This window comes from Acomys russatus, chromosome 3 (assembly GCF_903995435.1).
Source record: "Acomys russatus chromosome 3, mAcoRus1.1, whole genome shotgun sequence".
Classification (NCBI taxonomy): Eukaryota; Metazoa; Chordata; class Mammalia; order Rodentia; family Muridae; genus Acomys; species Acomys russatus.
Window position 1 is genome coordinate 36,320,051 of NC_067139.1, and position 71,512 is coordinate 36,391,562.

At 45.5% G+C, this 71,512-nt stretch overlaps 1 protein-coding gene across 5 annotated transcripts; it reads left to right on the forward strand.

Annotated features, from left to right (window-relative positions):
• The first annotated feature begins 14,838 nt into the window (after positions 1-14,838).
• Sfxn1 (sideroflexin 1) lies at positions 14,839-53,744 on the forward strand. 5 transcript variants are annotated; one of them, XM_051171436.1, is made up of 11 exons: positions 14,839-14,957; positions 27,965-28,139; positions 35,485-35,655; positions 37,842-37,940; positions 38,939-39,014; positions 39,793-39,878; positions 40,728-40,855; positions 43,411-43,460; positions 52,110-52,159; positions 52,632-52,679; positions 53,362-53,744. In XM_051171436.1, exons 2-11 carry the CDS (start codon positions 27,976-27,978, stop codon positions 53,456-53,458), a joined length of 969 nt encoding a protein of 322 aa, XP_051027393.1. In that variant the 5' UTR covers positions 14,839-14,957; positions 27,965-27,975; the 3' UTR covers positions 53,459-53,744. The 5 variants fall into 5 exon arrangements, with proteins under 5 accessions (XP_051027393.1, XP_051027408.1, XP_051027420.1 ...); XM_051171451.1 differs by lacking the exon at positions 14,839-14,957 and adding an exon at positions 15,130-15,291; XM_051171463.1 differs by lacking the exon at positions 14,839-14,957 and adding an exon at positions 15,364-15,486.
• Positions 53,745-71,512: the final 17,768 nt, after the last annotated feature.

The window sequence follows — 71,512 nt, forward strand, 5'->3', positions numbered from 1 at the left end:
AAAAGCATCTTTGTTTTCCAAATCAGCATGTCTTTGAAACTATACTGTGATTTATGCATGGTGAGGAGGAAGAGGTTAAAAAGAAGCTTTCAGTAACTCTTTTTTATTTGGGGACTGCAAAAGTCAGTGAATATAGAAAGCACTGTCAGACAATTGAACTGTTAAGTACTCTCAAATGATGTAAGGAGGCAGCTTCGGGATTATTAAAAAGTGGCTTTATACCTAAAATGATTGCTCACAATGTTAGTGAAGAGAGTCGACAGCCTGATCTTCAGCAAGCAACTAGACAGTGCAGACAATAGCACTGAAATCCCGAATCCCGTGTCCTGTTTTCCTCTTCCATAGCTACCATACAACTTTAAATCAAGACATGTCCCTTTGGGTAGAAATTCACAGACAGAGTGCATACATACTACATGCTTAATGGTTCTGTCTTTCTTGTTCCTCTTTCATAGGCTTAGATGTGGGTGGGTTTGGGTTTTGGGTAGTGGGTTGAACCCAAGACCTCTCGAACACTAGCCAAGCCCTCTACCACTGAGCCACACTTCAGACCCTGGCTCATTTTATAGTTCCACTGCATCCTCTTCATCATTTCATTTCTTTATAACCCTTCGCTGTTCGTGATAGCAGCGGCACACCAGTCCCTGCACAATACACATAAATATATAAATATAAAAATGTCTTTTTTAAAAGAAAAAATTCAAAGGAAAATTCATATACCCAAGTCACTGTCCGTCTCCAACTCCTGTTCTCCATGCCTGCCAAGAATAATTTGCCTTTTTAGGTGTAAAATAAAATTAAAAAAAAAATGTTGAGAATAAAATGTCAAAGTTGAGATAGTTTCTGACTTCTTGACACCGAGCAACAGAGGACGTCAAAGTCCTTTGTGTGAAGAGTGGACAGGTGCCCTGCTTTTTGATTCCTGGATGATGGGGAACCAGGGAGATGAACTGGACAGGTGCATCCACTTCCTGCATCAAGAGAAGTTCCCGCCCATGGTGCAGTCTGGGAGACTCTCCAAATTAAAGAGTTGAAGCAATTCAAAAGAAAAATAGCTAGAAGCTGAGGGGGAGAGGAGAGAGAGAGAGAGAGAGAGAGAGAGAGAGAGAGAGAGAATGGGAGAGAATAGCTGTATCTTCAGAGAATCCTTTTGAGTTCATTAAAGAACTAACACTTCTTGAAGATGAAAAACTGCAAATGAGAATTTGATGGAACAAAGCCTGGCACTCATAAAGGCCCACAGACAGTACCTGTTCTCACCAGCCAGACTCAAAAACCCCATCCCTCCTGGAGCATAGAGCAGAGGGGCAAAGAAGAATCAGCTCATCTCGGTCTTTGCAAGTATGTTGCTAAACTGGATTTTTCAGGCTGGAAACAATTGCTCTGTAGAGAAACTAAAACTCCAAGAGTTTCCACAGGGCCCAGAAGATACATGAATAAGCCCAGAAGAGTCCTTCTGGTGTTGAAGCAATTCCTTGCACCAAGGCCTGCTCCACTGTTCTTTTGTTGGAAGTCCTGGAACTTTAGGAGGGAGAGTTTCGCTGGAGAAGTAGCTCGCTGGAGAAGAGCATTGAAGTTTGTTGTTTGTTTGTTTGTTTGTTTGTTTGTTTGTTTTGAGACAAGGTTTCTCTGTGTAGCCTTGGCTGTCCTGGACTCACTTTGTAGACCAGGTGGCCTCCAACTCACGGTGATCCACCTGCCTCTGCCTCCCAAGTGCTGGGATTAAAGGCGTGCACCACCATGCCCAGCTGGCATTGACATCTTAAAAAAAAACACACCTTGCTTCACATCTGCTCTCTGCTTCCTGGTCCCTGAGATGCAAGCAAGCAGCTGCGTCATGTTCTCACTGCAATGCAGTGGCAGCTGCATGCCTTCCCACTAGGATGAACTTATAGACCATTGGCTTTTAAAAAACAAAACAAAACAAAACAAAAATAATCCTCTAGTTCCTCAAGTTGCTTCTCCTCAGGATTTTGATTACAGTGATGAGAAAAGCAATCAGTGCATGGCCCTGCAGTGGAAGGGCACACGTGGGCCTGAAGACTGACAGCATTAGTGTCTGCCTGTAAGAAGCCAGATTTCTTCATCCTTCTGGTTCCTTTATCTATACCTGAAAATCCTATTTAGGACACAAGACTGTGAGGAGCAAATGAAGTTCTGTCTAAGGAAGGCCAAGGAGGTAGGAGCAGGTTGGGAAGTGTCACTTTTAGTACCTTGTCCTAGCACATGCTGTCTTCCTAGTGTGCACTTGTTGGGTGTGGGGCATCTGGCTGCTCTTCACTGATAAAGAAGCTTGCCCAGTCTGTGCAGTAGACACGTGACCTGAGGTAGGCCAGGCGCTTCCTCCACGAGAAGGACAAGGAAGACAAAGAAGTTTTAGTGAGAATCTGTGTGCCCCACCAATGTCACCTTGAGCAGACTGCTACAGAGACTCTGCATGTGACTTTTGTTTTCAGACGCTCAGTACACTTGGCTTCCGGTCCATTCCCAAGCCACCCCGGTCCACCCAGGGTGACCATCCAGTGAAACCCCTTGTGCTTAGTATAGCCATAGGGGATATCTGCAGCTCACGCCCAGAAAGAATTCTCTGATCAGAAGGCAAAGGAAGAAGTCCATATCTCGTGCTTTAATTGTATTTAAATGAAGTGCAACCACCATATTCCTTTGCCTGGGCAGCAAAGAGAAAAATCGAATATAAAGAGTCCCGAGGTTTTCCCCTGGCAGGTTAACCCACATAACTTACGTGGTATTGCATCTTCTCAATGACTTATCTTTTACAAACTTCTGTTCTTGACAAGAAACATGAGACTAAAGAGTGAAGCAGGAGCCTGTGGGCTCCTCGTTGCCGGTACAGTGAAGCCCTCTTGTGGCCTGAGTCATTCAGTGTGGGTTCATTTTTGCCAAAGATCATCAGCTGAAAAACTGGCTGCTATAAGATGCGGCAGAAGCTACCAAGCAAGGAGCATCCTTAATTTACTCTTTGCCACAAAGAATAACTGTCACGCGTTGCACACTCCTTCCGTGTTCTGTGTACACCTGTGCCTGACACCTCACTGCAGCTCACCCTGTCTGTTTTAGTCACTCCACACTTACGACTCCTTGGATGCTACACTTACAGTTTGCTTGGATTTCTCACCAGTATTCTTTCCCTGGGTGGTGTGTGTGTCCAGCTCAGGGACAAATCAAAACCAAGATCCTGGGCTTGGGCATGGCATAATAGTCCATAAAAATCCCATTGGGATAGTAGGATTGGGAGAAGGAAGTGGCCTGGGTTTGCCAACGGTACAGAATGAAGTTGCTGACTGCGTCTTGTCTAGTCCTTCCTGACTAGGGCCACAATCTCCATGTGGTGAAGTGTCGATCGCTGCATTAGTCCAGCTTCTATTGCTACAATGAATACCTACAGCCGGGCATGATAGTGGCACACGCCTTTAAGCCCAGCACTCGGGAGGCAGAGGTAGGCGGATCTCTGTGAATTCAAGGCCAGCCTGATCTACAAAGTGAATCCAGGATAGCCGAGGTACACAGAGAAGCCTTGTCTCAAAAAACCAATAAATAAATAAATAAATAAATAAATAAATAAATGTCAAATGATGAGACAGTAAGTCAGAGAGTCGAGGCCCAGCCTTGCACTTTTCCACAGCTCTTTTTTGCAGAAATGTTATCTAAGAGCCATATTAATCCTTCCCAAGGGTGATGCCCTAGGAGCCCCTGACTTCTCTCTAGACTTCATCTCCTAAAGGTTCTACACTGGAGGCTTCTACCGCACAACGCTCTGGGGACACAGTAAAGCCACCTCTACAATGGTGCTTAAGGTCACTGGAACAGTTAGCCATTCTGTCAGGCACTAGAGAGTCAAAGCTAACTCTTCAAAAACAGATTCAGACAAAGAGTCAACTTTATTTTTTTTTTAATTAGAATTTTTGACTACTTGAAAGTGTGAAAAGCAAAATCATAAATTGAATCAAACAGTCTTCATATCAGCATGTATTATTCTTAAAGCCAGATTGAATGTATAATTAGTGTATACGATTCGATGGCGGGGTAAGAGGTCATTAAGTTAACTTACAGATTATGAAATTAATTGGTTGTGCTAAACTGCATCAAAGCAAAGCCAGTTCCCAAAGGATGGGGGTTTCTGTATCAAAGCCAGTATAAAAATGTTTTATTTTCATTTCAGTGTGATAAATGTCATTATTACTGTTCATATTTGTTAAAATGAAACACATACAAAAATAAAATAAAAGCAACAAAGTGGGAAGGGAATAGCACCCCATTAGCGCCCTCTATGGACCAACTCTGATGCAAGTTTTATCAGCCTGTTTCAAACATAAAGACATTAATACTTATCAACTTGCATGAGATCGCTCATGGGTAAGAGGCAGGACTGATGAAAGAAACTATCTTTCTTCATAGTCCTTCATTAATCTACACACACACACACAAATGTGGATTTTATAACTTGGTTGTAATTGCTATGAATTTTTAAAAAGGAAATATGGGAAAACATAGACTAGAAATAGCTTTTGATTAGCAAGAAGATTCAAAGTTCCCCATGCTTGTAACAGAATTTGTAGCCAAAGAAGAAAAGAGGCTCAAAATCTCACTTTGAAGCTTTGGCATACACAGGATAACATGGATACACTGCTTCACCTCTGCCACAAGCATGGTAGAATACATCAGACAGGAAAGGTGTGCATTCCAAGCTTCCTCTGGCTTTCTCACCTGTTCTTTAGGGGCTAGAGAGTTGCAAAGCACATTTCCCAGAATCCTTTGCAGAAGAGCTCCAGGTAAATGACTAGTTCTAGCTTGTTTTATCCCCCACTCAACTGGGACGTGACCCTGAACAATACAATGTGAAGCCGTTTGCAGATGCAGGCTCCCCTGGCCACCTGTGTGGCTGACGGGCCAGAGGCAAGGTGCCTAGTGGTAACAGATACACTGTTTCCATCATGGTCAGGCTTGATACAAAGGACTGTTTCTCTCAACTGGATGGACCTGGTTCTTAATAACCTTTTGCAAACTGCATTGTATCCACCCTGGGAGAAGGGTCTGTCTGTTGTTTCAGTAGAGCACGCTGTGGCACCAGCCGGAGCCCACTGAACACAACTGATGGATCTGTGTATCCAAATCGAATGGCAGTTCACTAGGGTTTGTCTGTGTGTGGCCCTTCACAGTCTAGCCTCTGCAGCATGCACACACAAAGGGTGGGAGGAATCACAGATACACCTGGCAGGCAGTATCATGACTAAAAAGACTTCCAGCTTTGAGATCTACCTAGAAATTGCCTTGAAAAAGTCGGACTCTTTCCCTGTCATTGTGTCAAGCTGCCTTTCAACAAAGTACAGACGACTGTTGGAAAGTTTGAGTACCTTCAATACAACCTAGGTAAGCTGTTTGCAGTCTGAGCTCCTTTAGCCCACCTCTTTGGGGGGAGGAGTACTTTGACACAATTTAAAAGTTGCGTCTTGCTGGGTGTGGTGGCATAGGCTTTTAATGCCAGCACTCGGGAGGCAGAGGCAGGCAATCACTGTGAATTTGATGCCTGCCTGGTCTACAGAGTGAGTCCAGGACAGCCAAGGGTACACAGAGAAACCCTGTCTTGAAAACAAACAAACAAAAAAAGTTGCATCTTTATTTCTCCTCCTTCCCTGTGAGCCCAAAGCAAAGCCAGTTACTTCGGGAGAGTTCTCTATGTGTGCCACTGGCCAAACGAAGGAGCAAACCCCTCGGGGCTCCACTGGGCCACTTTAGAATCTTCTCCTACATGCAAGGCTGCAGTGGGTCCAGGAAGGAAGCAAGAATACAAAGTCACATGCTGGCAGAGGAAAACCTGGGCCAGGGTCCTGGCTCTGCTGCTGAAGGTGACTGACCTAGAGTGAGCCTGTCCCCTCCTTGGGCCTCAGTTCACCACCATTCTGCAACCTGCTTCATGAGGTCATCATTAGGACTGTCCTGGAAAGAGAAGCAGATGAGCAGAAAGGCTCAGAAGGCTTCGGGGACCACTCTTCTATGAACATGTACAGTCCTGAATAAAATCCCCATACTCCCTTTTTCCTGAGAGAGCATTGCTTTGAAAATGACTTCCTGCCCCCTTCCCTGCTGAGGGTAATGAATCTCTCTCCACCCTTTCATGTCTCGGGTGTACTGACTTTGGCTTCCTATTCACCAAGGTGAGACACTCTACCACCCATTACATTTGGTAACTGAGTGACTGGATTGGATCTAAACAGGAAGCAGAGGAAGGCATTCTCCAAAGGATTAAGGGAGCAGAGCAACAAGTGCTTCGCCACAGATAAGAAGATAGGTAGTGTGCTTTACAATAATTCTGCTCAACTACCTTACGATTCATTTGACTGGGCTGAAAAGATGTCTCGGCAAATAAAAGCATTTGCTGCCAAGCTGGACAATGTGAGTTCGGTTCCTAATACCTACATGACAAAAGGGAAGAAGCAAAATCATTCTCTTAAGTCGTCCTCTAACCAGTTCTACATGTGCCCTGTGGCATATGCACATGCTAATATGGGCTCTCTCTCTCTCTCTCTCTCCCTCTCTCTCTCTCTCTCTCTCTCTCTCTCTCTCACACACACACACACACACACACACACACACACATATATACACCATTTTTTAGAGATGGGTTTGACTAGTAAATCAGCTCCTTTAGAGGCTATACTGGAGAAGCTCCAGTTTCTCAGTAGAGTCACCACCAACTTTGGCCTCTGACATATGTAAAAGGCATAACTAGCTTATTTTATTTTTCTTGTCATTTTTGCTTTCAGAGACAGGGTCTCGCTGTGTAGTCCTGATTGGCCTGGAACTTGCAGTGAGGACCAGGCTGGCCTTTAACTTATGGTTGTCCTCCTGCCTCCTGCCTCTCGAATGCTAGATGAAGGGCTCACCAGGCTCAGCCTTCCTAGTAGGATGGAATTACTTTATTTTTAAAGAAACAGCCACTTTGGAGGCTTTGCACAGAAGACCTGCTAGACTTTCACTCGAACACAAGAATGTGTGTCAGACGATCATGTATTTGGCAAATGAACGGCTGAAGGTCTCTGCTTCCTGGCCCATCTCCAGTGCCACTAACCGGCAAATGGCAGGTCCAGGTGGCAGTTACCTATAAGATGGAACAGAAACCAAGGCTGGCGACTTCAGGGTGATGATTCCCTCATCGATGTCTGCCCCTCATTTCGTAGCACACAGATGCTTGAAGAATGCAGATTCTGTATTCTCCATTTGGAGAAGAAAGCTGAGTCTTTCACGGTTCCCTAATTATTTCAGTGTGGAGCTGGCTACGACCTGTGCAACGGACCATGGAGTCGCAGTGTCCACACTCTTCCTGGAGAGCATCTGCATTTCGCCCTTTCTCTCAGCTTCCAGCTCTCCTTCTGGCTCTGGCTGTGGCTCTATCATCTCCCTACCTTTATCAGAGAAGGAGCCGTTCTGGTGCCTCAGAACCCTTTACCTCAGACCCTCTTCAAGGCAGAATCCCTGCATGTCTTCCAGCTGTACTGCACGGCAAAACTACACCTGGCCCTCCTAATTGTCCAGGTCCACTTGACGCCCACCATCCCCAAAAGCTGCAGCTTGTCACCCCTGGTGGGGTTTCAGGCAGTCACCCATGCTGGTCCCTTTCCACATCTCTTCTCTCAATTTACCTTTTTTTTTTTTTTTTTTTTTTTTTTTCTTTGTTTTCTTTTGTTTTGTTTTTGAGACAGGGTTTCTCTTATAGTCCTGGCTGTCCTGGACTCTCTTTGTAGACCAGGATGGCCTCAAACTCACAGAGATCTGCCTGCCTCTGGCCCCTCCTCCCCACCCCTCTCCCCACCCCTCCCCCCACCCCCGAGTGCTGGGATTACGGGTATGCGCCACCATGTCTAGCCTAGTTTATCCTTTGAATCTCAGTTAATCTGACCTCCCTTCCCTGAGGCCTCCGGTCCACACCCAGAATGGAAATCCCTTCCTCTGTCTTTTGCTAGGTTTTGTTCTCCTCTTCCTTCACTCAGATGTCTTGACTGGGGGACTGTATAGCTCACCTCAGGGTCTCCAGCACCCTGAACTCAGGCTCACCTAATAATAATAACCTGAGAGCACCATGACTGACATGAGACACAGGACACTGGGATTCTGGGGCTTGGCGTGCAGGCCAATCTTCATTTTAGCTACAGGCAGCCATAGTCTCATAGTTTTTGCTCTTATTCTTTCGAAGTAAGAGCTATCAGGATGCATATTTTATGCCGCAAAGCTCTGTGTGCAAGAAACAAATTAGTGCCCAGGGACACTGGCCTAATATATGACAACTTCCGGCTGTCTCACTTTTCATTTAATAGTAATCTAGTTGCTAACATTCAAAACATTAGAAACCTTTTGCACAACAAATCTTAATTTATGGCTTCTGTTGGAACAAATCAAAAGAGGCAGCCACAGAATTCTTGCTGTGACAATGTGCTAAGCAGGCAGGCTCAGCCCTTGGGTAGACGGTGTACCATCCTCACTCAGCCCAGCTTCCAGTCCTCTGTGACTCCCGTTATCATTTCCCCATCAGCCTCTGAGCCTTTGACCTCCAACCCATGACACTGATTAACTTTGTGTGTGCCAATTAGTATGAGATCCACCCCGTGATGCTACGGACAGTGAGTCAGCCCTTTTCAAATTTCACTATAGATAGACTAACATTCTAAGAAAGTCAAATTGCTTTAATACGATGCATTCAAAAGTTCCTTATAAACAACATTTGGTTATTACTGACCTAGCGTCACATAAATCTTTCTTGTAAGACTTACTTTTATGAGGGCTGGAGAAATGGCTCAGAGGTTAAGTGCACTGACTGCCCTCCCAGAGTTCCTGAGTTCAATTCCCAGCAACCACATGGTGGCTCACAACCATCTGTAATGTGATCTGATGCCCTCTTCTGGTGTGCAAGAGCACATGCAGGGAGAGCACTGTATATATAATAGATAAATACATCTTTTTTAAAAATCTGCTGGGCATGGTGGCAGACGCCTTTAACACAGGAGGTAGAGGCAGACAGATCTCTGTGAGTTTGAGGCCAGCCTGGTCTACAAAGAGAGTTCCAGGACAGCCAGGGCTATTACACAGAGAAACTTTTATAATCTCTCTCTCTCTCTCTCTCTCTCTCTCTCTCTCTCTCTCTCTCTCTATCTATATATAATTTATAAATACAACCACTGCACATTTATTTAAAATAATATCTCAAAGCCATAAAAATTAGTTTTTATAATGTTGCAGATGTCAGATACTTAATTATATAGATTATATTGTGGTAATATTAAGTCTGATAGCCAATGGACTTAGAGATTCTACACTTAACACTTTTTGTTAGAAAAATTCTGATCCTATATTAATAATCTTAAAGTATATATGTGCATACCAACCTATCTCTGACTTCATAACATCACTTATAACAAAATGCCTATCCATTAGCACTGGACTAACATGAGTGACAACTTTATCATTCCTAGAGCAGAAATAGCCTATCTCAACAGTAACAACATATACATATATTTCCTGTGGAGAAAAGGCCAGAAGCAGTGTAAAGCCATGTCTACATATAGACCAGAGCTTCATTTTTTTACACTGGTGAATGGTCATGTTACAATTAGAGGAAATTGTTCGTCACAATAATGCCTAGGTCCTGGTGGGCATACGATTGCTGCCAGTCTCCTCTATCTGTAAAGCTCTGCTGAACTACTAGACCTGGAACCTTTAGGCTTCCCGGTCACTTGAGGGGAAACATTCAACCACTCAACAAAGGAAACAGAATCAGACAGAAATCTCTATAGCTCTTTATGTGAGGGCAGGCACCTTCCCCTGCACAGTTCCTGTCTCCTCCTCCTCCTCCTCCTCTTCTTCTTTTGTTGTTGTTGGGTTTTTTTTTGTTTTGTTTTGTTTTGTTTTGTTTGTTTTAACCTGTTGATAACACTTACTACCTTCTAACCTGCTATGTATCTCACTCACCTGTGTGTGTATAGTCTGTCTTCACTTTCAAGCCTACAATCTGCTTGAGGGCACAAGGGTTTAAACCTGCTCCACCCAGGGCAGATTCTGCAGCTCCTGGAAGAAGCATCTTGGGAGGGTGCATTTGCCATGACACATGCTGAGTGCATCATGAGTGACTGATGAAGGATAATGCTGAATGCTAACTGTAAGGGAAGAAGGGAGCGCATAAGACATCGGTATGTGCCTAACATCATATTTCACAAGCACGTGTGGGACCCAATGAATGTCCTGTTTGACACTAGGAATATAAAAAGGAACACAAAAACAAGCCCTTTGTCATAAAGGAATTTTTCTGGTCCAAGTACAGTTCACTGGTAAAGCATTTGCCTACCACGTCTGTGGGACTGAGTTCAGCTCACTCTCAGTGCTTTAAAGAGTTTCATCCTCTAGTAATCTTTGATGCCCATAGCTTTGGTAATCTCCACACCAGGCCCTGAAGGCAGATGTTGCTTTAATTCATCCCAGAGCTGCAAACACCAAAGCAGGGAGAAGCCGAGGTGTTAATTTGAGTGGGTCGCATTGCAATCAAAGCAGTAGTGGACTCAGAAGCCAAGACGGCCTGCCTGCGATGTTGACATGCTGAAGGCACTTTAGCTACTTAGTTACTTTCCAGTTGCCCTGATAAAATGCCCTGACAAAAGCAACTTAAGAGAGAAAGAGTTTGTTTTGGGTTGCTGTTCCAGAGGGAGACAGTCCACCAGTAAGTGACAATCACTTCCTCGTGTTGCACAGAGGTTACCAATGTCTTTGCTCAGATCACCAAATTCTTATGATGCTCAGAAACCAGCCCCCTCCACCCCAGTCACTGGTGCTGCTATCAGCATCACTTTGTTCATGCTGTTCCCTGAATGGCTCAAAGTCCACATTCAAATGTAAAGTTCTCTCAGCTCTCTGCAGTGCTGGAGAGCCAAACTCCCCAAGCATTCCATACCAACAAAGGTCCCCAAGTCCCTAGAAAGCTACTTTGGGTGGAAACAAAACAAATAAACAACAACAAAACCCATGTATTTAAAACAATGGTGCAAACACATGGGGACACCCACTTTCTCTTTTAATACCTTCTCCTGCCTCTTCCTCCTTTGTCCACCTATGCCTTCTACTTTCTGAAAGTCAGTTCTAGTCACTTTGGATTTTTGCCTTAAATCCCCAGCCAACCAGGCCTCAAAATCCAGCTCAAAAGACATATACAGGGTGGGGGGGCGGGGGCAGATTTCTCCTTCCTATAACCAGGCATGAAGGTTTGACACGCCCTCCAAACTCGTTCTGCCTTCCAGCTTATTCACTTCTGCAGACTGGCAAAAGGGGTGACCTGGGTCCTTTGACTCAAAGCCTCTTCACTGCATTCTCAGTCCATGCTCCTGTGGGACACAGAGACTGGAGAGGACGAAAGTCCCCCTCTTTCCCAGTGTTTGCATGCAAATTCAGGCCAGGAGTCTGCTTGGCCCAGTGTGAGTCTGTACCTGTAACTGAGGCAGGTCTGAGAGGATAAAGCCCCATAAGTGCTCATCTGAGTGGATCAAATGGAAGAAGGAAGAGGGTCTATTCCCAGGAGAATCGTGGTGACAAAAGGTCAAAGACATAGATGACAGAATTTGGGGACACCCAATTCTCCACCTGCACAACGTTGCTTGGCAGCTCCTGACAATGAGGTTGTGATCTCTTCCTCCTGAACAGGGGCTGGTTTTGTCACTTGGTTGGACCACAGAATGCAGCAGATGTACAAGTGTGCATGTTCCAAGTCTTGGCCTCTACTGTCTTCCTTCCCATTTTTTTCTCCTGCTATGCAAACATGCCCAGGACAGCCCATGAAAGAAGAGAAACTGGAGTAGAGGGAAGCCAGCCAGTTGTTCTTGCTAAGGCCTCAGATGTAGAGGGAGTACAGCCGCCGCCAGTCATCCAGGGATGGATGAGTAAGCCAGCAAAGAGCGGCTCAAAGAAGCCTGCATATCGATCGACTCAGGAATAGAACACACTGTTGTGGTTCTATTGCTTGAGGTTTTGGAGTTGTGATATTTGGTTACTGTAGCAACAGAAAACTGACAGGTTGTATCTACAGTGGCTTCTGCTCTTTAGTTAACCTTGTAGCTCCTATCTGGTTTGCATAGTACTTACAACAGATACTGTTGCAAAGATGTCAAGATAGATATTTCACACTGGATTAATGCTACTTATCTTTCTTTTTTGGGGTGGTGGAGACAGGGTTTCTTTGTGTAACCTTGGCTATCTTGGAACTCACTCTGTAGATCAGGCTAGCCTTGAGCTCACCGAGATCTCTGCCTGCCTCTGCCTCCTGAGTGCAGGGATTAAAGGCATGCGCACCACCTCACCTGGCAATACCATTTATCTTAAATACTTGTTTACAATCTCTCTTTCAGCCCACTAACTCCTTGTAGTATCCGTTTGTGTTTTGTTGGGTATCTTAGTAAGGATTACCACAGCTGTGAAGAAACACCATGACCAAAGCAACCTGGGAGGAAAGGGTTTATTTGGTTTACACTTCCACATCACTGTTCAGGACAGGAACTCAAACAGGGCAGGAACCTGGAGGCAGGAGCTGAGGCAGAGGCCATGGAGGGGTGCTGCTTACTGGCTTGCTTCCCATGGCTTGCTCAGCCTGCTTTCTTATGGAACCTAGGGCTGGCACCACCTGCAATAGGCAGGGGCCCTCCCCCCATCAATCACTAATTAAGAAAATGTCCCACAGGCTTCTTACAACCTGATCTTGTAGAGGCATTTTCTCAATTGAGGCTCCCTCCTCTCTGGTGACTCTATCTTTGTGTCAAGTTGACAGAAAAGTAGCCAGGACATTGGGTCTTTGTTTTCCTTCTCAATTCTTTTTGAGTCCGTCTTAGAATCAGAGTAAGGGCATATGGAAGTTCTGAGGATAGTGAATATCGTTCAAAATGCCTGGGAAATATTACTCAAAGTATTTTTCTATGTTTGGTTTATGAATTCACCTGCAATCGAGTTAGTTTTACACTGTCTAAGGCAGGAATGGCATTGGTTGTGGTATGTTAGGTAAATTCCTAGCCTTTCCATACTGTCTTGTGATACAGAATATTCAAGAGCCACCGTCTTGGGGGATTGGTGGGCAGTAGAAGAATTCATGCAAGCCAGTGCTAAGTAGAAAGGGACACATTTAATGAATGTAGTACAATGGGCCAGTGTAGTGGCAGACAAACGCTCTACCTGACTTAGACTAGCTTTTAGTGTGGGAACTGTCTTGGTTTCTTTTTCTGTCGCCGTAATGAAGCATTCTGACAAAAGCAGCCCAAGAGAGGAAGGGTTTATTTTAAGTCACAGTTCAACCCAGTCTATCATACTGGGGAAGTCAAAGCGGCAGGAGATTGACGCAGCTGGTTGTGTGGCACTCAGTAGGCTCCAAGGCAGCAGCTCTTTTATGTTCACTGGTAGCTAATTTGATCAGTGGTCTTGATCACATCATCCCACTCCATACTCAGAAGGAACAAGGCTTTTCTCTACAGTGTTATTAGAGCCTTCTTGGACCAGCCTTGCGTGGTAGAAGCCCCTGACAGGAGCCTGATGCCTTTCCTATCTCTCCCTGGTGACCCTGCTACAAACATACTTCCTTCCTTCCTTTTTTTTTTTTTTTTTTTTTTTCTTTCTTTCTTTCTTTTGGGTTTGGGTTTGGGTTTTTGTTGTTGTTGTTGTTTGTTTTTGTTTTGTTTTGTTTCAAGACAGGGTTTCTTTGTATAGCCCTGGCTGTCCTAGACTCACTTTGTAGACCAGGCTGGCCTTGAACTCACAGAGATCCACTTGCCTCTGCCTCTCAACTGCTGGTATTAAAGGCGTGCGCCACTCTTTTTTATGGCTCTTATTTTCACATACACATTTTACAATCACTTTGTTGGGTTACACACACACACACACACACACACACACACACACTGTCCAAATTCTATTTGGAATCTCATTACTTCTATAGGTTATTTGGGGGCGAATTTATGTCTTTAAAAACGGGCTGGGCACGGTAGTGCACCCCTTTAATCTCAGCACTCCAGAGGCAGAGACAGGTGGATCTCTGTGAGTTCAAGGACAGCCTGGGCTACAAAGTCTAGTTCAGCCAGAGCTGTTACACAGAGAAACGCTTTCTCAAAAAACCTTATTTTTAAAAAAATGAATTTTTCAGCTGGGCGATGGTGGCACACACCTTTAATCCCAGCACTTGGGAGGCAGAGATAGGTGGATCACTGTGAGTTGGAGACCAGCCTGGTCTACAAAGCCAGTCCAGGACAGTGAAGGCTACACAGAGAAACCCTATCTCGAAAAACAAAAACAAAACAAAACAAAAAAAAAAAAGGAATTTTTCTACTGTGCACAAAATGTAATTCCTCATTTGTCAGACTGTGCTGGCCTTCAAAATGCTCCCAGGATTCAATGCATCCCTCCATCTAGCCCAAGCTGGTCTGTCCTGGCTAAATTCAAGAGACTCCAGAAAAAGACCTCTGGTCTGCACCTCCCTATGGTCTGATCTCTGTCCAGAATCGAGTCCCTATTTTGAAGCTGTAAATGAAGTAACGGCACTTGTGTCGTTTAAATTTTCTTATAGCCGCTTGTGCCAAGCGTGCATTCTAAGAAACACTAGCCCAAATGAAGGAAGGAGCAATGATGAAATGTGGTCTACTAAGGGAAACCAAACTGAAAAACAGTGGCGTTGCCCTGGGCAGCATACCACGGCTAGGATGAACATAGGCGTTCTCAATGGGACCAGAAGAAGAACCGCCAGCACTAGACACGTGCGCAGCCCAAGCTGCAAGTGACTCCGGGCAGAAGCAGGAGCCTCTGGGCGGGGCCGCGCGTCGTGGGCGCGCACCAGGGCCGCGCTCCTGGGGGCGGCGCGCGGGATCGTGGTGCTTCCGGCAGCGGGAGGCGGCGCCGAGCGGGACCGAACGGCGCGGGTGGCGGCAAGGGAGGCGGTGAGTGGCGGGGGCTCTGCGGAGCGCGCGGGGAGCCGGGGGCGCGCGGGCCGGCGCAGTATCGGATGTTGCAAGGGACCCAGTAGGGTCCACTGCACGCGCTGGGGATACCTGGGCGGGTTCCTATGCCTGGGGTGTCTCGCGGGGTCGCAGGTCTCTGCTGAGGCTAGAGAGACCCCGGCCTGGAGCTGATCTCGCTCCCCGGAGGGAAGGGGCGCGTCACGCACCCTGCCACGCGTCCCTAGCCACCGCGTGACGAAACTTGCTGGGTGCAGGCGGCCAAGATGGCTGCCGGGGGACTGTCTCCAGGAGGATGGGCGCGCGCATTTGCCAGGTGACAAGGTGGCTCCTAGCCGCTGGGACCTGGAGGTGGGCGAGGAGACCACCTGGTGGCCGCCCTCCAGCTCTTAATCTCTTCAGAGGACAGACGTGCCCCGGTAGATCCGTGGGACCTGCACCCTCAGCTCCCATATCATGTTACTGAGCATCGCAGGTCCAGCTGCCCCATAAAGACAATGACCGCACTAAGGTCTGTACCTGCTGGATTAGATCTCTGACTTTTGTGTTCATCCAATGCTGTCAAGAGCCCATAGTACAGATTTGGAAACTGAGGCTCGGAAGTTGAGTAACTTGCCTAAAGTGTCCAGCTGGCCAGGGGGAAAACAAGGCAATCCGAATATATATTATAGTGTCCGTCAGTATGCCCTCAGTGAAGATTTATTGATATTGAGAGACTCCATGGAAAAGCCTAGTTCTGCTGGACTTCAGAGTCTGAGCGTTGACCCAGGACCCTTTCTGTCTTTCTCACACTCCGGATCCCTCCTCTGCTCACCTACTTTGAATGCCTCTAGTCAGCGGTTCTCAACTGGGGTCGCATATCAGATTCCTAACAGTAGCAAAATTAAACTTAGGAAATAGCAGTGAAAAAATTTTTATGGTTATGGGTTTCACCACAACACGAGGAGCTATGTTAAAGGTTGCAGCAGCCAGGCGTGATGGCCCAGGCTTTTAATCCCAGCACTTGGGAGGCAGAGGCAGGTGGATCTCTTTAAGGCCAGCCTGGTCTACAAAGTGAGTCCAGGACAGCCAAGGCTACACATGGAAACTCTGTCTCGAAAAACAAAGGAGAAAAAAAAAAAAAAAAAGGTTGCAGCACTTTGAAAGTTGAAACCACTGCCTAAATTTTTCTCTGAGTCCATATTTGGGGAGAGGGGTAAATAAGGTGACTTTGTGGATCTTGCATGTTGTTGGACACCGGCTTGCTGTGTGGCCAGAGAGCTGTTTGGAGGACAAATGGAAGTTTGGCAGGAAGTCCCAAGACCTCAGACACCCCTTCCTTCCCTCAGGACTACAGGTGCCACAGTCACAGAAATGACAGTGCTTGGAGAGAATTTGTTAGTTTCACCAGCTCTGATAAGGAATTGCTCCATCTGTGTATTCAAAGGTTGGGTGAATGGTGCGGCCAAAGGTCTGCATAATGGAAAGCGTGCGCTTAGTTTTCTGTAAAAGTTTGGTGAAAACCCCTGGAGTATACGTCCAAAGCTGCTGACTGAGGGGTACATCCCCTTCCCCCTCCTAACTTCCTGCAAAGAAAGCTGTGAAGACAGCCAGGCCAAAATGAGTCATACAGCAGAGAGTCCACCCTCTAGCTCTGTTATCTAAAAAGTGTGTGTGTGTGTGTGTGTGTGTGTGTGTGTGTGTGTGTGTGTGTGTGTGTGTGTGTGTGTGTGTGTTCCTGAATGTGTATACTGCAGGCATGCAAGTGCCCTTAGAGGCCAGAAGGGGGCATCAGATCCCCTGGAATTGGAGTTGCCAACAGTTGCCAGATGAGGTAGATAGTAACCAAACCCAGGTCCTATGAAAGAGTCCAGTGTCTGAACCCAAGGAGCGCCCCCTCCCCCAGACAGTAGGGCTATTTCGTACCTGCCCAGGCCCAAAGGAGCAAACTGAACAGTGAGCCCTGCCTCCAGCTCAGTGCTGGGAATGGAACCAGGGCAAGTGATCAGACACTGAGCTGTGTCCCCAGCCCTAGACCTTTGCCTAACTTCTCCAAAGTACAGTATTTAACCGGCAACGTGCTTTCCAGTTTAATAACGTGGTTACCATTGTTAACCTTTAGCCGGGGTGAAAGGTTTGTCACCTACTCGCTGAGGAACTCCATTCCCTGTTCATTTTCTATGAAATTTCAAAGATTTTTTTTTTTTTTAAAGCCAGTAATCAAACATGCTTTGGTGTGTATCTAAAAGTTTGAAATCCAGTTTGTTTTGAAGGCAGTTTCTTTTGCTTAGACACTTGTTAGGATCTTTGGAAAGCCAGAGCAGCCAATCTCCACTCTGTACCAGCAACTCCCAATGAAGACGTCAGCTTCCCCTTTCCAGCATGGCTTGCTCAGACACCCTACCTTTGGCCCTTCCCATTTATGAGGTCAATGCCGCCTTGTAGTTGATGATCCTACCAACTCTGTGAACTAGCCCAGGTCTCCCATTTTTTCATCAGAAAAATGAGATTTGGGGTGAAAAGTCATTTCCATTTTGTGGGGTTATAGAAACCATACTCCAATCCAAGCCATGTTTGTTTGGTCCAGTTCCCATTCTGTTTATTGCTGTGGTTGATTCAGGTCTCTGGGTAGGTCACAAACTGGAGAGCCTCTGGAGACAGGAACCAGTCTGGGAAAACAGGCCAGTAACAGCAGGTACAAAGATCTGAGCCACCACTGAAATATTTAGACTGCTCTGACTCAGGCCTTAAAGGTCCTCCTTAACTCTGGGTCATTTAGTTTTTGTTTTAGTTTTTTTTTGTTGTTCTTGGTTTTTTTTTTTTTGTTGTTGTTGTTGTTGTGTGTGTGTGTGTGTGGTTTTTTTTCCAACTGTGTTTCCCAACTTCCCTGGCTTAGGATATTCCCAGTGTACCTCTGAAGAACTAGGTTTACCTTAGCTCTGCTCTGTCGGATTCTTTATAATGATGCTACCCCCTAGTCACAGGCATTTCTGGAAGGGAGCAGAGATCTTGGCAGCAAGTGAATGAGGTTCACATTTGAGCACTGCTGAGTTAAGCTAATGAACTGCTTTCCTGTGCTGCATGAGGGCTGTGGTGGTCCCATGGTGTAAAATTAATGGTATTAGTAATAGGGGCCTTTTCTAATACCTGCCCTAGCTCCCAAATAATTGCTACAGAGACCTGTTAGCTTTATTCAACAGGCTCTAAGCTCTATAACTAGCAGATAGTCATTCATCTAGTCTGAGTTGTGCTAGTCTGGCTACTTCCCAGCCTTGTGCCCTTTGTTATTTGCCATCTCAGTCTCACCTTGGCCTTCGGCTCTATCCCTATGTCCTCAGGAGACTCCTCATGGTGACCCCTCTCTCTTCCTCCTTTCTCTTCCCTACCTAAGACCCCATGACTGGGCACAGAAGTCCCGCCTCCTATCCTCTCTGCACAGCTATTGGCTAATCAGTTTCTTTATTAAACCAATCAGAGATAAGTGGGAGTGTCTTTCTGTGCCCAGCAGGAACCTAGGCCTTGCTGGGTTCTCTCCCAGGAAGCAAGTCAGAGCTATGTTGGTTTCTGGGCTGAATAGGGTGAAGTGCAGGGTCAAAGGTTCCTCCTTTCCTAGGAATGCTGGTGTCCAGGCCAAGAAGGGCAGAACGCAGAACTGAGACCTGTGCCAGGAGAGCTCCAGTTCAGCTGGAGCTGCCGGAGAAAAGATTTCTCCACACTTAACTGTTCCTGCTCTTTTAGCTGGACTGCCAGCACCAGTTGGCAATGAGGAGCTCAGGACTCCAAGAAACCCAAGCCAGGCAACAGCCAGTAGCACATGTCTGCCTGACTGGCTGTCAAGCCTTGGGGTCCAGTGGCAAATCCCTCAGGGGTTTCCTTTTCCAGAATAAATGATGAGTCTCAGATGGTCTTTGGGTAACTAGATGGTGGTGCCCACCCCCAGCTTTATTTTATGCAAAATAGGGATTACTAAACCTTGGGCAGTGAGTGGGGTTAAGGGGGGGTAAATATGTTTAATTCTCTGGGGCAAGGAGTACCAGGGATACTTAATTTATGTGCAGCAGTACAGTCCTGTCACAAGAAGAGGAACACAGTACTTAATTATCCTATGGGCAGTGGGAGTTGGGGGAAGAACTCCAGGTATGGTTAGAGGTGTGGACAAAAGTCATTGGTTGAAAGCTAAGATACCAAGACACCTCATTACCATGGAGAGTATTTCCAGGAATCCCCAGGTATACACTGAACTAGTTTCTAATCAGGAAAGGGCTGGGCCTATAATCTCCCTATAATGTGACACTCTTTAGAGAGTCTGGGGTTTCCCCCAGATCAGGCAGAGAAGAGGGAAACCCACTTGAGGAACGGAGTCTGTCATTTCAACACTGAGCTCAGGGTCTATCTGGTAATGCCAGACTTCGACCTTAACATCCAAGTCCAACAGGGGAGCATCCTTTACACAACATTGATGGCAATGTCCAGATCTGGACTGGCACAGAAACCATTGTCCAAACACACAGTGCACAAGACTGACCCCCAACACGGTGGTTCAGACGGGGGTGCTGTGAGGCCAGAGAAAGTGATTAGCAAATGTTAGTGCTCATTGGTAGACAGAAATCCATGTTTTAAAGGTTTTTAAGATGTTGACTAGTGTGTATCAGTTCTCCAAGTAGTTGGCAGAGCTGACTTGAACTCACAATTTGCAATGCCCACAAGCATAAGTTTCTGCCTTGAGCCTAGCGGCAGTTCTCATGCACGTACCCCACCCTCCTCCTCCTCCATCTAGGACTCGTGTTGCACAACACCTGGCAGAGATTGGGCATGTGGCACAGAACAGGATTTCAGGTCAATGTGAGTGACTAGCCCACTGGTTGACAGTGCCCTGTTGTAACAAACCCAGGCCCTCCGTGTCACCCAGCTGTATGTTGCCAGTGTGGTGTCAGGCAGGATTCCTCCCTAGAGGGAAGGCAGTGCTATTCTCTCAGAATTGCTTATGAAGGTTGGGACACACACTGTTCTAACCACGAGGAATCTGGTTCCCCTGTTACCCAGTGAAGCTAAGAACAGGAGACAGAGCGGTGGAGACAAGTAAATTTTCCTGGCAGCAAGCCGGTGAGGTGGAAGGTGAAAGGCTTCCTTACAGATTTCTTTCTGCCAGATACAAAACTTATTTGGCATTTCTAAGGGGGTCTAATCTTAGAGCCAGGTGAGTTGCCCAGATAGTCACCAGTTCTCTTGGTGTGGTTTCTGCATTCTTTACTAGTCCTCAGGGGTCCCAGATGCTTGGGGGTCCTAGATGCTTGGAGGTCCCAGATGCTTGGGGGTCCCATAACATCTTAAAGAAACATATGGTCAGGCCAGATGAGGAGTGTTGTTCTTTGATACTTTCTTGTTTTCAAATAAGGATAATTTTATTGGTTACTTATAATTCTTTGGAGAGAATGCCCTGACAGAAATGTGAAAAGCAGGCTTCTAAGTGCCAGGAGCATTAACCGGTCCTGTTTCCGCTTCTGGTGGCTGGTGCTGGCAGTGTGCTGAGCTAGCCATTGGCCTCACCGTGTAACATGCTGAGGATGGCGTCTTCTTTGTGCCCCTCATCTTGGTTTGTGTGTGACTTGGCGTCTGTGAATTTTAAACCAGCAGGTTGAGCTCCATTGCAGTAAGGGGTATTTTTGAGCAGTGCATGGATTCAAACAGCAGCCAGTGCTATCCCAGTGTCAGACAAGGCTTGCTGGGGTAGTGATCTGACACCGCCTCATCAGCAGGCTCGGATGAGGCCTGTGCAGAGAAAGCCTGCTGTGTGAAGGGTCTCTGTATGAGTGTTTGAAGAGGATCAGTGTTGGAGATGTTCCATTATGACGTGTTTGCTTTTCAACTTGATGCTTTGCATGTTAAGAACTTTGGAAACAAGCCTAGGCCAGTGAAAAGCCTTAGTGGGCACTGGCTGCGTCTGTTAATTGTGTTTGTTAATGAATGTCTACAGAGACTACAGAAATGTATTTTGATGAGGTTCCATGAACCTTGGCTAGAGATTAAATGCTAGCACTAACAGAATGCTCCTGTCCCCTTTGAAACCTGTTTTGAAGTCTGGCACAATGACTCACGAGTACCTGGTGTTTATCCTGATGGCCTGAGTTAGATCACTAGGGACTCCACCTTCAGGAGAACCAATTCCTCCAAGTTGTCCTCTGGCCTGCGCGCCATGGCACCCACAAGCGCCTGCGGACAAGCACATTTACCTGCACTCACCCATGCACGCAAACCTGATAAACAAAAAATAACTAAAACATGGGTGGTGCCCTATGGTTAAGAGCACTTATTGTGGGGGTCTCTGCAAACACCATGTACAGCAGAATACTGTGTGAGCCAAGAAGGAAGTCCAATTCAACAGGACTCAGTACCCAGGGTTGGCTCAAGCTTTACAAGTCTGACACGGGGCACTTTATTTTAGGCATATGTAAGTGATAATTACCTCAATCCCATGTGCGCAATAAAGCTCAAGGCACGACTACATCAAAATTCTTTGTAAAGTACATGTGACATCTTCCATAAAGAGGAGGTCTATAGATTGACTGCATGTGACATCTTAAGGGTCTGGGGGAGGATCTGGTCTGGTCTTAGTCATACAGACAGTGTAAAGCTCACCAGGCTACAAACCACCTCCATTTCCAGCCTTCTGGGCAGAAAACAGGTTCTACGGTCTCTTTCTTCAAAGAGACCAAAGCGTGGTTAACCTTCCTGGATTACGAGCACAAGTTCCTCTGTGCCTACTACAGCTTCCTGCTCTTGCCTGAGTGCAGTTCACAGCACCCACATGGCAGCTCGCAACCATCTGAAATTCCAGTTCTCAAAGCAGCATAACGCTATAATTATTAATGGTCCTAGTGGTGAGGTGCTCTGAGAGTGAGTGGCTAGTAACACCTCATGGTTATCTGTCATCAAATAGCTTGAAATCACTTAGCTTCTTAGTAAACTACAGAAAAAGTTTTGTTTTTTGTTTTTGTTTTTTGTTTTTGTTTTTGTCTGTTACAAAAACAGGTGTTTTTAAAAGCCAAGGTGCTAATTCTAAGGATTAAGATCATTCATGAAAAAGATCCTTTTATGGAACCAAGCATCAGTGGAATAGACTCAATTCAAAATAAACCCCAATTGGCCCCCCAAAAAAAAAAAAAATCCAGAAGTTACAGTTCAGCTTTTTTTAAAGTCCCCCCCCCCCCAGACAGGATTTCTCTGTGTATCCCTGGCTGTCCTGGATTCACTTTATAGACCAGGCTGGCCTCAAACTCACAGAGATCAGACTGTCTCTGCCTCCCCAGGGCTGGGATTATAGCTGCTGGTTATTCGTGCTGCTGTGGTCTGACCTAATGGGCAGGAAGAAGGAGGTGTGCCCAGGATCCCATGCAGCAGCCCCCTTCTTTGGCCCACTCTTAACCCAAAGCAAAGCTGCCCAGGCATCTTCTCAGCCTTGCTTCCTCCTCCCTTCCGCCACCTGCAAACACATTGCTCCTGATTACCAAGTACGAGAGCAAGTCCTGTTCCTGCTCATGGCTGACGCAGATGAACATGGGAATCAGTGAAGGGGTTGGGATGGGGGAAGGAGTAAATAGTGGTTTTGTTGTTTTGTTTTGTTTTTGTTTTGTTATATAAACCAACCAAGCCTTGAAGAAAATGAAAGTGGAGAAAGTGAAAACTCTGCTTGAAGGTGGAAATTTTAAAGGGCTTTGTGGAATTGGTCATAGTAAATAATTAAATTTTATCTGGTATCAGCCTTGTCTGTCAGAATGCTGATATGGCATTGCTGGTGAGCCTGGGGACCTTTCTTTTACTGAGATCAGAAAGCATAGGTTCCTGCATCCAGTTTGCACTCACAGTGAGAGAATGGCGCCCTGTTTGTTCCCTTTGCCACACTAACAAACCACACAGTTGGTAGCTGAAACAGGTTTCAGCTGGTGTGCTGGAGGTCGGAAGCCTGAGGGGGGAGCCCTCCACCTGGAGGCACTGGGAAGCATCCCTTTGCCTTTCCAGCCTCTGGAAGCTCTTGTGCTGCTCACCTGTCCGTCCAGCTTCATTTCAGCTCCAGTTGTGTTTATGTTCCTTTATCCAGCCCCCACGTAACTCTGAACTTACCCTGAGAATCATCGCATCCCCTCTCCTTACGATCAAGAGCTGACACCCCTCAGCCAAGACCCAGAACCATGAATGCAGCATTTTCTAGCTCCTGGGGACCACTGTATATCATGGGGCTTCGAGGGTCCTGAGGCTTGGCAGTTTAGCCTGGAGTGTGCCGGCAAAGCTGCCCCGCTCCCTTCCTCTGTAGGTCGGGAGTGGCCTCTGACAATCTTTCCTCATCAGTGAGATGTTCCTACTGGTGGAAAGGACACAGCTGCTGTGACGTATGAGCTGGCTTACTCCAGCACTGGCCTGAGGGGAGAGCATGTGCTCTTACAGATCCAGGGTAACGATGCGATATTGACTTCCTGGCCCATCTTTGTCCCTTAAAGGGGACATTTCACTAGGTGAAAGTGGCCCTGTGGCTCTGTTGGGTGGTACTCTATGGAATTCTGATATTAGAGGACGTCTAGTGCAGCGGACAGGTTCTTATTTAAAGAGAAAAGGGGACCTCAGAGACGCCAGTTCTCTGCAGATATTAACTGATTGTATCCAAAAATAAACCCCCAACAACAAACAAGCAACGAAACCAACAACAACAAAAACCAAAACACTAAAGAGATTGGTGAGAAAAAGGAATGTGGCTGGGGTCCCCTCCTTCAGCCATGTCACCTGACGGGTTATTTCATTCCCTTAGGCTTTAGTTTCCCTGTCGTATGATGATGAGCTTGTTAGATAACTCACCTGTCAGGTGCTGTGTAGTTCTACGCAATAGTACCACGAAGTATCCATTCTGTTATAATGGGTTTCATGTTGGTTACAATTTAACCAAAACGTAGCTTGTACTTAACACTTTGGACAAAGTTTGGGGTTAAGAGCTACACTTCTGTGAAAACTACACTTAAATTTTTGCCTTGTTATTTGTATCAAGCATAAAAGAGAAGAAAAATGTACCCGAGAAAAACTACGCATCCTCAGTCCCCTGGGGAACACTTTGCTCTAGCCTGGGGGGCACTGCAGGGAGGGCAGAAAGGGAGCATCAGCTATCCAGCCCCATGTAGAGCCTGGCCCGGTGCACGCCCATCAGGCTGAGGGTTTGCTCCCAAACCCTCTTAGGAGTCACATGTCTTGCCAGCTTCTGGCCATGCCTGGGGTGTGAGCATCTCTAGAAGGCCTACGTGTATTTGTAAAAAGCCCCTCCACATGGTGTATCCAGTGGTTTAGAGCTCCTGTCTTTGCTGTGTCTTTGTAGGAATAAATTGAGCAGGGAGCCTGATGCGTCTTTGCTTTTTGCATCTCTGGGCTCAGTCCTTCATCTTCACCTGTATCTATTCAGTAGTTATCAGTTACTGCTGCTGCTGCTACCATTTGCCTGCACAATAGAGATCCTTTAGTAACCTTTGTAGACACTGAAGGCGGGTCAGACTAGCTTGAGGTACAGACAAACTTTAGGCTCAGGACTGACGTTCCTGATGCCCTCCATACGGAAGTTGCTGAGATGCCTCAGTTGAGCTCTGTGGGCGAATCTGAAAGCATCCCTACATATAAACTAGAGTTTTTATTTTACTGTTTGTGGGTTATATAAATAATCCATGATAGCCTTTTGATTTTCCATAAGTCCCCATTTACCTTTTAGCTACCTACAGTCCAAAAAACATTGAATGGAAAATTTCAAAAACATTAAAATATTTTGCGAGAGGACACATTCACAATGTTTATATTGTCACATGTATCGTTCCCTTGTTAGGCAGTGTCAACTTCTTGCTGTGCCTAATTTATCAATAACCTTATTCTAAATTTATATGCATAGAAAAGAACATTATACATAGGGGTCCATACTATCCGTGGTTTCAGATATCATTGTGGGGACTTGGCACCCTTCAGAGAAAGGGAGTTACTCTATGTCTCTGTCCCTGGGTTTACCATTTGTTCTATTTGTTCTAATTTGTACTTGGGTGCTGTTCTGTATTATAACCTATCAGGCAGCAGGCAGCAGGGGCGGTGCTGCTGTTGATTGTAGGCCTGCTTCCTGGGAGGTCATGACCAGGAGAGTCAGGTGGAGTCTAGCCAAGCAGAGAAGGGAGTCTACCTTAGCTTTGTAGGGAGCAGTATAGTTTAATGCTGCAGCATTACGATGGGCTCAAACCTTCACTGGGGGAAGAAGTGCACTGTGAAGTGGACCTGCATCCCTGTTTCCTTGGGAACTACAATGTTGAGATGAGTCTAGAATACTGAGTCCAGAATTCCCCCAATGTGAAGTCCTGAGCTGAAAACTGAGTGACTCCCATGCCAGGCGGGCAGGAGCAGAAGCGGGGCGGTGGGGTGACTTCATTCTTATTTTTTGAATAGCAAAGTTTCTGAGCATCAGTGAGAATCAGCAAAGCCAGGCCTGTCTGCTAGCAAGTGTTGTCACTCACACATGAGTGACATTTTATAGCTGAGAGGAAAGTGGTTTCCTGTCGGCTCTGGGTCTGCTGTCCCAGACTATTTTATCAATAGCTGCTTTATACTTTCTTTCTCCCACAGCCCAACCACTTCAGGCTTCAGTGCGCCTGACTGACATGTTCAATTTTGATCCAGTGGGTAGTGATATGTCATTTGGGGGTTTTGATAAGGACAAATTTTAGGGTAACCTAGCATTTGCATCTGATGCTTCAATGATCCTAAAAATTTGTAACACACTAAAAGCTATGTTTAGAATTGATGTTAGAAATGGAAAAAAAAAAGTGTAAGAAAATTATATGAAGCCTCCATGGATCTTTGACCCACCATCACCAGAGAGTTCGAGATCCCTAGACAAGGGAGTGGTGTTATGTGTAATGTTTAGAACTGAAACAAAACTGTGCTAAAGGGTTATTGTGGGTCCAAAATGGAGATCGGATGCCTCTGGAGCATCTTCATGAAACAAGTAAATGAAAATCCAAGAAAGGGGATGGAAAGATTGTAAGAGCCAGTGTGGTGGGGGTGGCGTGGACCTGCTGGGAAATCCTGTCCTCTGGAGGTGATGGGCAAATTACACTCATGTACTCTCAACAGCATGGGTTCCCTGAGCAAGACCATGTGTGTCAACACTGAGGATAAGGGAGGGACCCGTCAGCTGCAGAGGGAGGCAGGGTCTGTTTTCTTCAGGGTGAACTGATAGGTTGCCCATGCCCAAGTGGTTAGTGCTATCCATATACATACAGGAAACACTATTTGGACTTGGTATCTTTATATATAGCACGCACGTGTGCGCATAGACACACACACGAAGAACAGTTCATAAATTTGAGAGGAGGATAGAGGAGACAGGGGAGAATTTGGGGAGGGATGGATACACTGAAAATACATTATATTCATGTGTGCAACTCTAAAATAATAAAATTTAAAAGATAGCATATCAAAATTTTATATATTTGTAGGAGCTTTCAGCAAAGGAATGTGTAAAGACGGTGTTAGTTATTAGAGAGAGCCTGGACTGCGGAAGTTTTTCTTTGTTATTTGCATAGTAAGATTGTGGCCCTCAGCAAACCATAAGCATGTAGTAGAACGCTACAGTGCAGTTCTGAAGGAAGCACTATGATCCCAAAAATAAATGAGCCGGGAAGCAGGCCTTCTCTAAGGGAAGGCTCCATTTTTGGTCTGTGGGGCTGTCAGGTCTTATTTTTTGTCTCTTTGTTTCTGGTAAATTAAAGATGGCTTTGATTGGGGTAGGGGTGAGACAGGGTTTCTCTTGTATAGCCTTGCCTATCCTGGACTCACTTTGTAGGCCAGGCTGGTCTCGAACTCACAGAGATCCTCCTGCCCCTGCTTCCCAAGTGCTGGGATTAAAGGCGTGCGCCGTCACACTTGGCAATGATTTTCATTTTTGCTAACTGGTTTTTTTGCGCTGAACAGACTGCAAGAATCTGCTGTCTTTTCCAGCTTTATAATTGCTAGCAACGTTGCTGTCTTTGCTCTTGTAATCGTGCTTGTCATCAGTTACTTCCAGCAGGAAGGACATTTGTTCAATCAGAAGACAGTAACTCTGACATCAGCTGCTTTGCACAAAGGCATGTGTGAGTGGAGGCCGGGGTTGACATCACGTGTCTTCCTCCATCACGCTCCATCCAATTTTTTTGAGACAGTGCCCCTTGCTGAGCCTAGAGCTGGCTTCTTTGGCTAGACTGTCAGGGAGCTCTGGGCATCTGAACGTGGCCCTCATGCTGTGTGCAGGCAGGGTATTGCCTGGTGAGCCATCTCCCCAGCCCTTGTTACTTTAAGGCTTTGTGTGTTTCTACCTCATCTGGAGTAATTTTGGCTTTCCTTCAGGAAAAGAATGATGAAATACTATGCACTTAAATGTGAAACGCACTGAGGTTTATAAACAGTTTGCTTTGGTTTCAGGCCTGCAGCTTATGGGTCACACGCCTACGATAGCTATGAATGTGACCAAACACAAAATCAAAGCTTAGGGCTGGAGAGATGGCTCAGTGGTTAAGAGCACCAACTGCTCTTCCAGAGGTCCTGAGTTCAATTCCCAGCAACCACATGGTGGCTCACAACCATCTATAATGTGATCTGATGTGCACTGTATACATAATAAATAAAAAAAAAAAAAACAAAATCAAAGCTTACTTAAACATGAAATGTTTTTGTGTGATTTTTTTTTTAATTAACTAATTTTGGTATGCGTGTAAGAGTAAGTGCGTGTGTGTGATGTGTGTGGGAGGGGGTTAAGTGCATGCAATGGCACTCTGGTGGAGGTCAGAGGTCAACTTTGTGAAGCTGATTCTCCTACCTTGGATGTAGGTTCCAGGAGCAGAGCGTAGGTCACCATGCTGGCGTGGCAAGCCTTTACCCACCGAGCCGTCTTACATGCAGGTTACCGTGACTGCAGAGTAGCTTGTCGTAAAGGTGTCACCTCCCTTTGTTGATCTTTCCCTATTCAGGATCTGGGACAATGTCTGGGGAAGTGCCACCCAACATTAACATTAAGGAGCCTCGATGGGACCAGAGCACTTTCATTGGCCGAGCCAGTCACTTCTTCACTGTCACTGATCCCAGGAACATCCTTTTGACAAACGAACAACTAGAGCATGCCAGGAAAGTGGTGCATGACTACAGGTAAAGCCACTGTTGTTGTTTCTAAACTGCTTCATGACTTTGCAGTATTGCTTTTTTTTTTTTTTCTTCAAAAGACTACTGCTTGCCAAAATAAATGAGTAACTAGGAAGACCAACTATATCCCAGAGCTGACTCTTACCACAGAGAGCCAGTATCCATGGGAACCTGATGACCTGTCTGTGAGTCCCCTGTATACAACATCCTGTATTCTTTTCTCTAACACAGCCATCTCAAGAATCTTTCTATCTTTGCGTAGAAACAGGGTCATTCAAGAAACCGGCTCCTAATTATTAGGGTAAAGCCATTGCCGCTGAGATGCAGCCCCTGTGAGAGGACTTTCTAGGTGTGTAGTCAGATGGGAAGGATTCTGATTGGAGTTCGGGGTACAGATGTGAGATGCACCCATCATAGAGAGAGCCACACAGGAGGTCAGAGGATGCCACCTATGTAGGGACAGTCGGTCCTCCATATCCACTGAGTCCCTGGCCTCACCTTTAACCAGTTCTGGGAGAAATCACTTGAAAAATCTTGTATCAGTGTTGGGCATGAACAGACATTACTCCATGAACAATGCAGTCTAACTGTACAGGGCATTTCTGTTTTATGGGGTGTGACAGGTAATCTAGAGATGATGTCAATGTATGAGAGAGAACACAGACATGATGCTACCTGCTTAAGTTCCAGCTACTCAGGAGGCTGAGTCAGGGGACCCACTTAGCCAGTGCTCAAGAAAAGCCTGAGCAACATTGTAAGACCCCCATCTCAAAAAAATAAATAAGGAATGCATGGAATTAAATACAAATAAACAAATGCTATGCATCCTATAGAAAATACCCTAATGTCAGAGTCTGTGTGCTTGGGGACAGCTAATTTGACAGTAGATGAGTGGATAAGAACTCCTTTAGAGGGCTGGAGAGTGGGTTACATTTAAGAGCACTTCCTGCTCTTGCAGAAGAGCTGGGTTCAGCTTCCAGCACTATATGGCAGCTCACAACTGCAGTTCCAAGGGATCTGAGGCCTTCTTCTGACTTCCATAGGCCCAGGCACACACTGGGTACACTTACACACATGCAATTATACATAGAACAGTTGTTGAAAAAAATAAATACTTCAGGCTTTGCATACCTTAAAGAGTCTCACTCACATAATAATTTTAATTGTGTTATAATCTTTTAAAAATGTAAGATCCCTGTGATCTGGGGGACATACAGGTCATGGACAGTAATTTGCTGACTTCTGCTCTAGGGAAAGCCAATCAGATGCAGGAAATTGGACGGTAGGAGCTTTGCACCTCTACATTCCGACAATAACAGGCCTCAGGCATTTCCTGTCAGCTAGTTGGTTAGAAACGGGCCAGTGCAATCTGACCAGATTCTGCAGTATTTCAAGAGAGGAGAAGAAGGAAGAGAAGAAGAAGGAAGGAAGAAAGGAAGGAAGGAAGAAGGGAAGGAAGTCCAGCCAGTCATGGCACCTTATAGGAAAGTACTCAGAAACATTGTAAAGGAAGACCTCTCACATTAGCATGTTTTTAGGAATTCAGGAAAATCAATGAGCCAAGTGGTGCTAGAGCACACCTTTAATCCCAGCACTTGGGAGGCAGAGGCAGGTAGATCTCTGTGAGTTCGAGGCCAGCCTGGTCTACAAAGCAAGTCCAGGACAGCTCAAGCTGCACAAAGAAACCCTGTCTGAAAAACCGAGAGAGAGAGAGAGAAAGAAAGAGAAGGTTGACCACTTGAAAAGAAGATGTAATGAAGAGACCAAGAACTTTAAAAATCCCATAGGAAAGTTAAAATCTTTCCTGGAAACAATGGTCAAGCACTAACAACAAAGTAGAAAATAAGCCAGCTGGGTTCTCCAAGGACGGTAGTGAGAGGTCAGCAAGTGCTAATAAAGGGCCAGAAGGCATTGTTAGGTATTGAGGTAATCTCTGTGTGCTGTTCTGAAACTGTCACAGTTGCTTTTAGCGCACAGGTCAGGCTCAAGGTCATCCTTGCTGCTCCCTGACAGATGAGAGTTAAGGAATGAAAGATTATGTGTCCATTACTTTAGTAGTTACCTTTGTGAGTTTTCTGACCAAAATACCTGACAAATAACTTAAAAGAGGATCCAGTCTCTTCCCTGTTTCCATGGTTACTGCAGAGGAAGAGGGAAGTGAACACACTCAGCTTTTTCCTCCTGTATTCCATCTGAGTCTCCAGCGCATGGATGGTGGCACCCACAACTGGGGTGTGCACACATGCTTGCACACGCATGCAAGCACACACATATGCACATACACAGTTAATCCTCTCTGAAAAGGCTCTCAAAGACACACCAAGAGGTAGTTTTCCTAATCTCCTAAGGGGGTTCTAGATCCAGTCATATCACCAATGATTAACTAAGGGAAAAGAGGGTAAAGATGATTACTTGGGATTTGCTCCAGGAAGACTCAAGAAAACACTGATCTGTGTAACAGGAAAGACTTTCTGTACTCAAAGAACTTATGGAAAAGCCAAAGAGATCTGCCCTTTCCAGGGGTGAAACCCATACATGGCAATTCTTTAAACCTTTTATGTTGTCTATAAACAAACTTTTATGTATATGGGTGTTTTGCCTGCATGTATATCTGCAAACCACTTGGGTGCCTGGTGCCTGCAGGGACTTGAAGAGGGAACTGGATTCTCTGGGTCTGGAGTTACAGATGGTTGTGAACCACCATGTGGGTGCTGGGTATGAAACCCAGGTCCTCTCATGAACAGCCAGTACTCTTAATCACTGAGCTGTCTGTCTCTCCAGCCCTAAACAAACTTTTTTTTTTAATAACATTTTTTTTCCTTCATGTGTATTCATAGTACTGAACTTGAGAAAGACATTTTGTATAAGTATAAAACTTTGCAAGCTGGGTGTGGTGGTGCACACCTTTAATCCTAGCACTCGGGAGGCAGAGGCAGGTGGATCTCTGAGTTCGAGGCTAGCCTGGTCTACTGAGTGAGTTCAGGACAGCCAGGTCTACACAGAGAAACCCTGTCTCAAAAAACAAAAACAAAAAAAACAAAACAAAACTTTGAACATTTTTCTATAACCCCCTGCCTATTTGTTTTTCATTGCGACACACACACACACGCGCGCGCGCGCGCTAAACTGGCTTCCATGAACAGAATAAGAACATTCTTAGGAAAAAGCAGATGTCAAGAAAGTCTGTGGTCTGCATACTGAGCATCAGAAGAAGATGAGTCAGCAAGTGCAGTGTCCAGCGGAGTCTGCAGCCCGGGCCGTTTAGACCAGTTTGCCATCACTAGCAAAGGCAGCGATAACATGCCAGCACCTCAGATCTGCACACCTTGAGAACTTTTCTTGAGTAGACAATTTTTTTTAATTAAAATATAAAAGAAGCAGAAATTTCTGTATGGCAGTCAGACAAGGGACAGGTCAGGGTGAGTGGATAAGAGAAGTTTCATGTTGATTAAAGGTCTGGTGAGTGTCAGAGACAGCCAGGCAGCACTCACCCACCGGACAGCTAAAGCTACACCAGGAAGGGACTGTTAGAAACACAAGATCCTAATCACAACTCCGAGACGGTAGAAGTCCCAATGAGCAGATCTTTGAATCCACTAGCCACCCCAGGATCTTTAAGTACCTTCACTTTGTTCCCAAAAGGAGACCCAGAGATAGAATTGTACAGTAAAAACAATGATATCTCCATAGGCAATCTTAAAGGACTCGCTCCCATGGAAAACGTTTGTCTTTGATTGAACAATTCAGTCCACAGTGGATGGATGGTCTGAGCACTGTTTATGGAAATAGAAGCCGCTCGCGGTGCTGAGAAGGCTTGTTCAGCACTCTAAGCCTGACAGCAATCTGGGAAGGCAGAGTCAGTGTTGCCCCCCCATTTCTCATAAAGAGGAGCTGGAGCTTACGGCCTGGACTTGGGTCCCAGCTCTGAGTGGTCTGCCTGTGGGAAGAGGTAGGGAGGATGGGGGCCCAGAAGGTATCACTGCAGTTTGTGCTGTCCTGTGTGCTGTCCACCTGTGCTGACGCTAGAAAGGATGCAAAGGACTTTAAAGGCTCAAAAGCCAATTAATTCCCAGGACTCAAAAGAACTGCTGCGGAGCCCTCCCGCTACCCTCTGCCTTCGCCTTTGAGACAGATTCTCTCCCTGAGCCTGGAATCCACCTAATTTCTACTGAGTGGGCAGCATGCCCCAGTGATCCTCCTGTCTCTGCCCATGCCCTGCCGTACCCCATGCTAAGGATCTGGGCTTGTGCCAGTGCTGGGGTCTGAACTCCTGTCCTCACGCTTGCACAGCGAGCACTCTTAACTGCTGAGCCATCTCTCCAGCCCAAGTTCACTTTCCTATTACTTCTTTCTGGTCTTTTGATGGCAAGTGTATGTAATAAGTATGTTTAAAGCAAAAATATTATGTCTCCTAAATAAGCAATCAACACCACACTGGTGGGTCAGGGCAGCAGAACCTGACAGGCTGCAGGGGTGAGAAAAGAGGAAAGAGAAAAAACAGTGTTTGCGCAAATGAAACTTCAGAAAGTTCCAGTCTTGAGGATGTCGCGTTGTCATATACCACCTCACCCCCCACCACACACACACACTTTGCCTTCAGTTTCCAAAATATTTAGGAATTGGGGTGGTAGCTCTAGGCTACTTTTCCAAGCTTGCACATAGGCCTCTCTTTCTCTCCCACATCTCTATTAAAGCCTAAGAGAACACCTGTGGGAAAGCGTGTAGCAGGAGGCGTCAAGGCCACCCTAACCTTCACTATTTGAGAACACTTTGAAGCTAAGAAGTGGACATATTAAAAAGATGGAGCAGTTGGATTTTGCAATTAACAATATCCTAATCAACTCAAAACCTGTAACAAATAAATACGATGAGAGGGGCTGCTTTTAGTCCACGTAAAGCATTCGCCTGCACAGTGACAGCAGTCCCCACACGTCGGAACACTTACAGACACAAAACATGTGGCGGGGGAGATGGCTGAGCAGTTAAGAGTGCATACTGCTCCTGCAGGAGCCTGACGTTCGGTAGCCAGCACCCACATCAGGGTACCTCACCAACACCTGTTAACACCTGCACTCATGTGCATATACCCACACAGACACTGTGTGTGTGTGTGTGTGTGTGTGTGTGTAAGACAGAGAGCACGAGAGCGCTGAGGACAGCTTACTCACAAGTGTGTGACAACTAAAATAACCTGAGTAACCAGAGAGCCACTGTTGAGCTGGAAAGAATGACTTCATGCAGTGGCCCTGACACTCCTCTCCTCATAGCAGTTCCCGTCAAGACAGCTGTGATCACCTGTAAGACTTAGAAAACAATTCTGAAGTTCCTAGAAGAATAGTGGCTGTAATGAAGGCATTTTTGTAAGAGGAGTAATAGAAGGAACAACACTTTCTCCACCAGCAATTAAGATGAGCTGTCATTATGACGGTGGGCGTGGGCCTCGCTCCGCAGCTGAGCAGGAACACAGCCGAAGCCTAGAAACCAAGCCTGATGCCCCATCACATCGCAGCCGATAGAAACCAGCCAACTGGAAGAAAGGCTAAGTAGACTTCACATTTTCATGCTTAGGATAAATGCCTGCTGCTTTTGAAGACAGACTTGCCACAACCTGCAGCTTCCTGGAACCCTGTATGGGTCAGGGAGGAAAGGAAGAAAGGACAGACAGACATACAGGAAAGCTGAGGTCGGGTGGGGATGTGTGCTGTGATGAAAGGCACCTACCAGACCACCCTGAGCCTCGGGTGTTTATTAGGTACAGCATGGAGGAGGGGCTGGCTGGTCTAGGTAGGAAGTCTCTGCAGATGAGCAGTCTGAGGCTGCAAGCATCCTGGAGGAGCAAGCTGCAGTTGCTAGTCTTGTTTCGTTTTTTCAAGATAGGGTTTCTCTGTGTAGCCTTGCACTGATCACTCATACTTCTACCCATACTTTGCCATCCCTCCTGAGCCTAACCCACACGAGGATCTGGCTTTGCCAATTTCTCATGGACTTGAGGCCTTGGTCTATATACCTTTTCTCAGGGTTTCGTCCACATCCTGCAAACTCAGACTCAAGTGCGAAGGCTAAAAGTCATAAAGGCATTTAATATCTTACATGGCTGTTGCTTTAGCAAATTCACTCGTTTATTTCTAGATAATCTTGGATGTGGGGAACATTCTATTATGAAGGTATATCACCCGCATCCTCTGTAAATGGGAAAGGTAGGACAATTAGAATCCCAACCTTAGGAGGGTGATATTTTAAACTCCCACTGTGGGCTAATCTGTAGTGTTTAAAGGGTAATGTGCCCCCTTCCCGGTTTGGAGGCTGGAAATCTGAGTCTCCATAGGCTCACACTCCCTCTGGGGACTCTCAGGGAGGAACCTTCTTGCTTCTTCCAAGGTGCTGCTGCCTCTGGGGATTGTCGGCACCCCTTGGTTTGTAGGTACATCATTGTACACTCTGCCTCCTCTGTTTGTACATAGGCACTATTCCTTGGATTTATTGACCACTTATCCAATAGGACTTCACTTTGGTTAATTGCATAGGTAGAACCACACCCTGTTCTTCTATGTGGACCTAAACTCAGGAGCTACTATTCAACCCAAGGTAGATGATTTAGAAGAAATATTTACAGAATATTATTGAATAAAAGCCATAGATAGTGAAGCATCTGGTTTGGTCTCAGACCTTAAACACCTTAGAAGATTGAAAAGGTGTTTGCCCAAGTGTTGCCAGTGGCAAATAGTAGATAAGCCTGGGGGCAATTTCATTGCTTCACTAAATTTGAAATTTTCTAAATTTCTGAGTATTTCATTGATGAGAAAATCTGACAAATTGTACACCAAGCCTTTTATTTGCACCAAAGGGCTCCTAACCTCAGTCTGGCAACTGCAGGTTTAAAATAAAGTAATAGCCTTAAATGCCATATCTTTGGTCTGGCTGGTTAAAAATGTTTCAGAGTTTGCCAAGTTCAGATGGCATTTTTTAATATGTCATTTAAAACAATAAATATTTTCAAGTTGAATTACTCCTTGATAGGCATGTTACTTTCTGTTATTTTCCAAATTACAGATAATTGAGATGAGTGGGTTTGAGAAGTTCACTGTAGCTGTGGGTTTTTTTGTTTGTTTGTTTGTTTTGTTCTTATGCTTTAGGCTGTGAAGGTGGGTCACGAATGGAGCATGAGGCTCTGGGTTCAACCCCCCAGCACCTGAAACATAAATAACCAAAAAAAAAATAATTACCACCCATATCACCCATGCTCTAACAGACGCCCCCAGGTCCCGTAGGCACAGTAAAGTGTCAAACCATGTAGCTCACAGTGAGATGTCTGGATGGAGCAGTTGCTGAGGTGTTTGTCGTCATCTTCTAGGCAAGGAATCGTTCCTGCTGGCCTCACGGAAAATGAGCTGTGGAGAGCAAAGTACGCGTATGACTCGGCTTTCCATCCTGACACGGGTGAAAAGATGACTCTGATAGGACGGATGTCTGCTCAGGTCCCGATGAACATGACCATCACGGGCTGCATGATGACCTTCTACCGGTAAGGTACAGGGTGTGCGGCAGGTGGTAGCTGATGTGCTACTGCGATCATTCGAAGACTATCTTAGTGTAAATTTTACTGAAATAAATGTCCCAGTGGTTATGTTAACAAGAATGATGAATTCACTCGACGGCCTGTCAGAACATGTTGTACCCCATAACTACAGTCAGTAAAAAAAATAAAATAAAATGTGGGGCTGGCAAGGTAGCGAGTAAAGGACTGAACATAGAGGCCAATGCCTGGGAACCACTTAGTGGATGGAGATTGCCTAATTGTTACAAGTCGTCCTCAGACCTCCACATGCATGCACGTGCACATGTATACAAAGTAAATAAAAAGTCAAATTAAAAAATGTAAAACAAAGTAGAACATGTAACAGCTGAAAACAAGATGAAGGGGGCTGTTAGGGCCCACCCCTAAAACCACTGCTCTTGGGAGGCTAAGACACAAGGATTTTTATGTGAGGCTAGCCTCGCTATATAGCTAACCCTGTCTCAAGCTAACAATAACAACAAAAGTAATTGATAAATTGAAGTGGTGTTGCTTTAACATAAGAAAAGATATCATTTCGTCTTTAGTTCCTCTCTGAGTAGCTGTTGACATCTATTCAGTGACAACTCACGCAATACATATAACATGTAACATCCATCTATCTGGGCACAAGGACACATGACTAGAATCATAGCACACAGGAGACTAAGGTACTGGGAGGCCAAGAGTTTGAGGTCATTTTCAGAAAACAAAATGAAATAATTATAATAAACAAATAAAATGATAATAGCAACAATACAATCCACTGTATTTAAACATGTCTTTTGCCTCTAACAATGCTAAATAAGGGGCCAGAGAGGTCACTCCGAGGCTAAGAGCAGTGACGTGCTGCTCTTGCAGAGGACCCCAGCTCAGTTCCCAGCACCACAGGGTAGCTCACAGCTGTCTGTAATTCCAGTTCCAAGGGATTCAACACCTTCAGGTGAGCACTGTGCACACTTGATACACACACAAACATGCAGGCATAGCACTCATGCACCTAAGATAAAAATAAATAAAACTTTTAAAAAACAATACTAGATAATACCTTTGTTTAAAAGGAAGCTGACATTTTCCCTAAGTCTGAAACCCTTAAGAAAATAAGATAGAAAAATAAGGGTCTAGAAACAAATTCTTCTACAGTTTTTCTCTGTAGATGCAGTTGTGCTTAGGTGTAGGGATAGACATAGATACAGTGCCCTTGTGCATTAACCCTTGAACAGCCAAGCCTGCTTTGCTTGCAAATAGTTTCTTTTCACCCAAGAGAAGGAACCTTCCATTTATTGTCTACTCTGTGCCAGACTCTTTTGTGGGGGGGGGGAAGCTGGGGGGGTGTTCTGGGTTTTTGAGACAGGGTTTCTCTGTGTAGCCTTGGCTATCCTGTCCTGGACTCTATTTGTAGACCAGGCTGGTCTTGAACTCAGAGAGATCCGCCTGAGTGCTGGGATTAAAGGTGAGCACCACCACACCCTCCTGTGCCAGGCTTTTTATAGTTTGTTTGGTTTTTGTTTGGTTTTTGTTTTTGTTTTTGTTTTTCTTTGTGATAGAAGATGTCCTGGATAGTTTTCATCAACTTGACACAAGCTAGAGTCATTTGGGGAGAGAGCCTTTCAATTGAGAAAATCCCATCATAAAACTGACCCTGTAGGCCAGTCTGTCAGGCGTTTTCTTGATTAATGACTGATATAGTCACGGTGGGTAATGCCACCCCTAGGCTGGTGGTCTTGGGTTGGATAGATAAGAAAGCAGGCTGAGCAGGCCATGAGGAACAAGGCAGTAAGCAGCACTCCTCCATGGCCTCTGCATCAGCTCCTGCCTTCAGAGTCCTGCCTTAGGTACCTGCTTGATTTCCTCTACCAGTGAACAATGATGTGGAAGTGTAAGCTGAAATAAACCCTTTGCTCCCCAAGTTGCTTTTAGTTACGATGTTTATCGCAGCAATTGAAACCCAAAGACAGGAGACCCGCGAGCTTGATGGCAATGAAACCGAGTGTTCAAATAGATGCTCTGTGCCTGCAGGGCTCCTCCGTCTGCAGCCCAGGCTCTCTCCCTGCCAGCGCCCTTCCTTGCTGGTAGTTGGTGTTTAACATACCCCACCCCACATTGATGGATGCTCACTGGTGCCAATGGGTATGTGACACGTCACTGTGTTTTAGGACCACACCAGCTGTGCTCTTCTGGCAGTGGATAAACCAGTCCTTCAATGCTATCGTCAACTACACCAACAGAAGCGGAGATGCTCCCCTCACTGTAAAGTAAGGCTATGGGGCTGACCCATCCTCCGTGAGCCCCTGCTTCTTACATAGCAATCAATGCATTTATACACATGGCTGGCTCTGGGCAATGTCTCTACTTCCTCTGTATCAGGGTAACTGTCTGCTTTGTCTTGCCTTCTTTGACCTCTTCTGTGCTGTCTCTCTTAAACCCTAAGCTCAGGGCTCTGCAGAGCACCTACCAGGCAGCCCTCAGGTGTGACCTTTTAAAAAAAAAAAAAAAAACTCGCCTCTGGGCTGATGAGTCAAAGCCACCAGTCTCAAAACAGAATGCAAGGACTTTGCTGGTATGACCTTTATACATGCTTTACTTTAAAAGCCCCTCATTCCTGGAATCCAAAGCAAGCAGTGAGCTTGTGGATTTGTTTCCTGTTTCAGAGGATTACAGTGTGGGGGGGGGAGGTGTAGCTGAGACTGATAAAATAAAACTATAGCTATAACCTGCACAACACTTGAAAGAGAAGTCATTTTCTTGTTCATTTTGGAAAGTGACCTTTGATTCCCAGTATTCTGCTATCATCAGATGAAGCAAAGGATGCTGAAACCTGCCACCCAGTGGTGATTCTCACAATTAGCAGAATGCTTTGGGCTCAGCTGCACACTAGAGAGAGGTTTGGACTCTTTTTTCCATGTATGTGTTAATATTTTGAGTAATAGTTTTGATTTGCACAAAGGTGCCCTCAGACACTTAACCCTGAGCCTTTCCTGTGTCTGTCACTTTCCACACATTCACATCTCTGCTCTTCCTCACCTTCCATGGGTGCTTCGTCTGCATGTCTGTCTGTTTGGGGTGTAGCCCATTTTTCAGGGACGTGTTTGCTTTGTCTCTGGATTCCCACACTGATGGAGTGGCCCCAGATGTTGCTCGTGGACTCTCCATTTCTGATTGGACAATATCTGTCTCCCCAGTTTCTTCGGGTCATATGTTCATGAGCCCTGATGTGCACCTGTCATTTACATGGCATCTTTATTCTTTTCAGTGAGCTGGGAACGGCTTATGTTTCTGCAACAACCGGCGCTGTGGCAACAGCCCTTGGACTCAATGCCTTAACCAAGGTACTTTAGTTTTAGTTCCACGGCAGAGTGTCTTAACCTGTTCTCACCTGTCATGCTAGGTGCCTCTGTTATTTCTCAAGGGTTCCATCACTTGGCTTTCTTGTAGCCATCTTCAGCTGGGTGCTTTATTGTATCTTCTAGTGGATTAGGAGAAGGGCTGTAGCTAGTAGCACCAGCCAAGACTGGTCTGTGCATTAAATATGAAATGCCTAATGTTTGGCTGTGGTTCTCTGTATCTGCTACTACAACTTGATATGCCAAGGCACGTTGATGTGCATGGGAGGTCTCTCCTTCTCTGAGGAGAGATGGGGGGACATGGGGGCAAGAAAGGTGAGAGGGAGGAACTGGGAGGAGAAGATGGAGGGGAAGCTCCAATCCGGATGTAAAGTTGATTAATCAATTAATTAATGAATAAAGAATATGAAATGCCTTTATCTAAAAAGCCCTACTGAGACGGGTGTGTATATGGCACAGGGGTTGGTGAGGGGACAAGGGCACAGGGGATATGTAATGTGCCTTGAAGAGGTAGAGCTGGCATCTGAAATCAAAGTTCTGGAACTTGGGGACTCTAAAGCCCATGTGCTTTCAGCCACATGAATTAAGCTATCAAGGTGTCTGGGATGGATACATTGTCTTGGTATGTCCTTGCCAGAGATATAGCAAGGAGTTTGAGGGCCCCTTGGCCTAGCTTTGTCTGGCCAGAACTACAGTGTTCTTAGGAGAACATAAGCTGTCCAGGAAAAGTAAGGCGATGCTTCTGGAATTATGTTTTCTACAGCGCGTCTCACCACTGATAGGACGTTTTGTTCCCTTTGCTGCTGTAGCTGCTGCTAACTGCATTAATATCCCACTGATGAGACAAAGGTAAGATGAACATGAGTGCGTTGTGCCTGGCAGTAGTTTCTCATAGTGTAGAAAGTAAATGAAATCTGATCTTTGCTTCGAAATACTCTGGGATGGAGATTGTAAGGGCAAGATTCGTTGCATTCTTTCTTATTGAAGTAGGATGAGCAGTACCTAGAGGCTTAGAATGCATAGTCTTCCTATTTCTAAGGTGTATCTCTAGCCTACATGGACTACAAAGAGAGAATTCTGTAAGATCGAGACCGGAGCGAAAGAAAAGCAAAAGGTTTTTGAGTTTTCCTGGGAATTTTCTTTGCAGCATAAGGTAATTTTAATCTTTATCTTTAACAATATTTTTTAGAACTAACAGAAGTAGAAGGAGAAGAAAGAATAAGCAGTTGAGGCAGACAACAACAAACAGGGCAATCGCAGGAATTGGGGTCCCGGCATTAGGAACTGTTGCTGGTGAATTCCCAATGGGGCTGTGTTGCAATGACTGTCACTGCTTGAGTTGACTCAATAACACTATGTACTGTATCTATTTCTGATTTAGAAAGTTGTTCAAATTTGTGCATGAGCATAGAAATTAACATCACCTTTGAGCGAAGCATATCCACCCCTCAAGTCATATCATTATTGGAAAAGTACATCCTTCTGAAAAAAAAGAGTACTCCTGTTATTTTCCCATTGTGTCTATCACAAGAGGCTTGAACCTGTTCGTGGGATTCAAAAATAGGCTTATCAGTGCCAAAAATGACACTTGAGTGGGAAACTGGATGAAGAGGCACTTGATCTTTCTCAACAGAGACCTCCTTCAGGATGCTCACTGGAGGCATCTGTGAACCCCTTTGTGTGTTTTCTGCCCTTTAGGGAACTCAAAGTTGGCATTCCCGTCACTGATGAAAATGGCACTCGGTTGGGAGAATCGACCAGCGCTGCAAAGCAAGCCATCACGCAGGTGGTCATCTCCAGGATCCTCATGGCAGCCCCTGGCATGGGTGAGTGAACTTGGTATTCTGCCTTGTAGTTCCTACCAAGCGTCTGTGTTTCAGTAACCAAAAGCAGCAAACAGCATTCCACTTTGTGAAATTACCTTCTGATGGTGGAGCCAGCAACTGACCAAGTAAAGAAAATACATGGTATAAATGAGACATCCTTTACCTAAATGCTTGGGGCTTTCAGAAGTGTCCCAGATTTAGGATTTTTTTTGGGTTTGGAATATATATATATATATATACACACACACACACACACACACACACACACACACACACACACACACACACACACACATACATACATACATACATATATCTTGAGGACAAGGCCCAAAGTTAAATTTAAAGTTTATTGGTGTGGCATAAAAATAATTTTATGCACTATTGCTAGTGATTTCATGTACTCAACAAACATTGTATATTGTCAGCAGAGAGACAGGTGCTTGCCTTGTGTGAGAGGTGTTCTGCACAGGCAGCTGCAGCTGGAGGAGAGAAAGGGTTTTCGAGGGCTGAAAGACTGCAGCCAGCTACTGTAGCATTCCACACTCTAACCTATAGTCTGAGGAATAGAACCATGCACAGTTCAAGCATGGTAACTCTGTGAATGTGGGTGCTGTGGGAGATTAGAGGAAAGGGCTGCAACAGTGGTAAACAGAGATGGTTCGGGAGGCTATCTCAGCATCACAGGCAGCAGCAAACCATAGCTAGCTGGACCCGAGCAATGTAGTGGAGTGATGAGCAAATACTTCCTACTGAAGTTCTCCCTGGAGCATGGGACAATGCTGAGGACAGCTATGAGAAAATGTGCCCCTGGCAGCTACTCTGTTATTTATATGGTGTGGGGTCAGCATAAGCAGAGGGAACAGCTGTGTCCTGTTAAGACCCTTCGAGAACCTCCTGTCTCCCCAGTGGGCTGCTCAAAAGGCCTGGAGAAAGTTCTCAGACACTTAGAATCAAAGGGCCTGGGAATGGTGGCATTGTCTGCAGGAAAAGCAAAGAAAGAAACCCAGGAACTAATGCGCTTGAATTTCTCCACCTACGCTGGGTGGAAACAGCACTCAGCTCTCAGAAGATGTTCTCACGTGGAGCATGGCTGTCAGCTGCTGTCAGGTTTGCATGCTGATATTTTGGCTACCGTCAGATGAAGCTCTGAGCTGGCTAGTTTTAATGAGTGACAAAGGTTGAAGGAAAGCACAAAAAAGAAAATGTAGGCGCATTCTTCAGCCAACCCTGTATGTATGCAACTCAGCATCTAAAGAGTCAACCAACCTTCAGAAAAGAAAAGACAGGTGCGCTGAACACATTCAGGCCTTCTTGCTGTCCTTCACAATAGTGTGTAACTATTTGCACATCATTTATGTTGTACTATATGCTACAAGTCACCTAGAGATTATGACACCTATGCAGGCTGAGTATCCATGCACTTTGCATCACAAGGAGCCCTGGACCCAGTCCCCTGTACATGCTGAGAGAGACAAGCAATGATGCTACTGCATTTCAGCCAACTAGGGGAGATCACTGTTATCTCACTGAACACAGGAGCCCTTCTGTATACTATGGGATGCCAGTGTGCTCTATGAAGGTATTTAGGAAACCACAGTCCTGCAACCTACAGAGACTCCATGGAGCTCAAGATTAGCATGCCAAAGAGAAGGCTATGGAACCTCAACACACCTCCTGAGCCTTGATTTCCAGGCTTCCTGAAAACAGTGCTGCACCGCAGCTTCCGCTCAGCTCCAGCTCTGCATTTGCTTTGGTCTGAGTCATTCCTGTCTTTGAGATGCCCTCCTCCCAGAGTCAGCCAACTCAGCGCCCATGTTTCCAGGAACTTGGTTATTTCCAACACCATTTCATCTGTATGGAAGACCCTGCTGTCTGTGCCACTGAAACCTGTGAGAGTGGAGAGCATGCTGAAGTAGCTGATGTGTTGTTACACTGGTAAAGGCTGTGAGCTGATGAGCTGGTGCTACCTCCCACAGTACAGCCGGGTAAATGAAATGGTTCCTGTTTCAAAAATGGGGAAAAAAAGAAACCTGAGGCTCTGAGAAGATGGGTAAGTGTTCCAGGATCCCCAGCTGACAAAGCACCTTCAATGTCCTGAGCAGTTTTTAGCTGAGCCAAACCAGGATCCTTCCAGCTGCCCTCCCTGCATGGTAGACACCCAAGGAAAAGGACATTTGTTTTGCTAACAAGGGAAGAAAAACATCCCTGGTGTCTAGTATTGTGACTTCAAGGCTAGCCGTGGATTTCCCTCAAAGATTCCAAAATTTCTGGCTATTAGACAATAATAACATTTAATCAGTTCACTTTCTACTTAGAAAAATATTTCCATTGAATGAATCTGTGAAGCATGTCAGGATAATTCAATACTTACATATGATGCATTAACAACCAGTAGACCTAAATGTAATCATTTAAAGATTGCTACAGTAGATTTCATTCTACCAATGTAAAACGAGCCTAAAAGTGACACAGCTTTCTATCAGATTGTTACAAGAGACTCAGATGAAAACAGGCAGTACGTGGAGACTTACATGGCCATGTCTTTTTTACAGCCATCCCTCCATTTATCATGAACACCTTGGAAAAGAAAGCCTTTCTGAAGGTAAGACGCATTCCTCTGTTGTCATTTTGTAAGTCCTCTTTCTTCTTTTTCTTTTCTTTTCTTTCTTTCTTTCTTTCTTTTTTTTTTTTCAGACAAGGTTTCTCTACATAGTCCTGGCTGTCCTGGAACTCACTATGTAGACCAGGCTGGCCTCAAACTCAGAGAGACTCACCTACAATTGCCTCCCTGTGTGCTGGGATCAGAGGTGTGTGCAGCACTGTGGCTGTGAGTCCTATTCCTTGCTCTTCAGACTTCACACTGAGCAGGATGGTTAGTGACTGACTGTAAGTGCCCATGCTTACTTGCTGGGCCAACATTAGCTGATGCGGCTGGCTTGACTGGACTGAGGCTATGACAAATTTATTGAGAGCAATCAGACTTTTTATGTCCTCATCAGAAACAGGATATAGTGACAGGTGCCAGGATCAATACAGTTGTAGTTGCCAAGGTACAATGACATTTGCAAGCTAAAAAGGGCACAACAATTGTCCTTTCAAACTTCCATGCTTCCTTGACTTCCGAGGGAGCATACAGAGAAACACAAAGTGGCTTTAACATTTCGCTGTCTGAAGGAGTGCCTTCGTTTCTCAGAAACTGAAAGGCATACAGTGCCCCAGGAGCCATGGACTCTAACCTGAAAACACTATGATGCATGCCTCCCAAGGCAGATAGGCCAGGCCAACTTCATGACTGCTGCGAGTGACAACTTGAAGGTCAGTTTCCCTTAGACAGTCACAAAGTTGCTTCTAAAAACATCTCTCCACTCGGGTATTTGTACATGAGACTTCGGCTGCGGTGAGGCGGTGACTCCACCCAGTCATCTGCTGTATGCTTAGCTGGCTCAAAGTGAAAAGATGGCGATGACTTTGGGATGTGGGAAGTTGCTTATCTGTAACATTGGGAATGGAGAGATCTGGAGTGGTCACTTCATAGAACATTGAATTTAGTATTTCTCTTTGGTAGTCATATCTAAAAATTTAATAACCTATCAACTGTTTCCCTGAAAACCTGGAAATAATTACATAAGAAAGTGTGTGTTGCTGCGTGTGCCATCTCTGTACCCTCCAGATTGTGTTTTGCAGCTTCCAGGATTAGCCCAATGGGGATAGAGTGGGATAAGACCACTCTTTCCTATCATGGTGTGTGGGGAGACATACTTAGAAGCAGAGGTCCTGGCCCTCCCTGGAGGAGTGGGTGTACTGTGAACACGGCAGCTCCCTTGGGGTGGACCATTTGAGTCTTAAAAGTGGAACTGTAAAAGCCAGGGAGTGTCAGAGGTTTTGGGGTGAGGTCATGATGTATACCCATAGATCCATGTATACCACTTAGGCCCCAGTAGGAAGAGGAAGGCCAAATGACGAGTGGACGCTTCATAAACATTCTCCCTGTATAAGCCAAGGAAATGCACTGGGAAGAAAGAGTGTGAGCACCCACTGTGCCTCTGTATCAGCAGGGAACTCTCAACCATGCTCTCAGAACCTCTGGGGACATAGAGGTTCTGTCACTTTACTGTGGTGATATGCGGTAGTGTCAAGAGTCTCTGTGTAGGGACAAATTGTCTCTTTGTTCTTGGAGCATTGCCAGAGGCAATCCTCCAGCTTCTCCAGAAAGTGCCACACTTCTGACAGCCTCAGTCACAAGTTAACAAAATGGCGAAACAGTAGCCGGTGCTTAAGCAGTGAGCTTGTCGATGCCCTAGTAGATCCCTCAGGTCTCAGCTACCTAGGGTCACCCACAGTCCTAATATACTAAGTGGAAAATTCCAAAAACCAGCAATGCATATGTTTTCAATTGTGAGCCTTTCTGAGGGGTCCTCTGCATCCTGTCCAGGATCCTGTCTCAGGAATGTGAATCAGCCTATTGGGCAGGGTATCCACGCCGCTCACGTTATCTGCCTGTTAGTCACTCTACAGCCACCTCGCTTATGTCAACTGCCGTGATTTCATAGAACTTGAATCTAAGGGTCCCTTATTTTATGTAGTAATGGCCCAAAGGGGCAGTAGTGATACTGGCAGCTTCATTATACTGTCTTGTATCTTACTCTTAGAACTAATAATTGTGTTATTAGCTATTGCCAATTCCTAAAAATGTCTCTGTTCTATAGTAAACTTGGTCATAGGAAGGCATGTATAAGCAGAAACATAGTACATGCCAGGCTCATACATCCAAGGTTCCAGGTAACCACTTGGGGGCTTGGATACGGGGAAGTTGCCACCTGGAACAGAACGGAATTGTGTCCTCCCTTGACATTTAACCTACTTCAATAGGTTATTGTTTTGAAGATGTGTGAAAAGATTTTACTAAAGTCTTTTTCTAGTGCGAAGTTTAGGAACGGTTGTCTTCCACAGTTATGTTAACTGACACCGAGCTTCCACCTGTAAACTGCCAAGTGATGACATTTATATGCAGTTTGCAATCAGAGATCTCCATGGCTTTCAGATGATCTGAAAACAGATCCACGTGTCCTCCTGTCATTCTCTGCTTGACTAACAGGAACAGATTCAGACTGTGAGGGAGGAAAACCTAACAACATGAATTGAGCCCAGGGACTTAAGTCTTGGGGGCAGTGGGGTGATAAGGGGACTTTCCCAACGAGCCAGTCAGTGTCTGGGGCTGTTCGCTGTCAGCTCTCGATCTGGGACGGCACCAAGTCTTTATCAAATGCACTGAGGTTATAGATTCACCCAATCCACCATTTCACTTGCTTGGACCTCTCTTAAGGCACTGTCATAGATAACTCTGAAAATGACAGAGAATTGAGGACATACTAAATAAGGCAAATTCCCCTTCGGCCAACAGCTAGTAATGTCAGCCTTTAAAAGCAAGACAAAGGCTGGAGACATGGCTTAGTGGCTAAGAGCACATGCTGTTCTTGCTGAGGGCTCACATCCCTTTCCCAAGCCCCACACCCTGTAACTCCAGCTCCAGGAGATGCAGTGACCTCTTCTGGCCTCCTGGGGCATCGATACGCATGTGTATCCATATACAGAGACACAAACACAATTAAAAATTATATATATATATATATATATATATATATATATATATATATATATATATATATATATATATATATATATTAAAGCATGCCTAGATTTCTAGTCTTGGGTTTTGCTGATTGTTTGTTTTTCTGGCACAAAAGTAACAGCTTTTGCAAGAAAAGAATGGTAAAGGTTAGTCCTTTGACCCACAGATAATGGTCACTAGGATTTTGTAGGTCACTAAGGAAAGTCGGCAGGGCCACTTTCAGTAGCAGCATCATTCTGTGTAAGCTTTCCTGGTATCACCCCACACCCAGTTACCAGTAAACCCCTGATGCTTGTTATGTAGGGCCACCCACAGTCAAATCATGTTAAGTGGAAGAGTCCACAAACAAGCAATGCATGAGTCACAATGCAGCCTGACAGTGGCGCAGAAGCTGAGACTCTCATCACTTTTTGGAAGGACACTATTCAGAGGAATTGGCTCCAGGCCTGGACATAGAGCACACTGGCTGTTGACGTGTGTCTTTACCATGGCTCAGAATTACATCACTTCATAAGCTTGCATCCCTCTGATGGAGGAGAAACAGCCATGGGGAAACCTGAGACATGAAGTCAGTATTCCAATGTATTTATTCATGCCTTTGAACTCCTGGGGTCTTGGTGTTGGGATGGTTACCATGGTTACTCTTATCTTACCATGACAGACACTGGACAGAGCGTCTAGTTAGTCATACTGCACATCTTTCTGGCTGTGATAGATGAAACTCCCTGTTTGTCTATATCCTGGCACATGAAAGGCAGGCACTGAGTGAAACAAGCACTCCAGTCACCATGGCCACATTGTCCTAGACGTCTACGAACTTAAAAAGGCAAACTTGTCATGGTCTTATCCAACCTCGTCTTTTTTAATTTTTAAAAATATGCTGTTGTTGTTGTTTTGTGTGTGTATGGGGGTGGGCACACATGTGCAAAAGCACACATGTGGAGGCCAGAGCACAACTCTCTGAAGTTGCTTCTCTCTCTTTTTTTTTTTTTTTTTTTTGGTTTTTCGAGACAGGGTTTCTCTATGTAGCCTTGGCTGTCCTGGACTCACTTTGTAGACCAGGCTGGCCTCGAACTCACAGCGATCCACCTGCCTCTGCCTCCCAAGTGCTGAAGTTGCTTCTCTTTCTATCTTTATGTCATTTTCTGGGATCGAACTCAGGTTGCCAGGCTTACACCGGAAGCATTGTTACCCACTGAGCCATCACTGCCCTCCGCCCAGCCTCATGTATGGTTTGCAGCATGACTTGCCTCCATGCCCCTCTGTAGTTTGGAAGCATGCCACCTCATTTATTCTTCCCTCAGAAGCCCTTCATCATGACCCCCCAAAAGGGGCTGCTGGCTTTGGGATGCTGGTGGCAAGGCGTAAAGACATGCCCAGAATAGTTAAGGAACATTCCATGAGCCTCCCTAGCTACAGGGAGTCTGGCTGTAACTGCATTCCTTCCAGTTCCAATAGAGCACGTTGCTTTGCAATAGTCAAGGCTCAGGGTTCCTGAAGGAACCTTATGTACTTCAGCACTCACTCCCAAGTTCAAGGTTGAGCCACACATACCTACCACTCCCAAGTTCAAGGGTGAAGTTCTACATATTATCTTTGTGCTTGGGGCTTGTTTAATAGTGTGAGCATCATTCAAACACACACTGGGACAGAACGTAGCAATGTTCCTCTTTGGAGTTTGAAGCATTTTCTCGCTGTTTTTGGAAGTGCAGATTTTTCTGTGATGATCGACAACTCCTCTACAAACATGAAAGCGAATTGAACATTCTCGGCTTTTTAAACAGCAGTTCTTGGGGAACATTCAGCATGACTCATCCTCCCCCACATCTTAGCTTTTTCCAAGTGAAGGGCTGGGAAAAACACTCCAGCTATCAGCAGGTGACTCATGAAAATCCCTGAAGCTAGACAAAAGTTCACCTCCTAAATTACAGCATCGCCTTGAACAGTTAGCTATCCCAGAGGATGCCTGGCACTTTCGTCGGGTTTAAAATCAATAGGTTTAGACCCTGAAGTCACTCTTAGGATTTTTGATTCTGGATCTTTTGTGTCTCTGATAACGGGCTGCTATGTGTGCTCGGTAGCTGTTTGGGATTGTTTGTTTGCTAATGGACTTGAGTGTGACATTCTTTACTTAGTCTCGAGCCCTTTGCCTGATGCCTGGGGTAAGCAGTGTTCAGTACCAGAGTCACAGAAGCAGGAGATGAGCCTTGCCCTTGGTGTATGAATGAGATGCAGGACCAGTGGCCACAACACAGGAGATGGAGCTTGGGGCAGCAGAGAATGCAGAAGAGCTGTGGCTGGCATAGACTCACAAAGGACCAGGTGTCATCCCGGGTTCGGTAGTGAGAACAGAGCATGGCTTGGTGGGGACTTGTGGGTGGTTGGGTTATACAGAGGGAATTGATTCTACCCTCTATGAAATGAACTCCCCATGGTGCATGGAATCTAAGCCTAAAAACTCAACTACAATAAGAAAATATCACTGAACACAGAGTTTGGGCAAATACTTCTTTCTTTTTTTTTTTTTTTTTTTTTTTTTGTTTTTTTTTTTTTTTGTTTTTTGAGACAAGGTTTCTCTGTGTAGCCTTGGCTGTCCTGGATTCACTTTGTAAACCAGGCTGTCCTCAAACTCACAGCAATCCGCCTGCCTCTGCCTCCAGAGTGCTGGGATTAAAGGCATGTGCCACCACACCCGGCTCAAATATTTCTTGAATGCAGGACCAAATGGAAAAAAAAAAGGAAAAGAAAAAGAAAAATTAGACTACTCCAAAACAGTTTTAAATTCTTTCAAAAACTACAGAAGAGACCCACTAGGGGAGACAAGTGAAACCCACAAGGGGAGACAAGTAGCAAAGCAAGCTGTTTTGGTAAGAAGGTAAGTCCAGTGGTGGTGGCGCGCCTTTAATCCCAGCACTTGGGAGGCAGAGGCAGGTGGATCTCTGTGAGTCTGAGGCCAGCCTGGTCTACAAAGTGAGTCTAGGACAGCCGTGGTTACACAGAAAAACTTTGTCTTGAAAGAAAAAAGAAAGAAAGAAAGAAAATCAAGAATTTTTAAATCCAAAATTGGACAGAGGATACAGCAAAAGCCTAACTAAATATAGACAGCACATAGAAAATGCTTGGGATTTCTTAGTCACTGGAGAAATTCAAATTAAAACCACATGAGCTGCTATGAAATACCTGCTGGAATGGCTCCAGCTAAGGAACTGGTAGCGTGTAAAATAGTGCAACCACTTTGGAGAGTATTTTTAGCCATTTATATAAACATATGCTACAGTGCAATCCAGCCATTTCACTTCTAAGGGTTTTCCTAAAAGAAATGAAAGCAAATATCCATAAAGAAGAAAATTTACCACAGCTTTGTTTATAGTATCCTCAAACTGGAAACAGCCCCAGAGTCAACAGGAAAGTGTGCCAGCACAGTCAGTACTTACCTTGCCAATGAAAAGTAATGAATTACTGATGCATGCAGCAGCATGAATAATTCCCAAAGCAATGACACAGAAACGTAGATACTATATATAAAATCCTAGATCCGGGCCTGGGGGTGCACACCTGTAATGCCAGCCATTGGGAGCTGGAAATAAGAAGAGTAGTTCGAGGTTATTCTTGGCTCTATAGTGAGTTTGCTTAAGCCAGCCTGGTCTACGGGAGACTCTGTACAAAAAAAGTAAATTCAAACTCAAACCCCAGGAAGCATAAACTAGTCTATAGTGAGATCAGAGCTACAGTTTTTCCAAGAAAGGAATCCCAAAAGGCACAAGGACCAAGGAGTGCATTTGCATTTAAGGTGATAGATAGGCTCATTATTTTTATTGTGATGACATCATCAGAACTCTGCATATAGGTCACAGGTTACATTGTATACTCTAAAGATGTGTAGTTGATTGTGTGCCAATAAATTTAATGGGAAAGGAGCCATTGAGGAAAAGGAATTGAGATTCATGTTAACATTGAGATACACAGCCATGTCACCATGTATCCTGAGCATTTTCAGCCTGAAGATACATAGCTTCTAAACTTAGTATGTTCTCTTCAGTTCACCTGAAATTTTTTGTGTAATATACCTGATAAGCAAGACATGTCCCAACCCTGAGGGGTTGTGTATATGTAGTAAAAGGTCCTCAGTTCACCCATCCTGGGCCCCAGACCAAATTCTCTTTGAGGAACAGGCAGGATGGGGTAGTGGAGACAGTCAGGGGCACAGCTGATGGTGGCTTGGTTTTGCAAGCAAGTCAGAATTCTCCAGAATCCTTCCTCGTCATTATGAAGAGCTCTCAACCAAAGCCAGCCAGAAGTTTGTGTGTGTCCATGCTGAGGTGACACACAAGTGCACTCTTGGATAAGTCTGACTCTGTTTACTTAGGCAGACAAGAAGCCACTAGAGATGAGAGCCTGCTCTTACAGGCTCAAGTTTATCCACACTTACGAGCTCACTCAACAGCCTGCTGTCCCATCCCCATGACTGGGTACCATCCTGGGCTCTTTGGTGAGAAATTTTCATCTCCCTGTAAAAATCCCTCATTGGATAATCAGTTATTTGCAGAGAGATGGGGGACCATATATGTTGAAATCATATAGCCCAATGGCCTGAGTTTAGAATGGGTGCTAATGAGTACACAGACAGCCTGGCCCAAGGATATACTTCTTAAAATGTATCCTGTCTTTAAGTGGCACGTGATAATAGTTTCCTTTTTCAATCTCTTAGGCTAAGGCATGGCCTGTGTGGGTTGGTTTCATTTTGATGACATTTTCCCCTTCCTCTTCGTTTCCTCTTTTCCTCCCTCCATGTTGACCCTCCCGATGATCCCATTCACCAAAGGAGTCTCCTTGGGCACCAGGGTATGCCTTCTATGCACGTTAGCTTGCAACAGCTGTGTGACTCAGAATTGAGGTGTCTGATTGTGAGTCCCAACCAACTCACAACTCTCTCGCAGAGACATCTGTGCTCTCACTTAGATAACCCTGAATCTCATCACACTTTATATTGTATATTTTCCTTTTATTAAAAAAAAAAACTAAATATCTAACAATGTCTACGTTCTCAAATATCAACCTACTCTATCATTGTCTAGAAAGATAGTTAATTCCTGAAATAGTTTTAACCTACTGACAGCAACATCCGTGAAAGAGAATGTGCAACTGGGTGGGGAAGATGGTGTGTGCTAGGCTCCTCCCACACGCCACCATTGTCCTGGGTTCCTGGCTTGTCTGCAGTCTCACGCTTAGAAGGACTGTCGTTTTGCATCCTAACAAAATCCGGGCTTTGCCTGCTGTTTACACCCAGTTGGTCAAGGCTGGTGAGGCAGAGATTTAGAACTAGTTCATGTCTTTTCACATATGTATGTTGAGTTCCTTGCCTCTCTAGCAACAGATAAACCATAAGCAAATGCTAGCTAATGCTACCTAGCTGGCCCCCTACCTCGAGAACAACACATGGGGGGAACAGTGGCTGCTGCTTGGTTTTGCACGACAGGACTAACCCTGTGGCAGCGTTGCCCCAGATCTTACTAATCCCTGTGCATTTGGTCTTCTACATTATGGATGCTGTTTAGTCAGCAGAGGAAACTGTCTTGAAGACCCACATGGAAAATGTTCACACTTGTGTATTTCTCAATACAGAGGTTCCCATGGATGAGTGCACCGATTCAAGTCACATTGGTTGGCTTTTGGTAAGTGGACATTAACCTTAAAAAAAAAAAAAATAACCTTCTACTGTTATTGTTGTGCATGTAATTTATTCACTAGGTGTGTGCATCCTGTAATCATAGTAGTCAGCAGAGAAATTGCACTTATACAGTTAATGTTTATACCTATGGGAGGTTGGGTGACACAAGAGCAGAGTTTTGAAGTGACACCAGCCCAGAATGCCTGGAAGTTGTGGCTCCAATAATTAGAAAGATGAAATTGTCTGTACAGGAACCTATACATTTAGCTATTTGGGGGTTCTTGTGTAAACTCCAGCTACCCCTTTGGTTTTGTTGCTTTTGTTTGTCATGTAGGTGGTTAAGTGTATTTGTAAGGCAATCTTGTGCTTGAAGGAAAGAGAAAGCGGTTGTCACTAAAATGCATACAGAGGGGAAAGGAAGCCGAGCAGAGACCACTTCAGCCTGCTGACCTGTCCCTTCTGCTTTGTGTTTTAAGTTTGGTGTTCGCCACCCCCCTGTGCTGTGCTCTGTTTCCTCAGAAGAGGTAGGTGGTGGGTGTTTGTTTGTTTGTTTAATACTTTTGTCAATTTTGACCCTAAAGATGAGCCTGAGTCCCAAGTACAGCCATTTGATTTCAGTAGTAAGAAATCAAGACTCTCAAAGGGCCAGGGAAGCTCATGCTTCTGAAAGGAAGAAACTGGGAGGACTAGCTCTGACGTGTGAGACCTCAAGACTCGCTCTACCCAGGTCTTTCCTGCCCCTACCGTTACATTTGAAAACATTTCAGCCTTTGTGAGAGAAAGTCAGGCTACCTGCTGCATACTTTGCTTCTATGGCCTTTAGTGTGACCACAGGCAAGCACATCTGTAGTGTTCGTGCACTGGTATGGATTTCTTGACCATAGCTCTGTTCCTGGGGTGGGGACAGGGAGCTGTTTGTAGCCCAGTGTTGTGGTCATATGGGCTAGTGAGTGTCATTGCTGGGTGCTCTTACCAGCGGTGAGACCTTTTCAGCTAGAAATAAGAGGTAAACAGGCTTTGCAATTGGCTTCTTCTGGTTCTTCGTGAGTTCTGAAGAGAGCTTGATGCTCGTTTTGCAACCATGTGCAACCTTTCTGGTGTGTTTCGTGCACCAGCCCTGGATCTCTGAACCTGTGTCCTCTCCCTGCTCTTCTCAGTTGAGGCCCCCCATCTTTGCTCACATGATAACCTTCTTCCTTGTCCCAGTTCCATGTCTGTGACCAGCTTGGAGGATGAGTTACAAGCCAGCATCCGAAAGAGTCATCCTGAATTACAGCGTGTGTACTTCAACAAGGGCCTGTGAAGCCAAGATCGAGCCGTGGAGGGTCCGCCTGCCATCTGTGAACCTCCCGAAGCCACAGCAGCGAGGAAATGCGGGGCAGGGCATGCGTGATGGGGCACTCCCAGCTCTAGAAGCCTCTGTGAGATCTATGTTAGAGTCAAACTGCCAGTCAGGAGCCTGACATTTGAATCATGTTGTAATTTACAAAAATACCCTTCTGGTAGATTTTAATGACACTTTTTTTGTTTTCAAAGCCCCACCTGGAGCTTTCGAAAGCACTGGCAGACATAGCATAGGTGCTCAGTTACACGCTCAGTAAACGCTGCTCATCAATCATTGGAAAGGTTGCCTGTTTGACTCCCGGATTTAATTTCTACTTCTGTCCCACAGAGGTCTCAGCAGTAAATTGGAAAAACACGAAAGGTCTAAGACTAAATATTCAAGCGTAAATACTAAGGGAACTTTGCCTCCAGTTTGGCAATGGATCAGCCCAAAGTAGATGGTGATAAGAACTGAGGTTCAGAGCGTAAACACTCCATACACCTCCTCGCAGTCAGCCACAGACCAGGGTGGCAAGCCTTCCTTGCGGTACTGGATTCTCTTGGTTAATTTTTCAGTTTGTTTAGTGTTCTTAAAATATTAATCGTACCTCAAAGGTACTTTATGATCATGAATTTCCACCAAATGAACTGAAATGCACATGTCAGGTCTTAGGGGTGTACTCAGTACCGGTGCAATGTGACTGGATGAGTCTGGTTCTTTCAGAAGTGAAACCACGGTTCTCAGTCTGCGCCCCACCCTGTTGGATGACCCTGAAGCTCTGTGGCTTGGTGGCTTGTCTGTCTACATTCTCTCTAGTGATGTCATCACCTGTGATGTGTTCAGTGTCACGTTGGAAGTCTGTGGATGTTCCATGTCGTAGATAAGCCACTTGTGACACTGAGTGTAAATCATTGTAATTCGGAGATTTGTAAGTGAAAAGTTTCTGTAGATCTGCCCTCCCCCATAAAGAAGAAATGGTGTGCCTTGGGTCTGTGTTCTCTTGTCTCCAAAAGGAAGGATGGATCTGAAGCTCTCAGCGCTCCCCAACACTGCTGGAGTCTTCTCTAGAGTTGAATGCCAAACCACTTGAAATGCAGTTGTTTCCCATGGCATTCTGGCCTTGGACGAGCCTTGGTGCCTTTAGTGCTTCTGTCTAAATGGTGGTGAGAGCCTGGAGCTCAAGCAGAGCACCACGGGTGCTTAGAGGACACTTTTATAAGAAGCTGGAGATCTTGAGGTCCTCCCGCCAGCCCATCCTGGAGTCCTTGCCCCGGCGCATGTGTAACTCTGAGGACATGAAAACTCCATAGCTAGTTGGGAGACTGACCAACTCACCAAAGTGTCAGCCTAGGTATAGCCAGAACCGTGCAGCAGATGTGGAGCTGGGTTCTTTCAGATTTGTCTTTTGAAATTTTGACCTTTTAATGCTTTTGTATAGGAATACTCGCCATGTGGGTTAATTGTGATTTATTAAAAAAAAAAAAAAAAAAAAGAACAAATGAATGAAAAATGGCAATCTTTGCTGATCTTTTAAAAATACTTTTTCAGAAGAAAAAAAGCCACACGAAGTGCAATGCGGCTGTACGGCGGTGACTAGTTAATGTGTCTCTGACATGAGATGGTTGTGTGTGCGCGTGACTGACTAGCAGCTATCAGTATTAGCGAGGTGTCTTGCCAATATCAGAGCCAATGTGTCACTTCAGTTTAACTGGATGAAATGTCAAATAAATGCAGATGGAAAATAAACTCTCTTTTATTGGCCTGTAAAGTGTACAGTTTGAGTGTTGTAAGCTGCACTGCCTTCCATCTGAGCACTTACAGTGGCCCCTAGTGCCATTATCTTGTGTTATGCCTGTCCCTTATCAGTGCATCCCTGCTTTGGGTTGCTGGTCTTCCACCCTTGAACTCCACAGGAGTGGTACCCCTGTCTCCACAGTTAACATGCCCAGAGACCCCCAAAAGAGACCTACACCATCGCAAAATCACAACCTCACAAACTCTTGACTGTAACAGACATCAAGATGAAGGGACTTAACAGCCACTGGTCATTAATATCTCTCAACATCAATGGTCTCAATTCTCCAATAAAAAGACACAGACTAACAGAGTGGATGCATAAACAAGACCCAACATTCTTCTGCGTCCAAGAAACACATCTCACCCACAAGGACAGACATTACCTCAGAGTAAAAGGCTGGGAAAAAATATTCCAAGCTAATGGTCACAAGAAGCAAGCTGGTGTAGCCACTCAAATATCTAATAAAAATAGATTTTCAACCAAAATTAATCAAAAGGGATGAGGAAGGACACTTCGTACTCATCAAGGGTAAAATCAACAAGATGACATCACAATTCTGAACATCTATGCTCCAACTACAAGGGCACCCACATTTGTAAAAGAACTGTTAACAAAGCTTAAACCACTCATCGATCCCCACACAGTAATAGTGGGAGACTTCAACACCCCACTTTCAATAAAGGATAGGTCATTGAAACAGAAACTAAGCTGAGAAATAACATCACTAACCAAAGCCATGAATGAAATGGATCTAACAGATGTTTATGGAACTTTCCACCCAAACACAAAGGACTATACTTTCTTCTCAGCACCCTTCTCCTAAATTTTCCCCCTCTATTTTGTGTTCCTTGAAGTCGGGACCTGTTGGTTGCTACTGAGAATAACTCTATAGTAAGGCACAGTAGGGCCTACCTTTGTTCTTTGCACTCAGGAGGGAGAGAGGTGGATCTCTGTAAGTCTGAGTTTGAAGAGATAAAGTACCATGAAACCATGAGGACCTGAGTTCGAGCCCCAGGGCCCACATAAAAAGCTGGGTGTGGTAGCTGATAGCCATTTGTAGCCCAGGACTGGGGAGACACAGACCAGCAGAGCTCTTGGGCTCACTGGCAGCCAGCCTGGCCTAATAGGTGAGCCCCATGCCAATGAGAGACTGTACATCAGAAAACAAGTTGGATGGCTCCAGGAACAAGCCCAAGGTTGGCCTCTGGCCTCCAGGTAAACACACACACACACCACCTCTGTGTTTATTCTAAACCAAATTTTATGATAAACACATAGATAGGTTCAAAAGACAAGTTCCCTCAAAGTAGTCAACAGTCGCTATCTATGGGTTTGGAGATAATCCTTATTCACTTTCAGTTGACTGATTCTTGGACTTTCTAGAAGGCACCTGTAAAGGTGCAGGATTCTGAGCAACCCCCTAGCTTGAGTCAACACCTAAATCTTTAGTTCTTCTGGAAGCATTCACAGAGCCTCCAGCCCTGGCTGGCATGGGGGCTGACCTGAAGAGTCCCTGGAGTTGCTGAGCCAATCACAGCTCGCCTTCTAGTTCCAGCTGCCCACTGCAATGACACAAGTGCCAGGTTCCTCAGCACTTCCTTGTCAGGCCTGAGCCAGGTTTTGCTATCCAAGCTCCAGACCAGAAGGGAACAGCAGTACTGTGAGGTGACACCAGAGAGCAGCATTGCCTGCAAGATCTTGAGACTGGTGCTAGATGTTTCCAGGAGCTGTCTGCTAGTGGCCAGAGGCAGCAGATTAGCTCAAGTATGGACCCCCTGCGTTGCCAGGCCTAGTGGCGGGTGATCCTGGAAGCGTGGGGAAAGTCGGGATTCCTGGAGCAGTAGTTGTTGAAAAGATGCCCTGCTTTGGAATCCATGGGCAGGACGGACTAACCCTCTTTGTGTACATCTCTTTAGGGTATGTTGTGAAAAGGTAGAGGTAGGAGAAGGCATGGCCATGCCCAGGACTGGGCTGAGTCAGATCCTGTCCTTACCCTCTGTGTTACCAGCGCTGACAATATTGCAGGGACTCAGAAAATGAGCAGTGAACTTGTTGAGGAAGGGGACCAAAGTGGGTCTTCCCTCAGCGTACCCAAGTTGTCTCTAGTGATCCATCCCCACTGAGCAGAAAGTGGCAGGAAGGGAACTCTGCTCACAGGGAAAGGCAGAATTAGGAAAGGCCTGGAGGACAGAGCAGCATGCAGCAGCTTCAGGAAAAGTCCACGATTTCCGGTCCTGCCAGCTCTGAGCACCGTGAGACAGCATGACTTCACCCTCAATGCTGGCTACTTTCATAGTCTGGCACTGTCACTACTTTTGTGATATGAGCCATGTCAATTTGTCTCTCTGAGCCTGGCTCCTCATGTGTGGTGTAGGCCAATCAGTTCCACCGAACAGCCTGAACATTAAGAGTTCACAGGAAACTCGTGGGCCAGTGTCCTGTTTCTGTCACTCTGTCCCTTGTCCTTTTCTTCTATAATAGCATCAAAGTGGAAAAGTACCCACGCTGCTTCCGGGACCAGGAGCGCCGATCGGACAGGGCTGACAGCAGTCGGGAGCCAGGCCCCATTCTCTTCCCTTTTTATAGTAGACTGTGCTTGACTCTGATCATGAAAATGCTCACTACAAAAGAAGTGTCTCTGAGGAAGATGGCAATATGAGAGAGAAGCTTTTTAAAACTAAAAATAGAGAGGAAAATACCAGTTCTATTGAAATAAGAAGAGCCCAACCTCGTGGTACAAACTGAATAATAATTTCAGACCAGAAAGGAGAGGCTGGGGATCCTCACTGTGGGGTGAGGAAGGGTTAGGGGGGTGGGGAGGGGGGCTTTAAAGGCAGTGTGTGGATGAGGATGGAGCAGGCAGCACAGGCCAGGAGACATCAAAGTAGGTGATGGTGGTGCTGATGGTGGAGAAGGAGGAGGAGGAGGAGGAGGCCTCTATGTGAAGTAGGGCTGCTGCATAACGAAAAGCAGTGTGTTATGAACTCAGCATGGGGAACAAAGGAATCCCCAGGTGCTTACGCAGAATCTGAGTCCATCCATCTGGGAACAGAGCCAGAGAGGGAGGGTCTGAAGGGACAAGGACAGAGAGGGACAGCAATGGGGACATCATCAAAAGCTGGCTGAGCATTCGAGCACTCAGTGTTTGAGTATGCACAGCACACTTCTGGTTTTCTTATCCCTAATTTCACTCTAGGTTCACCTGAGAGGGGATTAAAGGGGTCTAGTACTCTGTTCCCTTCTAAACCTTTCTCAGTGGGAGGATGGGCTGGGCACTGGGATTTCAAGCTCTAGGAGCCTATTTTAAGAAGCATCTCTGGCTGAGAACTTCTTGTAACAGGAGCACACCTGAAGTCTTTCAGTGCTTTTGGCAATGCTAGAAAGCAGATTAAGACCCTCACAGTGACACTTGGTGCACCCCTGAGCAGAGCTTATTGACATGAGTTTCCTCATGTAAATCTCACCCACCAATGAGCCCCATTTTGTAGAAAGTCAGTTTATTCACCGAGTCGCCATTTCCTCTAGACAACATTTCACTTCGTTGTCCCCTGTAAGCCTGTGAATGGCTGCTGTAGAAATTTCCACCTCATAGGTGGGGACCGTGACAAGTCCAAGATCTGCCAGCTACTACGAGACAATGAGAGCACTGAGCAGGGTTGGCACTCTAGCCAACATGACACACTGGTTGCCTGCCACAGCTACCTCCTCCCAGGCCCAGTCCTCGGCCTACCTTCTACCAGTGTCCAGATGGACAGGGCCAGCTCTGTCCCCATGTTAATAACCAGGATACCATGAAGCTGACTAAGGCAGGCAGCAGATGTCCCCAAGGCCACAGTTCATCGGCTGCACTGATGTGCTTTAGAGAGGATTTCAGATGAATGTAGCCAGCTGCTTGAAAGATCGGGTGCTGTCTGGAGACCCACAGTGGGCTCTATTCCGGGTGTGCACCTGTTCTTTGGTCTTTGGTGGGCTTCAGGGTAAGGTCTCAAAGAAGCATCTTTTCTCCTTGCAAGGTGCTTGTTCCTGTACACTGATATTCCCTGTCTATTGGTGCACAACAAACCACTGCAGCCGCTTCCTTCAAGAGCTGTCTACGCCTCCTGAGCCTGTACCTGGCCATGCTTTGCCTCTCCTGGTCTCACCTGGAGTCATGGCAGGACCTGCCTGTGGTCACTCGGAAGCCAGAGGTGGCCTCAGTCATGTGTATGGCTGGTAGTCAGGCTAGGCTGCTGGCTAGGACACTTCAGTGCTCCTCCATGTAGCCTCTCACCAGCCAGAAGGCTAGACATCATCATCGTCCCAAGCACTTACCACACTCCTGAGTGTGCTACATCTGTATATGTGCAAAGGAAATTGTTCTCGCAGCTAAACCCAGAACAATGAAGGGAGGCGTCTGGGAGTTCACATTTATTTTGAGATAAGGTCTCATTGGGTCACCCAAGAGCCTCGTTGTATTTAGAAATGCCACTGGCATGTGATAATGGCCTGCCCCAGGAGCCTCCATCAGAGGCTCCTATAATCTCTTTTCCTGCTCAGAATCCCAGCTTCTCCTGTACCTCATAATCCTGGATCCCTGAATTGTGGATCACTATCAACCAGGCATTTATGGCTCATTGCCATCTCCCCTGCAAGGTACATCACACCTACTTAACAAAACACTACTTGCCTCCCTAATGGGGCCTATGGCCTTCCTAGTCACAAGTTTCTCTCTTGTAGTACCAATCATGAGTCTCTTTCTATAGAGTGGAACTCACATTTAAACAAGAAAGCATTGAGTTGCACTCATAACAGTTGTGCCACTATTGCACCATCAGGCACATCTTGCCTTGCACGTTGGCAGTGTAGCATGCAGAATCCATAACTGAGAAAGACTGTCCCCAGGAGACTTCATAGTACCTTGTAGCACTGCACTAAAATGTAGTATCCTCATCTATAAGGAAGATTTACCATCTAGTTCTGGGAGGCACCAAACACCAGTGGTGACAGCCCACATGAAGATAGGGGACCTCCCTGGCTAACAAAGTATAGACAGGGACCTCCACCCCTGGCACTGAAACTTTTATCCAACAATCTTATTACTCTTGGGCATGTCTTTTTCCCCACTCATATCTAGCATTTTCATTGCATCTCTTTAACCACTATTTTTACTAGTTGTCTAGATGCTTTTCCGGGTCTATAAAACGTTCGGAGGGGTGGGGTAGCCTTATGTAATAAAGCTTTGTTCATAGGATGGGCAAGATACCTGATGGCCCACTGGCATCCACTTCATAGCATCTCTCCCCAGGAGGAAATGCTTCTATTTGTGGAGAACCGCTACACAACAGTCCACAGTAAAGCCATGGCCTGCATGAGACTAGATCCCAAAGCACAAATGCTTCACTGAACTCTTTACCCTGTTCTCAGAGTGGTATCTAGTCATTATTTTGTTTCCGTTATCCTGTGTATGATTCTGCTTCTGGAAGCTTGGGGGGGGGGTGTCCAGAAAACCTCTGACACAGACACAGAAGGGCACACCCGTATATACCATGATATATACCACAGCAGCGGCAGCACATCCTATACCTTGAATGCATTCCATCTTTGTGTGTCCATTGTACTTTTGCAGGGATAGAGAATAGACCCCAGCCTCATGCCTCAAACATTTTTTAAAAGTAGACGTTAACCCCCTAGCCCGATGCTTATAGGATTCTGTACATTGGTGCCCTGCGAGTCAGCATGTTTGGTGAACCTACCTCTGATCTAAGCTCTGGGTTTGGCATTAGCCGAGTCACTGACTGTCCTGGGCAAGTCTCACACTGCTCACCTGTAAAAGAAAATAGCCAGAGCAAGAGCCCACCTTGCTCAGCTGTGAGGAGGATGAAGATGATATGATGCACGGAGACAGCTTGGCACAGTGCCTGGCGCACAGGAAGTGATGGGTAAAAACAGGAGCCATGATTTCTTCTCTCAAGTGGGCAGCACAGTGCTGTCTGGCCCTGAATGATAAAGTGTTCATGAAAGGTTGGTTGGTCTTGCTTTCAGCTTGGGCAGGAACAATAATTGAAAACAGAATTTCCCCAGGGAATATGGACCAGGTTTTAAAGAAAACAGCTGAGGCTGTGGGGAAGACAGCTAGTTGGCTTCTAAGGAGAGGGGACTTGTGAAATGCTGGGCCTTTATTTCTGCATCAGTGCTCCATTTATCCTAAGAGTTTTTATTTAATTATGCATGGAAGGTGGGCTCAATGGGAATCTATTTACATAATAAAAGGAGTGATTGAATTCAGTGCTGTGGTGCCTTTACCTTGCAGGATGCCCAGGCCCAGTCTCTTTGTCTCCTTTCTAATCATTTCTGGCATTTTTTAAAAGGACCAAAAAAAAAAAAAAAAAAAAAAAAAAAGTGGCATGAGGACATACCAATTCCGGGGGAGGGGTGCCATGGTAACCAAAGGGGTTAATTTGACTTAAGGGCAGGAAGTATTTCTTCTTTCACTTTTCCTATGAAGAGCAATAGCTAAAAAAGAAAGTTGCTCAGTTGCTAGGTTTATCTGTCAGTCTGTCTGTCTGTCTGTCTCTTCATTCCTCAAAATATGTTAAAACATTCTGAAAACATATCCATTTTTTAAAAAGAACAAAACAGGTGTAAACTTACATTTATTGAATAAACGTATTTGTCCAGCAAGTGCATGCAAAATACATGAAATTGATTTAAGTTTCAATTTTATGATAATTTGGAGATGCAGAAATTCACTGGCTAAGTACTTCCTAGAGACTGTAATATTCTCAAGTCCTTGCAAAGTTCTGTGAACTGAAGTTGGGGGAGAGGAGTGGGGGAAAGGGGGCCCATATATGTGACGATTCTACAAGACTGGTTGACCAATTAGAACGTTTTAGTGTGGAAAGTTGGTAAGTTACAGATGCAGGCCAAAATTATAATGTCCTATCTTTAGTCTCCTTAGTAGCCACTCATTGCCCAATTGCCCATCTCTGTGTCTAACCTAAGGTCCTCTCAACCATCAGGTAAGCCTTTAAAATGTGCTGCCTTCCCTGATTGCTAGCTTCCGCCAACCCAACAACTGCAGGCTTCTTACCAGGCAGCACCTAAAGCCTCTCATTGCCTCTGCTTTGCTAGACTCTGCTTGTCCTCCTACAGTAGTTTTGATCAGAGCTCTTTTAAGGCTCATTAGGATAAAGCCATTTCCTTCCGGCCTTGGGTGGAGACCTAATATTCAAAGCTATGCAGAATGTAAGAGTTAATCAATTCGGGCTGTCAATCACCCATATAAGACCAACCCTCAAGAAAGTAGATTCACCTAATACTATATGGTCTTGTCTTTTATGGTAATAAGCATTTCTTGTAGTCAACAAATACATAGATAAACCTTGTGTTTTAATTCAATCAGCTAATGTGTGTCCTTCGATGAGGGACTTAAGTGTTACCAATCAGTTATTACTGAAAGGTTTGTATCATGTCCTGCCATTTTGTTAATTTGCAGTGTTTGATGTTTTTCCTATCCCTCCTTGGCTTATCTGTTAGTCAGGAGTGGTTGATTCTTCTCTGTGCCACATGGATGTGTTTATCTTTCTCTTCAGGCCAAGGAATTCCTCCCAGCATCCTCTACTGCTGACTTATTACTAGGCACCGAATCCTTAAGCTGTCTTTTCTCATAGCAGCCTTTGCTTTCTCCTTCAATTATGACAGACAGTGTTGTTGAGTATAGTAATCTGGGGTGGCAGCCGCTGTCTGTGGAAGGCATCATTCCCAGCCCTCCTGCCTTTTGATGGTTCTGTTGAGAATTCTGTTGCTAATCTGAGGGGCCTGCCTTCCTAGGCGACTTTGTGTTTCTGTCTTGCTGCTGTCCCTACCCTTTCTTTACTTAGTGGGTTGGTTACACTATGATAGAGTTTCTGGTCTTGTCTGTCTGGTGTTCTAAATCACTCCTGTATCTGGACTGGCAATCTACTTCCCTCATTTAGGGGAATTTTCTTCTACGGTTCTGTTGAAATTACTTCTGTGCCTTTATAATGGAATTATTCACCTTTTTTATCCCATATTTTTGGGTTTTTGTTTTGTTTTGTGTTTTTGGTTTTTTGAGACAGGGTTTCTCTGTGTAGCCTTGGTTATCCTGGACTGGCTTTGTAGACCAGGCTGGCCTCGAACTCACAGAGATCCACCTGCCTCTGCTTCCCTGAGTGCTGGGATTAAAGGCATGTGCCACCGCGCCCATAATTCTTAAATGCAGCCTTTTAAAATTGCTTCAACCGTCTGAAAAGTTCTCAGTACTATCTTCTAATTAATTCATTTTTATCCTTGCTGGGATGTTCTAATTCTCTAACCTTGTCTTCAAGCTCAGATATTCTGTCTTCTCCTCCAACCATCCTATTACTGAGGCTTTTCACAGCATATTTTTCAATATTTCAGTTTGGTTTTTCTTTCTTATTTCTATCTCCTTATTAAGGTCCCTTTTCATATCTTGTATTGACTTCCTTATTTCCTTGGCTGTTTGTGTCCTCTTGTGGTTCATTCTGTGCTTTTTCCTTTGATTTCTTTGAATTGATGGATCTGCCTTACTCCAGCTTAAGATTAGAAGCCATCTTGTTACAAGGTCAAAATAAATTCATTTCTATTTATTATAAAACTTAAGTTCGACAGGGCCTTAACCTATTCCTGAAACTTGACATTCTCCCCCACCCTATGGAATTTGACCATATCTTGAACCCTACTCTCATAAGACGTTCTGCCAAAAAATCTTGAGATGTTCTGTCAAGATGTTCTCTCAAATAATTTTATCTGCTGTCTGCTTTTGTAACTCACTTGCCAAGCCCGTACCTTAACAAATTCCTCTGGCAGTCCTCAGTCAGAATTTGTTTCCTATAAAAGAGACCTAAACACTTTCCACAGGCCTGTTCTCTTAAATCCTGCTTTAGAGAGACAGCCTTGTACAGAAGTAAAGCTTGTTCAATTCACACACACACACACACACACACACACACACACACACACACACACACACACACAAAGTTGGTTTGGTGGTCTTTACTCTCATTTGGTGGGATTAACAACTGGAGGCTCCAGCAAGATAAAACCTCAACCCAACTTCAGGGACCCTCCCCGCTACCCCCCTCCCCAGGCCTCTGGCCCTCAAGCTGCCTCCCTTGGGGTGTGCACCTTAAAGAAGTTCTAAGGTCCAGGGATGCACTTTCAGGTTTGCAGTCTACAGAGGTGAAAGGCAGAGACAAGAAAAAAAAAAATCAGCAAACATCTGTCGGAGGAGGCTTCCATTGATAAGTCATGGTATGGCATCTTCTATGAAATCTGGCACTGGTTCTAGTGGGATCCAGTGGCAGTGAGGTGCCTGTGAGACACACAAACTCCCATCCAAAGCACTAGCAAGACATCGCACTGCCTACCTGGCTGTTGGCACCTGGTTCTTGGTGCCCTGTGTCTTGCTCTATGTTTTGTTTGTCTCTTTGTTTCCTTGTTGTAAGTCTTCCATGGTCTGAACTTGGGAGAGACTGCGTAGGCAGACAGAATGCACACTAAGACTACTAAGCCTGAAATCCTCTAAGCTGTGTTTTAAGGGGCACTGACAAACCTTACTCTCCTATAATTAAGTAGGATTGTGATTACCCTATCACCAAGAATTGTCTCTGATTCTTGTGTGAGCTGGAATGGCTTACATTTGGGGTTTAATGGCTTCCAGAGGGAGTTTTTGACCCTTACGTAGTGTGGGCCATAGCCAATGCCACCCTTGGTATTCCTGGCCACCCAAACCAGATTAGGTATATTCTACCCTGGGCACATGAAACATTCACCCTGCCCCTGTGGATGGAGGTTTACATGGTCTGGAATGGGCAGGGTGGCTGTGTTCTGGTCATGGCAAAAAGACTATACATGGAACCAGAAACCCTCCCAAAGTCCTGTCTAGCACCTGTCAGGGGACCCTACACCCACTCCTCTTTTATCCACCTCTGCCCCCACCTCTCCTGAGCTCATCACCTTCTCCTCCTCCCGCCCCCAGCCCCTCCCTTAGTCACCCCACTCGACTACTTGCTCTGCCCCAGTAATGTCACTTTCTGTCTCCCCCCTCCCACCCCCTGCCTCTCCTTCCATGTCAGGGAGGTTCTTATGAGCAGCCAAACTCAGTTTCATACCCGACCAACCTGTGGCTTCCATTTTCAAATGGTTGCTTCCCTAAAGCAGAAGCAACCTCTGCCTCTGACCTTCCTCTCTGCCAGGTCCCTCAAGACTCTTCTATTTTTTTTATATTTCGATCTCTACAACTGGAAAACCCAGAACCCTCCCTTTAAGCACCGACCCCAGTTCTCCAGTTATCCTGGCCGATTGTTTTCTTTAACCATCTCTCCACTTATGATGACTGCCAGAATATTCTCTGCACACTCTTTACTTGAAAGAAAGAGATCAAATCCTAGCAGACGTAGCTAGGTGCTGCCTGGGTTAAGAGCTCTTGATAATGACCACCGAACGGTGACAACTGACCAAGTTCTACCCAAAAGGAGATTGAGATGGGACCACAGGATGGAAGAGGGTAGGAAGTCACCTAGCAAGCACCACCAGGCCCTACTGGAAGGTCTAAAGCAAGTGTCCCACAAATTAGCAATTTATCTAAAGTAACTATATGAAACAAAACTTGGACCAATCACCTGCAGTGCTTCTCCAGTGCCTCCTGAAGGCATATTGTCTATATACTCTTATAGATCTGGAGGACCCAACAAACTTAAGGCAATTAACCTGGCCTTTGTAGCCTATTGCATGGCAGACTACATTTTAAAAAAAGAAAGAAAGAAAGAAAAAAGAAATGCACAGGTGTGTTTTCAGGGAAGAATAGGCCAGAATTATTGGCAATAACCCCCAAAATATTTGACAATAGAGATAGCAAAGAAGATCTGCTAAAGACAAACTCCATTTTGAAAAAGAAACTCCATTTTGGGTTAAATCTAGCCAAGGGCTAAACCCAGATTTCAGAAAAATCACAAACTAGTGTAAACAGAAAAATATTCCCTAGCAACACAATCAGCTCACCTTGGGGAAGTCCAAATACACTCTCTGCTGGTCAAGCTGACCAGCAGGTGGGCTGGCACATAGCAACAACCAACTAGGAGAAGCCAGGCCAAAGTTCTTAACGCCCCTGTGACCGCTTCAACCAATCTCTTCTATAGACCAACTTGTCCCTACACCTATTACCCAACCATCAAACGCCAAGGCTTGTAACTCCCTCCTTGCAGCTTTTCTGCCCAAATGCCATCCAATCGTACACTGTATAACCCATTTCTTTGTCTAAAACCTATCAAAACCCCTCTCAATTGAGACTCGAGGCTGCTTCCCTGCATCTGCTGTGTCAGTGCACTGGAGGGTGGCCCCGGTTCAAACCTACATTAAAGACTTCCTTGCCATTGCACTTGGACTCGGCTCTTGGGTGGTCTGTTCGGGGAGTCTCTCAAAATTTTGGGCATAACACTAATAAAGAAAGAAAACTGAGCCACGATGGCTATGCTACGTAGGCCTGGCACGTTCAGCCCTGGGGAGGCCGCACACAACAAAGAGAGAAAGGCTCGGAAAAAGATCAATGTGCTTACTGGGGGTAACTATGACATTGGAAAAGCAAATGCCCTCGGTGTAAACAGGCGGGCCCTCCTGGTCGTAAGGGGGCGGTCCCACGTCAGGCCGGCCGGTCCAGGCAACTCCGGACACTCTCTGGGGCTGCTAGAGTGCTTTAGGGTGAGGCCCAAGGCCCAGGGCACTAGGCTCAGGTTTCTGGCCTTTCTGGAGGAGGTAGAAAATGAATTTTCCCCTGGGGTGTCACAGCGTAGCTCTTTTTAGAATGAAACTGCGGGTCTGCGATGGCAGTGGAGGCTGCGGAGCCCCACAGACACGTGGAGAGAAGTGATTGGCTGAGCTCATTTACTTCCTCAGTATTCACTTTGACTCTTCTTTCTTTCAAAGCACGTGCTTGTCTTACCCAAAAGGAACGAGATTGTTGCAGCATTATGGTGTTGTTGGCCTGTGTTATGATGGTGGCCATTCTGAATGTCAGTCATCAACTCTACTTTCTCACTTCCATTGCTGTGGAGGGACAACATGACCACAGCAACTCTTTTTTTTTTTTTTTTTTAAGATGGTGGGAAATAAGTTTAATCTGAGAATTGAACATTTTCTTCCCACATACCCTACTTTTAATTAGGAAGTGACATTGTAACCCATTTAACTACAAGTAAGATATTACAAAATGCCTAGAGGGAAATACAAAAAAATAACCCAAACCCAAAAGTCGAGATGAAATAAACCTTCCCCCACCCCCCACCCCATCCCTAGAAATCTCTATACCAGTTTCCATAGCACCCAAGTCAAAACAATTAACTAAGACTTCTCTGATATATTTCCAAAGTGCAAGGAGGATAAAGAGGATGAAATGGTGACGTCAGAGGGACCAGTGTTACCAGCAGTGCTTCACACCGGGGCTATTATAAAGAAACACCCCATGTGGGGAATCGCAGCAAGGCAAATGTTAGGAGGTTCCTGGAACTGGACTTGGAAAACACCTGACAGTGGACGTTGTTCTTCCTAAGTTTAAACAGAGGCTCTTGTTCCACGCACCAGTGCTCTGAACGGAAGCCTGTCCCGGCACGAGACTGTCCCAGCAGCCCTTCCATCTCTTTCACAAACACTTCATAAACATCATTCTTCCTTTGTACTGAGACGGAACAGAAGGGACAGATCTGGGGGCTGCTATGACAACGGGCGCAGCAGAGTCATCCTCTGACCTTCTTTGGGGAACAGCGGTAGCTCCCTCATTATCTGGGTGTGCTCTCAGTGCAGTGGGCACAAACCATGTAACCTGTGCCCTGGGATTGGTCATCTGGGGCTTGGCACTGATGGTTGCTGTGGGTTTCTTCTTGTTGGTGCCTGAACTTGCATTATCCACTTTCGGTTGATGAATGAGACTGGGAGGGGCACTCAGCACCCCTCTTTTGGACAAAGTGGGAAAAGCCAAGGTGGGGCAGGTCTGAGGAAGCATCAAAGGTGGGTATATCACACCAGGACTGGGGGGTGGGTTTCCAGAGGTGCAGGAGAAAGTAGCCTTGGTGAGGGTCCTCGAGGAGAGAGGCCAGGAGAGAGGAGAGAGGAGAACGCACCAGGGAGGGGTGGATATATGCATTTTCAAATGGTATTATTTTCCATGTTGTAATTAGGCTCAATTTATAAAGTATTCATTATTATTCTGTTTCCTGCTGAGCATGTGCCAAAGCTACTGTCTCATTCTACCCCCTCCATCGGGTCCTAAGAAACAGCCTAGGCCCTGGGAACTCTGATTTGCAGGAGAGGTTGGGATGCTTCTGCTTGCTACCACACAGACAGGTGCTGCTGGGGTTGCTGTGTCTGATTGGCTCAGTGAGCAAGAGGAACCATTCCTTCTCCATGATGCCAGTGCTGCACAGTGCAGGGAGGCTGCAGGACTCTTCAGAGCTTCCTGCCCCAGGCCAAGGGGGTGTCCTTCAGAAGTCTCCAAGGTAGCAAGGACTCCCTACTGAACTCTGATGCATTTCTCTATGCACTCCCTAGGAACTGGGAGAGACAGGAAGGACCCGGGCTGTGTGTAGCTTCATGAGATATGGGTCATGGGGGGAACCTCCATCTGTGAGTCATTTTCTATTCCTGTTTCTCATCACATGGTCTCAGGAGCCCTGGGAGAGAGAGAGAAAGAATAGGCTTTTTTGGCAAATTATGTTAGGACAACTTCATTCTTCTACACAGAAAAGAAAATGAGCTTAATTCTTTCACATAGACCTTTCCACAGAACGTGAAAAGAATCTAGGTGAAAAAATATGCCACCTTACAGCACATAAGAATGTTTGCACCCAAATTATCAAAGACCTAAATATAAGAGGCCATCTAGGCGTGCAAGAACAGATTTGTTTTCACTGATGATTAAAGAATTGAAAGGTAGGAAAAGTTGGAAAGTCGATGAGAGTTGAAGTTTAGCCAAGGAAGACCTTCTCATTGGAGTGTTAAAAAGAGCCTAGGGCTGGCAGAGTGCAAATCTCTGCAGCTGCCCAGAGGAGGATAAAGAAAGGGAAAGGAGAAAAGACCTCGATGTTTGAGTTAAGCCGCCTTAAAGAAAAATTAAGAAAGCTCAAAGGATCTTAGGTTCTGGCTTGTATCTGACCGAGATGGGTGATGGGGGATGGGTATGGTACCTTTCCAAGTCAGGATTCAGAAAGACAGACAGGCCGATCTGAACATCATAGCATCTTGCAGGGGCTGTACTAGAGGGGTAGGAATCCTGGGAAGTCAAAGTGCAGAATCTCATTCAAGAAATAATCATTCCACCTATCTCTTGAGCAAGGATTAAGGGGATCCTGCCTTCCTAGCAGTGGTCCCTCCTTCTCCTGAGGAGTAGCCCCATCACCAGGTGATTGGCCAGCTCAACCAACTCTGTGATGTTGTGGGCATCTTGGAAAGTTAGGTCTCCACCCAGGTCAGAGACTCCATCTTGACCAGAAGAACTGGTCTCTCTTACTGGGCCTTTTCTACCGCTGTCATTACTGTTAAAACTATGACACTCTTTTCTAAATGGGCGTGAATCTTTGTGATCTTAGATCAGGCAATATTGTTTTGACATGTGACACCAAAGGTACAGGTACCAATAACAAAAATAAATTAGACTTTACAAACCCTGAAGCTTGCTACAAACTGATAGTCCATGCCTGTTACCTGGGCACTCAGGAAGGAAAGGCAGAAGGATCAAGAGTTGAAAGCCAGTATGGGCTACTTAGTGAGTCCTAATAGCCCAAGGCCTGGAGATACAGCACATACTGAGCTCTGAATTCTATCACCAATACTTACAGAAAGGAAAAGCTGTGCTGGGGGAGTAGCTCAATGGGTAATTAGGCAGGAGAATAGAAAATAGTGTTAGGAAGAAATTCTACACATTAACATATGAAGGGCAGCATCAGACAAAACACTAGCAACCTATAGTTTACCCATGCTTCTTTTAACCAAAAAGTTAACAATATAGGAGTTTTGGAAAACAGGGTACTGTATTAGTGACCTGTAACAGGTCATTGCAGGCTTTTCCCTTTTTGCCTTTTTAGAGCCAGGGAACAGGTAAGCTATGACACACCTCCAGGCTCCCCTGGTTCTCCCCCTTAATAAAGGTCTTCTTATCGATGACTATCCTTAAGTGTCTGTACAATTCATTGTAAAAAAGGCCTAAGAACCTGGCGATTGCAGAGCTTGCCCTCCAGACTCAGGGCCTAGACTGCTAGAGTAAGAATGCTTGCTGTAAAAACATGAGGACCAAAGTTTGTATCCTCAGACACACACACACACACACTTAAAATCTTTTATGCATTGATAACTACTGCAGAATGAAAGATGTTTACAAAGTCATGTATATGATTCTAGATTCGCATCTATAATGCAGAAGAACTCACAAAATTCAACAACAACAAAAAGATAAGTAACTCAATTTAAAAAAATGGACTTAACAGACATTTCTCCAAATACATGGACAAATGGCCAATCAGTACGGGGGGTGGGGGGGGGGGGAGTGCTCAACATTATAAAGCAGGAGGGAAGTGAAAACAAAAATCACAAAGAGATACTATTGGCACCCCAGGGTGGCCAGAACAAAGACTGAACAACAGAGAGCGTTGGCAGAGGCTCAGAACTCTCAGCATGGCAGTGGAAATGGAAATAGTGAAGCTGATTTAGAAAATGGCCTAGAAGCCTTTAATCCCAGCACTCGGGAGGCAGAGGCTGGCAGATTGCTGTGAGTTCAAGTCCAGCCTAGTCTACAAGTGAGTCCAGGACAGCCAAGGCTACAGAGAAACTCTGTCTCAAAATACCAAAAAAAAAAAAAAAAAAAAAAAAAAAGGAGGAGGAGGAAGAGGGAAAAAATGGCCTGGAAGTTTCTCAAAAAAATTAGAGTTACCACATCACCCAGCAATTCACTCTTTGAATAGCACCCAGGAGAACTGAAACATCTGTTCACATGAAAACCCAGTTCCCAAAGGTTTAAAGCAGCCATCCTCATAACAGCCAAGATGAAGCAATAGAGTGAGGGTCCATCAGCCAGGGAGTGACAAACTAGACCCTGTTACCCTGTCCACACACCCACTGTCCCCACCCCCACTGCACAGTAGACTGAACCTGTTGCCTCCCACTGTAGCCAGAGCTACTCTCTTCAAAGTATTGGTGGCACGGTGACCCAGCTCTCTATGAGTCTCCTCCTG

What these genes read in the sequence shown, in the direction of transcription:
- Sfxn1 (XM_051171436.1), top strand. Translation starts at nt 27,976, where the DNA reads ATGTCTGGGGAAGTGCCACCCAACATTAACATTAAGGAGCCTCGATGG. An exon ending in TGCATGATGACCTTCTACCG is followed by an intron (nt 35,656 to 37,841) that starts GTAAGGTACAGG and finishes ACTGTGTTTTAG; the next exon opens with GACCACACCAGCTGTGCTCT. An exon ending in GACTCAATGCCTTAACCAAG is followed by an intron (nt 39,015 to 39,792) that starts GTACTTTAGTTT and finishes TGTTTTCTACAG; the next exon opens with CGCGTCTCACCACTGATAGG.